This window comes from Dermacentor andersoni, chromosome 4 (assembly GCF_023375885.2).
Source record: "Dermacentor andersoni chromosome 4, qqDerAnde1_hic_scaffold, whole genome shotgun sequence".
Taxonomy (NCBI): Eukaryota; Metazoa; Arthropoda; class Arachnida; order Ixodida; family Ixodidae; genus Dermacentor; species Dermacentor andersoni.
Window position 1 is genome coordinate 143,820,662 of NC_092817.1, and position 72,089 is coordinate 143,892,750.

The 72,089-nt window shown below is 45.8% G+C and overlaps 1 protein-coding gene across 1 annotated transcript; it reads right to left on the reverse strand.

The window, feature by feature from the left end:
* Positions 1–19,517: 19,517 nt before the first annotated feature.
* LOC129386541 (uncharacterized) lies at positions 19,518–32,979 on the reverse strand. Its single transcript, XM_055074611.2, has 2 exons — positions 32,788–32,979; positions 19,518–22,704 (listed from the first exon to the last, which is right to left on the reverse strand). Exons 1-2 carry the CDS (start codon positions 32,796–32,798, stop codon positions 22,332–22,334), a joined length of 384 nt encoding a protein of 127 aa, XP_054930586.1. The 5' UTR covers positions 32,799–32,979; the 3' UTR covers positions 19,518–22,331.
* Positions 32,980–72,089: the final 39,110 nt, after the last annotated feature.

Here is a 72,089-nt window from a genome sequence, read left to right on the forward strand (position 1 = left end):
CCTCCTTATCAGGCTTATGAAGGTGTCAACTTCAAGCTTCTCTTTCACTTTGTTAGCTCGCAAGAAAGCCTCAGTGCGCTTTTAGTAACTTGGCCAATCACAGGAAGAGGCTTCAAAAGGTTCTACTTGCCCGAGCTGCATACACGTGAGGGGCGCTGTTCTGGCTCTGGCGCGTTGACGTCTCGAACGGTTTCTTCCTCAATCCTTGCCACCGGTGAAGCCTGAAGCCGTCTACCAGATTCCACCGCACTTATCCCATCCTCGTCGCCAGTTTATGTTGCAGTTGATACACGCAGCGTTCAGGAAGTCAGTCCGTTGAATGGCATGCCTTTATTGCATGGAAAAGTAACCGGGCAAGTCTGGCTGTCGCTAAACAACTATAAGGTCATGTAACAAGGGAACGCATCAAGGCAGTGCCAGCTGCTTATGAACACATTTTGGGCAAGGGTGATGGCTGGTGAGCCCGGCACAAGAAAACCACATGGTGCATTATCAAAGTTCGCCGCTGATATACCACACTTCCCTTGCGAGACTACGTTCGAATCGGCAAACCGCCGAATTAGTAAGCAGTGTTCGCTAAGAGCAGAAGGAACCAACCATAAAGAATGCATACTGGAAGCCAGTGACGATGAGACGTAAAAACAATCAATGCGGCTCTGCAAGCCCCTTCCTGTCCAAGTTATTCCTGATTATCCAGGGCGAAGCACGCGCCAAGCATCGACCAGTACCGGCCCATCGACGAGCTCTCGCAGTTCAGCGTTTCCAGCCCTGTCTTTAAATTTTGGAGTTCCTCTACGGGAGACGCGATCGACCTGTTCTAACACACACTTTAAATCTCCCACGACTATAAGCCGAGAGGGGCCTACCAAGTATGGATCTAATGCCGCGAAACACTCTCTCTGACCTCTAGCCTTGTTTGGGGACGAGGTGCACCGGAAAGACTGGCTAACGTTTTGATAGCAGGACCCATCTTCGTCAAAGGCGGCCTCGTCATCCTCGGCAGGTTAGGTTTAACGGTTTAGTGGGGTGACATCACGCGCGGTCGTTGTCCCTGGCGGCTGGCGGTAAAGGGAGACTGAAAAGAAAATGAGCGATGTCGTTTGACGGCTCTAGGCGTGGTTTCTAAGACGAGGGGACAAGAGCGGCAGAGTAGGAAGGTGGCGTAAAAAAAAGAATTAGGGAAAGAGAATGACATATGATGGTGGGGTTTTGGGCGAGCGAGAGTTTAGGGAGCCTTCAAAGGTGTCGTAGGCGGCTTGCGTTTGTGGTTTTGGAAGAGCCGGTCAGCCGGTCAGTGTGCGAGTAAGAAAAAGACATGAGTTGAAAGAACGACTTGTGTAGCGTAGCAGCAATGCGTCGGGTAATTTTGAAGGCGTTAAGACGGTGACACGGAGTGTAGGGGGCAATGGTTTGGGTAGTTGGATGAAAGCGGCTTGGTCTTTCAAGGGACGTTAGCCTCAGTATTTCGGGGTAGGAGTCGTCGCTACGGCATACACAAGTGGCGCTGCCCGGTGTGGTCGAGGCGCCGTAAAGGGATCCTGGCGCCTGCGACTTTTGAATGTGTCGGTGTTGGTCTTTAAAAAAAGTGAGCAAAGGTACTAGGAGGAAGCAAAACAAAAACACAAGAAAAAAGATAAATTATGGGGTTTTACGTGCCAAAACCACGTTCTGATTATGAGGCACGCCGTAGTGGAGGACTCCGGAAATTTCGACCACCTGGGGTTCTTTAACGTGCACCTAAATCTAAGTGCATGGGTGCTTTCGCATTTCGCCCCCATCGAAACGCGGCCTCCGTGGCCGGGATTTGATCCCGCGACTTGGTGCTCAGCAGCCCAACACCATAGCCACTGAGCAACCACGGCGGGTCAAAAAAAAAAAAGAAAGAAAAATGAGAACAAATAGGAGGGTGACAGCAGAAAAAAAAAAAAAACGGGAGGGGGCAGGTGTACGTGCAAAAATGGCTCGTATGGTTGATATATGCGTAAAAGCGTGGAAGAAAATAACAAATTAAATGTTAGGGTGGAGGCAGGGAAGCACTGAAAATGGAGGAATAAGTGAGGTTCAAAATCGAGGTTTGCAGGTTGCATAACGTGTTTTGTACTTTTGTTAATAGAGACCTTTAGCATGTCCGGTATTCGGGCAAGCGCGGGCGGTTTTCCGGTTTAGCGGGGGCGTCAACGTGAGCGGCCAGATTGGTGGCGCCAGCTGGTGGCGCAAAGCTCAACCACACAAACACAGAGCTAATTACTACATTCTGCTTAGCTGCTGGCGTAAATTTTCGACAGTGGCGTAATCGTGTTCACAATTACGCCGCTGCCAAAAATTTCCACGGGTGGCGAAGCAGGATATGGTGAGTTACTGCAGATTTAACTATGCGTTTGTCTGGTTGAGCTCTACAACACCAGGCGGCTTCACCGCTCACGTTTACGCCCCGACCATCCGGTAATCCGCCCAAACCGCTCCCGTTTACCGTAATAGCGTACAAGCTAAAAGTCTCTAATGATATGAGAGTTTCTGGCTCAAGCTGCCACGTGTCAAATTGATTCCCGTCTGGTGCAGGCATTTAAACTTGTTTATGAGGTATGATTCTGTATATTTCCTCTCGCGAGGTGAACAGAAATTTGTTTGTAGTATATAGAGTCTTGCTTTATCGAATATATGGCCATGCTCATTGAAGTTGCTGGCTACTGTTTCAGGTAAATTGCGTTTTGTATCTGCGCGATGACCGTAGAATCTTGTATGAATTTGTTGCCCAGCCTCTCCCATGTATTGTTTGTTGTTGTGTTGTCCCACGAAGAACAAAATAAATAAGTTCGAGCTCGACAAGGAGCTTTCAGAATTTTCCCGACGAATGCGTATCAGAGATCTTTTCGCAGACACAAACGCACCAGTCACCGAGACGACAGCACTTGGACTCCTGAACCACTTGGACTCCTGAACCAGAACAAACCGTAGAACATGGCCTATATCTTAAAACTGTCCCTAAATCAATTATAAGCCAATACAAGAGATTTCAGCGACATAAAAACATACCTTCCTCAGAGTGTCGTATCAATCCAAATCTTAGTTGCCGGAACGACATTGTTATTAAGGAATCATGTAAGGGTGCATGTTTAGTTATGTGGCTAATAGATAAGTACAAGCCCGAGGCTTACAGACAGCTAAACAACCCTGAACATTACCGTAAGTTAGACAACAATCCGACGTTACCATACTCCCTTACAATTACCAACAGACTGAAATTACTTTAGGCTGATGAATCGATAACACTGTCAGAATTCAAATTTCTTAAACCAAGCAACAATACCGCAGGACGCTTCTACCTCTTTCCTGAAATTCATACAATTCCACTCACTAAACTATGCACGGCTAATATACAAGGGCGTCCGATGGTATCAAATGCCACCACCCCGACAGAGAGCCTCTCTACATTTCTTAATTACTTCCTTGGTGACTTTCACGAAACACTTCCGTCATTTGTACAAGAGCCCCCCGCCCTCCCCCCCCCCCCCCCCCCACCTGCTCAGAATTATGGAGCACATTGATACTCAAGGTACACTACTGCAAAAACATAATTATCGCAGCAGTAGACGTCATGGCCCTGTACACCAACATTCCGATCACTGATGGTTTTTCTTCGATAAAAGAAACGCTGTCCGAACACAATGCACAACACTCTATTGAAGTGCACTTTTCTCTTATAGAATTAGTTCTGACATATCATTATTTCGAATTTGCGGAAAATTACTGCCTGCAAATACATGGGACAAGAATGGGTACACCTTTTGCACCAGCCTACGCGAGCATATTTATGGGGACTCTAGAAACAAGTTTCCTATCTCACTGCACAGACTAGCCCCACACATATCTACCACGACCATCTGTACGGCTGTGGTGCCTGCATCCACTCCAGGCCCTTCTTGTCCTTCCCGGCACACATACATACACAAAAAAAAATGGAGATGTCAACTTACGCCCTCAAACAAACGATGGTTGCATTCCTACATGAGAAGCACAGAGAACGCATCCAAGTTTACACGGACTGTTGTGTCTCTTCCAAAAGTTCAGCGGGCGCAGTGGTAATTCCCGCAGAATCTGTCACCATCAAATTCAAGACGTCTCACCTTACATAATTGGTGGCTGCAGAACTGGCAGCTATCCGTGATGCTCTGGAGTTTATTGGCCACAAATCATTACAGCCATGGTCGATCTTTTGTGACTCGAAGGCAGCTCTCCGGTGTCTTCTGTCCCCTTTCAACCATGGACCTATGACGTAATAGTTCTGCGGAAAACCGCAAGGTGGAGGGAAGTAATTAATTAAGGGAAAATCAGACATCCACCCGTTCGTAGCAATTGCTACAAAGGAAACCCATGCGCGTTCCTTCAAAGAAAAGCCTCGCGGCTGGAAAAAAATTCTTCCTGGTGCGGGGCTCCAACCCGGGACCACAGCCTTTCCGGGGCAGCCGCTCTACCATCTGAGCTAACCAGGCGGATGGCAGGGCGAAGTCGAATTTCTCAACAACTAGAAGCAAAGGCAAGAGTTCGACGTAATTGCTCTACGGAAACCCGCTAGGTTGAGGGAAGTAATTAATTAAGGGAAAGTCAGACATCCAGCCGTTCGTAGCAATTGCTACAACGGAAACCCATACAGGCTCCTTCAAAGAAAAGCCTCGCACTTGAAGAAAATAAATAAATAGAAAAAAATCACAGTGTGGACGACGCTGCCCGATAGGCCCACGATGGTGCCCATATTATACCAATACCATTGTCAAGAAGAAATGCCACCACAAGTCTTCGCTCCCTTGCACGCGAACTTTTTTTTATTTAAAGACCCACACTTACACATTCCAAAGTCTCAGACGCCAGGATACCTCTTTCGGCGCCTCGACCACACCGGGTCGCGCCACTTCTGTATGCCGCCGCGACGACGGCTACGCGTCGAACGTCTGAGGCTAACGTCCCTTGAAAGGCCAAGCCGCTGCCTTCCAACTACCCTATCCACTGCACTCCAGACTCCGTGTCGCCGTCCTAAAACCTTCAAAATTACCCGACGCATTGCTGCTACGCGACACAAGTCATTCTTTCGACTCATGTCTTTTTGTTACTCGCGCACTGACCGGCTGGACGGTACTTCCAAAACCACAAAAGCACACCGCCTACGACACCTCTCTAAGTTCCCTAACCCCTCGCTCCCCCAACAGCCGACCGTCCTCTCCTTCTCTTTCTCTAATCCTTTTTTTTTACGCAGGCTTCTCACAATCCCGCTCTTGTCCCCTCGTCTTAGAAACCACGTCTAGAGCCGTCAAACGACATCGCTCTTTCTTTTTTCAGTCTCCCTTTACAGCCAGTCGCCACCGAAGACGACTGCACGTTACGTCACTCCGCTAACACGTTAAATCTAACCTGCCGTGGATGACGAGGCCGCTTTTGACGAAGATAGCTCCTCCTATCAAAACGTTGGCCAGCCTTTTTGAGGCACCCTGTCCCTATTTATAACCTTTCTGTCGATCATATTTTACCATCTTTTATCAAATACAGCTTGATGAGTTGCGGTGTCCTAAATCGCACAATTTTTACGATGACGATCTGACGGTGAAATAGACAAAAGACTCCATGATCTACACACTGACTCCAAAGCTTCACGCTCTCCGTTTTAAGCACCTGAGGAAGAAACACACTTTGTGCGGTGGCAAGAACCTATTTCTCCACACTCAAGTTTATTCATATGTTTGGGCAATAGGAAGTCCGCTTTAGAACGGAGTACCATATCATTGTGCTCGATCCATGTTTTCAGAATATTTAAAAGGGAATTTTTTCGGTGGCGAACTGGCCTTAGCCAGTTGGAATGAAAAAGAAAAGGAAAAAGGGGGCTGCGTGACGAGACCTGTATTTGCATATAGTGCGCGTATTGTCATAAACTTCTGATACAAAAATATAGTCCGGAACATTGTCACGGGAATGCCTTTACATGCATTTCTGTAAACGTATGCAGTTCAATTTATAAATGTGTGCAGAAATCAAATAAAGGTATACATCTTTTATCAAATTGAATACGTTCAATTACGTATTATCAATACGTATTATCTATCATGTAAATTTATTTCTCACCGCCATTTTGTGCGCATGACGAGCACATTCATTGGAGCTTGCAGGTTAGAGAAACCTTACCGAATATACAAATAATCGCTCACATGGGCGAGTTTAGAAAGTTCTTCAAAAGATTAGTGTAATTACTGAGGAGGAGAGACCTCGTTCGGGCTCTCGCAGTGAGAATGGAAGTATTCTTGAATGTAACAAGCTGATGGTCCATTAGAGCTACAGGATGGGAGGAGGAGGATGATACAATTAATAAATGAAATGAAAAGACGCGATTGCCGAGAGCTCCTGCTTCTCCTTGCTTCCGTGTCACGCCAGTGAGGGCACCCTTCAGTCTAAGGGTCGTACAGCTGCCGCCGCCCTCCCGGCCCTTCACACCAGCTGCTGCTGGTCACGCGGGTTTGAGCTGGACGGAAGAGCCTCCCAATGTTCGGTGATGGGGTTCGCCATTAGGGGATGTTGGGAGTGTTGGGGCAAACCCAAGTATTTTGATGCAGCGAAGTGCACTCTCCCCAGTGCGGACACCTGTGGGAGTATAGGGTGGGATGTATGGCGTGACGTGCTTAGGTGAGGATAGGTGTTTGTTTGCAGTTTCAGCGACGCAATTGCCTCATCCGGAGTGAGGGTTTAGCAGGAGGGCTTTATACGCGGGTTGAAAGCGCGGTCGAGGATGGCAGCAAATCAGGTCAGGTGATGAAATTAAGGCTTTTCAGGCACAACGTGCGATCAGATTGCGCAAGACGGGTAATTGAAGGTCCTAGCGAGGTGCCTTCGTCCTGCAGATAGGCTGCTGCTGATTCTGCTGATGACCGAGGACTCGAGCTAAGAAGTTATTGTCTATCCCTACCCTCATCGTAGGGTATACAACAAGACGCTTTTTCATTTAACATCCCTGCTTTATAGCTTTCTTTTATTTCTCTCTTTCTCTAGTGTTCTACATCAAACTTGATGTGACTGATCTTGCACGCCGTATATTGTTCGTGATGACGGGAATAATTTATTTAGGACGTTCGGTCCTTGAAGGGGCACTAAATGAAATAATTAGCTGAGTTAGGCCTATATATTATTCGTCTAGACAGCTGTCATCGTTTTCTGTGCCCCAATATATATGGCTCTGTTGCGTAGAACATTGCCACCGAAAGTCCCGCTACTCCTCCTCAATTTGAATGAACCGCGTCGGAACGGACGAGTTGACGTATTCTCCACTTGACCTTCAGCCCCCCCCCCCCCCCCCTTTCACTCTGTGAATCAGCCAATACTGACGTCACATGAGATGCACCCCATTCGGAAATACGTGGTGCCACTGAGATTTTCCAGTTTCGTCATTTTTCCGATTACAAAAGCTTTATTATTGTTATGAATTTTATTTTGCTATTAGAGACGCCTATAATCTTTCAATTTAGCTCAACATAATATTTTCCCTTAGTGTCCCTTTAAGAAATCAAGAAGAGTGAAGGCTCTTTTCAAGGAAACAACGACAATTCACTCTGAAGATATGGAATAATTTCGTCGAAGCTAAAGTGCGTATATATATGCGTTCGAAAGTAAAGGTGAGTATCTTGTTCATATAACCACGTAATGTGTATGGTCTGTTTTAGGAATCTCAGGAACGCAAGGGCGACGTGAAAAAGGTTAGAAAAATATCTGTTTTAAGTTAAGAAAAAGCTATATTCTGCTATTACATCTTAGAGAGCATTGCGCCGATGTAAATAATAAATCAGAAAAATAAACGCACCCTGGTGGATTTACGCAGCAAAAAAAAGCACATTTTGTTACGTCGGCTCAGAAATCCTTATCGAGAAAGCGCAGACAACATACCGGCTGAGGATCATACTGAATATTTGTAACGCAGACATCCCAGGCAGTGGCGTAGCCAGAAATTTCGTTCGGGGGGGGCTCAAGTTGCAGCTTGGCCTCCTCCTTAAGAGGGATCTTTAGCTCGGGTGCTCCTATCTACATAAACACATGTAGAAGGTGAATAAATTTTTCTCGGCAACCACTGCACCAAATTTGACGAAGTTTGTTGTCATTAAAAAAAACTTAAGCTCTACTGACTTCTGGTTTCGAATTTATCATTTATTTGTCAATTTTTATTAAAAATGGCAGAAATCGCAAATTTCCGGAAAACGAAACTGTTATGTTCAAACCGCTGTAACTCAACAATGAAAAATAATATCACAATTCCGTGTATCGCATCTAACAGTACATCTACAGCGGACAAAATCGATATGCTACTAATGAATCTAAAGAAAAGTTTAGTATTATCGACATACGGTTTTTGCAGAACCCTTGTACACCCCGTAACCAATTCACGTAAGGTACAAATTGACATACCATATTTGGCCACTTCGATTATTATAATAGATGCCGTTTGGAGAATCACGATATCTCTTCTTGATGCAGAGCTATAAGTTTCTAAACGTCGTGCTTCTATTTTTTTTCTCACTTTCGAATTTTTCGAAATCTCTGAAAAAAATTCTGGCCCTAAATCGAAATTACGTTTCCAACAGATACTAGAATTTAACTTTCTCTCTCAACTGCAACAAATTTCATTAAAAGCAATCCAGGGGTTATCTCAGAAAGGCATTTCTACGTTTTACGTATATATGAATAGGCCGCGTAGGAGTTGGGCCCGAGCTAAAGCTTCCTCTCAAACAATTTGTCGAGGGATCACATTCATTATTAACTGCATTGCCATTGAAAAAGATGCTGCAAACGAATTCTTGAGCGCTACGCACAATCAAAACAAGTAATATATGCATTTTTTAATAAAAACATATACTCGCATATGCCAAACATTGTGCCCAATGTAGCTGATATCAATGCTTCCATGTCTTTGTCTATTTACTAAGTAAAGAAAATATCACATGGTCTTTAGAACTATATCAGTTCGAAACCAGCAAACCAGTGCATGCCACTGATATGAAAAATGTAAAGGCCATGAAATTAACAAGCTGAGGACAAATATGTTAATGAAACTTCGTCATTCATGAACCTTGTTTGCTTTTTTGTGCATATGCAACGGCCAGTGAAAAATCTCAATGACGCTTTCATTTATTCCAGTGTACTATGCAGGAGCAGCTGTCACCAGTCGTGTATCGGGAGTAGTTGCACTGAAATTATTGTCCCAACTGAGAGCACGTATATACATAGAGCCGTTCTGCAAAATATACCAGGGCGAGTCGAATGAAAGTGAGCCAATGCGAATATATGACAAACGGGGTACTTTATTTAACAGTAGTCTCCATAAGCATTTCGACATTTGTCCTATTGACTAACGAGTCTGGTGATACCCGTCTCATGAAGCTGCTTGGATTGCTGCTCCAAAAAATCTGCAACTGACTCTTTCACGTCATCGTTCGACACGAATCTATTTCTCTTGAGCTGTTTTTTCATTTTTCCCAAAATGTGGAAGTCGCAAGGCGACAGGTTTCAGCTGTATGGCGGATGTTGCAGAGTTTCCCACTTGAACTTTACCAGTTTTGTAACAACCACATCAGCCACGTGGAGACAGGCATTGTCGTGGAAGAAAAAATTAATTATGGGGTTTTACGTGCCAAAACCAGTTTCTGATTATGAGGCACGCCGTAGTGGAGGACTCCGGAAATTTCGGCCACCTGGGGTTCTTTAACATGCACTTAAATCTAAGTACACGGGTGTTTTCTCATTTCGCTCACATTGGAATGCGGCCGCCGTGGCGGGGATTCGATTCCGCGACCTCGTGCTGAGCAGCCCAACACCATAGTCAATTTTCCACGTCGTTTGTTCTTGATTGCGGCACGCAGCCGATCCATCGTTTCACATTATCGGAAACGATTGATAGTCTCTCCGACTTTAGCAAATCCCATCAGTAATGGCCCCTGACGATCGAAAAAAAAAGTCAACAACACCTTTCCGGTGGAAATGACGGCACATGCTTTCTTTGGGGGTGGTGAATTCTGAATGTTTCCATTGTAAGCTTTGCCGTCGTGTTTCAGGCTCGTAGTAGTGTCACCATGGTTCCTCCTCGATGACAGTTGCAGACAAAAGGTCGTCACACTCGTTGTGATACCAGATCAGATGAGTCAAGGCAGCGCAGAACCTTCTTCTGGCGGTGGTTCAAAATCTTCGGCATCCATTGCGCACACAAGAGCCGATGACCGAGATGTTCATGAAGTATGGCGTGAACCGAACCGTGACTGATGTTCACACGCTCTGCCAGTTCATCTATTCTTATTTTCCGTTCTTGTCTCATCAGCTCATCAACCTTTGCAATTTTGTTGGGGGTGATTCCACGGTGGCTTTGGCCCGGTCTTGGATCGTCTTTGCAACTTTCACCTCCTTCTTTCAACCGTTTGCTGCAACGCTTCACAGTGGCCAATGAGGTACAATGTTCAACGTACACGGCAGCCATACGGCGACTTATTTCTTTTTTGGGAAACACCTTCAGCTGTCAAAAACCTCACGGCACTACGCTGCTCAACTTCTGAAGCGTCCATTACGTCACGCAACTATGTTCAACCCAGTGTATGAGAGCATTAAAGAACACTAACCCTCACACCTGCGTGTTACTTTTGTAAATGCGAGGTGCCTGTGTGCTACGCGCATGCGTAGCACACATAATGAACCGAACCATTATTGCGCGAGGTGGGTAGGCTCACTTTCATTTGACTCACCCTCGTTCATTAGCAATTCAAAGATACAATGAAATATACAAACCCTTGATAAAGGGCCAAAAAGTGTCACTGGAAAGAAAGTTCTCTGCACGTATACACAAAACCTTGCAACAAGATATTTAAATATACGTATAAGTCTCCAATAAATTTAGGTATCTAAGAAAAAGTCACTGTATATAATGCGTCAAATAAGGAAAATAAACATGCTGCTCCATCAGATTCACAGGATTCTAGATCCCAGCCCCATTCCATCCACTCCCCCCTATGTATCGCGCGCGACGGAAGGCGGCGCGCTTGCTCCTGCTTTTCTCCTTTGAGCACACAAGACTGAGCCACCATCATCGGCTCAGCCATTCCACCCCCCCCCCCCCCCTATTCTTTCACTTGCACATACAGCATGCGGCGCGCGGTCCCGACGTTAACGCCCTTAGACATCATACGAAACATGAGGGCGACGGCGACAGCAGCAATGCGCCTGGAGTGTTCATATAATTGCTATCGCAATAATATAATAATAGTATCCGGCAACTGAAGCGTGCCGTGGCCGATTACTTTCCGCAAAAGAAGAAGTAACAAACTGTCACCATGCGACAATTCACTGCGCCGCAACAATGTATTCTTTTTTTATTTGTGGGGCGAGGGCACCGAAATGAAAAAAAAAAGAAACGCAAAGGAGAATATGTTCGCCACAATCCAATGCCTACTTTGGGCACCTAATGTGGCTACCGAATAAATATCGAAGAAAACGTGAGACGCTTGGTCCACCGAGAACCATACGCATACTGCTCGGTATCCTACACCGGCGAGACAAGACTTTCTGGAGAGGTTGCGCTCAAGCGAACGCGGTGCAATCCGTCGAGTCTTCACAGTGATGGCGTTGAGCGACCACTGTTTCTTTTTCTCGTCTGCTAGCCAGAAGGCCAGAGAAAAGCAAACGCGCACCGAAGTGCGCCGCGCGGTGGTCGGGGCAACACGAGAAAAACGCATGCGCTTTGGCTGGTCCTGGCAGCCTGCGGGTAGGGTAGCGAGTACAAAAAAGGTTTGGGAGGCTCAATGTGTCCTCACGAATAAAAGTCAAAGTAGAAAAAATAAATAACGTAGTTACCTTGGCTGGCTTTAGTATCTTGACATGAATGCTATGGCGAGGTGAAAAAAAAATGGTATTTTTTGTGCGACATGACGGCACAAATAACCCACCACAACGCTTCGTCTCATCGGATCTCGCTACGTGTTTTGTCAACTTGTCTGATAGTGTGTTGATTTGGCTTGTCTCGTTGTACGTTCCGATCTAAGACTTTAGAAAAGTCAATGCACCTTTGGCGTCAAATGTTTATAACAACATTAAACCTACAAACTTTCGCACTTGAATATCTGAAGAACAACATTGGAAATGTCAATGCACGTTTCGCATCAAAAGTTTATGAGAACTTTATGCCCATAAAGTTTCGGAATTTAAATCCATGCGCTCCGTAGATTCCGCGGCGAGCCCGTTTGCCATCAAAACTCTTGAAAATGTGTGCTCGGATTGGGCTCCTGGCGTTATGTGACTCTCGGGGCATGGGCGTTGCCTCGAAATCCAGCCCGAGTTCGCAATGTTCGCGGTGAAATGTCTTTTCGAGCGTGGAAAAGACATTCAAGACAAAATCCAGAATTATTTCCGGCGCCGGGTGTTCTTTGGTCGACGGTGCATGGACAGCACGAAAAAATTTCGTGGGGGGCTGAAGCCCCATAAGCCCCCCCCCTGGCTACGCCCCTGATCCCAGGACAGGCTTTTCGCTGTACTCACTTTTTCTTTCCAACATGGAGCAGGAAAAAACGGGGAAACTGTCTTATTTGACAAGAAACACAAGGAGCGTTTCACGAATTCGCTTGGCTTCGCAATATCAAGCAGTTCTCCCGTTTACCTTGACGTAAGCGTTGACCTTCGCCTTTAGTTCTAGGATGCAGACTCCTCCCTTAGAAAACGCAGCTGAAGTAAAAGAAAACAGAAAGATCAAGGCTTCTCCATCGCAAACACTGATCCCACAGTCAGTGCACGGCCGTTTTGCTTGGTTGCTTGGATCACCGGCGGGGTCAGGGTGACGAAGAGCGTGCAGGGCTCGTAAAATGCCACCATTTTTTCCGGGACCAGGAAAAGGGTGTGCTTACTACGCGGCGGAGGAAATAAGAGCAGCGTCAGCTGCGTCCGCGAATGCGTCTGCCGAGTGCTTGAGTCAAGGCTCGTACCGTTCAATGGTCGAGGCTGCGCCCATAACAGGCGGGTTGTGGTGACGAAGCCATATCCGGTTGTGTCGTGCCGTGGTGTTCTGTGGAAGTATAGTGCACTGGGAGCGGTTTCAAATGTTGTGCTCAGTGTAATAATGTCTAAAAAAAGGACGTTACATGCTTGCTTCCCGAGAGAAAAAGAAAGACACGAAAGGACACTAGCAAACCAAGGACACGACACGGTAGTGGCGATGAACAATTTAGCTGCCGAGGTAGGCGCATATGACCACAACAAAAGGAGAAAACAATTTATTAGAGCAACTGGCATGTACACGCGACGCTTTAAAGGCAAGAAAAAAAAAATACTCGGTAACTTGAGACTAATTGATTTCTCAAACAAACTAGGTTTCTGCTGAAATTGGGGCTGCCGAGTGTGATAGTACCAGTGAAAGTAGTCACAAATGGGTTAGAAAGTGTAATGCCTTGAAATGTGTAATACCAATGAAAGACGAATAAATTTCTACAGCGGGGACTAGAAAGCAAGAAAATATTCAGCGTAAAAGAAACGCGACACAGCGCCACCAGCGACCGCAGCATCTAAACCTTCAAACACCACTAAGCTCTCGAGCGACAGCATGTGCAGCTCAAAGAAGTATACGTTAACGTTGGGCGACAAACACAATCAAAGAAAGCTTTTCGTTTTAGATGACAGAAAGAGCCGAAGAAATTAATTCGGTTTAGTAAAGGAATGACGTGCTTGAAAGTGTATATTCGTTACAGTGAGGGTATATAGTGTCGCTTGTTCTTTCGTTGCGAAATTTCGTAAGAGCAGAACGGCAATCGGCACATTTTCAAGCGTAGTACGCATAATTTCACGCATAAGTGACTCGATATGAGCGTGCTGTCCCGTGTTGGGCCATGTCGGGCAATGACGTAGTTTCCGTGAAACGGTAGACAGCGAGTGTTTCCAATAAAACAACTTCTGTCGTAAAATATTGATATTTCTACAATCGCATGTTCAAAATTGGCATAGTAGTAAAAAACAATGCCGTTATGGTCTATAGACCTTGATGAGAAAACCATAATGGTGATAACAACGTACTCTATATTCTGGAAGTTCTTTCTTCATGTGGTAGAAAGGATGGCTTCAGGTGCACATGTCTAAGACTATGCGTACATCACCTTGTCCAGTGTAACGCCCACCATACTGGTTGCTAGACTCCATCCCAGTTGTAGGATGGTAGGGCAAACTACGATTTTTTTTACTTGACGGGAACTTGGCAGCATATCACATGGGTCGCTGGTAGTGTGCCAAAGTTGGGGAGCCCACATGCAAAACAGCGTTTGCATGTATGCTCCGTAGTCATACTGACATCCGCATCTGTTTCTTTTCATTTCCTTTTTTTTTTGTGATGGCCGCTCAGCCTTTGTGAAGCTAGCTTTTCGCAGTGAGAACAAGTCCTGGTCTCTGCTCAGAGGAAATGTCAAGTTGGCCTTCTGTTTTTATTTCTTTTCTTTCTTTGTGAGGTAGCGAGCGATGACTCTCTTGATTCATTGTGAAAGCCGGCGCACACATAGAAGCGGGACCATTTTGTTGCTCCCGTGTTGCTCACGCAGCTCGATCCCTTCTTTGGGCGAAAAAATTTGTGCTTGCCTCCGCTATCTCAATCTGTGTAAATCTCTTGAAACCCTCCTATCTCTGTACTAGGTATTTTATTTGAAAGTGAAGTTTACTGCAATATAATGAACACTGGTCATGACGGGGGCCTACCTATGGCCGCGTTTTATACTAGGTAACTTTGGAGCAACCTAAATGGTGGTCCAGAAGACGTCGATGCTCTGTCGGAAATGCTCCCCGTACGAGATTAGGGTCGGTTCCCAAGCGGACGTTAATATACAAAAGCTCGGCGCTTCCTTCACTTGACACTCTAGACGTAAAGAGTAGCTTTCGGGCTACCTCCTCCAATACATTCAAGACTCCAACAGACAGAGTAAACAGTCATTGCGTGCAAACGCTATGTAATTGGCAACATAAAGCAATGCTCTACATATTATCGGGGCACAGACTTTGGTCAATATGATGTTTATTATTCTACCATTATTGCGTAAGAACATGACACATACACGTCACAAGAGGGATGAAAAAAAAAAACGCCGCTGAGTAATCGACTCTGAAATGGACACAACGCTCACTCGCATTGTGAGGAGAAAAAAAGAGAGAAAAGAAGGAGCACCGTAGAAGACACCACATCCCGCACATACAGGCGAGGATTACAACAGATGAGATTACAGCCCGGTGGCTGTAAATCTTTGTAAGGCTCCTTACGACTTGAAGTTTGACTATTGCGAAATAATTCAGCAAGTGAAGATTTAGGACGGGCAAGTCTCCGGAACTTCCCACAACACCACAGAGAGAGGATTGCTTGAAGCTGTACACGATAAAAGCGAGTGCTGATGCTGTTCGCTTGCCTAAGTGAGTTGGGCATGAAGGTATCGGCGCACGTCGTTGCCGCAGCAGTCGGTCAACCATGTTAACGAAGCTTATGCGTAAGTTTAGAAACCCCGAATAAAGCGTCTTCCCGTTTCCATTTATTGCCCTTCGATTTCCATTATACTTTTTCTAAACATTTGTGCAACGCTATAAGCAGAATATTTTTGGCAGTGGCTCAGAAAGTACTGCTTCTTGTTATACACGAGTGGTTATACATTGTTTCTTTACTTGAGGGACGAACATAAACGTTGCATTGAACTTTCTTGTCCACACCTTCTCTCCAGAGACCCTTTAGGGTCTCACTTCGATGCCGCCACAGGCTTCATTCTTTGAGGTACGCGAGGAGCAAGAGTGGCAGTCATGACATCGGCGCTCACACATGCATGGCTCGGCTCCCTATACGCACAAGTACTGCCTGCAAAAGGCGCCGCAATGTATTCTGTATTGACCAGTCTCAAGGAATGAAAAGCCAAATTATGCGTTGTCCTTAGAATCGATGGCAACCAAATCGTCCGCGGTCACGGATTTCAGAAGGTTATAGGGCGTTGATTCAGCATATTTAGCGAAACAAAAAGGAAAGGAAGCACGACGACTGTATTCAGATTGCCTTCCCCTCATCGCAGTCTTGTATGGACCCTGACACCACTGGCGACATTGGCACCTCCTTCATCGCTGCTGTGGCAGTCAACAAGACTGCGTGACAGCATTGGTCTCGGCAAGGGTGCTTAGTAAGGCGAAAGCCTTATATGTTTCACTTGTCGACAGTGAGTGAAAACGCGTCGACGACACGAAAAGTACAAAGACGCTACGAATCCTCGTCCTTTGGTGGGAGTCCAACCCACGACCTTTGGTGCTAATTAGGACTACGAACATTCGACCTTTGCTGGGATTCGAACCAGGACCATTTGTAGGAGATGGACCCATGTGTTAACGCAGGCGAAGTTCATTAAGATAGGTAGATAGATAGATAATTGTGTTAATGAAGGCGAAGTTAATTAAGATACAGTTAATTAAGGAACTCGAATCCAGGGCATTTGGCGGGTGTAGAACCCACGATCTATGGCGCCAATAAAGGCAACGTTATTTCAGGTACAGTTAATTAAGATTTAGGACCTCGAACCCACAACCTTTGGCCGGAGTCCAACCCTCGGCCTATTGTGGGAGTCGAACCCTAGACTTTTGGGGGGAGTCGAACGAACACACCACCTTTGGTGGTAATAAGGCGAAGTTAATTAGGGCACATATAATTAAGATATATTTAATTGAGGCACTCGAACACACGGCTTTTGGTGGAGGTTGAACCCACGACCATAGGTGGAAGTCGAACCCACAACTTTTAGTGGTCATTAAGGCGAAGTTAATTAAGGCAATCGAACCTTTGACCTCGTGTGGGAGTCGAACCCTCGACCATTGTACTTAAGAGGGATGACAAAGCGAAGTACGCTAAGTGAATTAAGATGAATGACTAAGCTAATTAGACTAACCAAATTGAAGGGGATGTGTACGTCATGTGTCCGTCTTCAACGCATCAGCACTTCGGCTTTCCCCTTGAAGCCGCTTTAGGGATACCATGAGACCCTGTGAATTATTTAAGGCTTCCGTGGCTACCTAAAGAAAGCCCCTTTCCTTATGATGAAGTCAAGGTTAAGTACCGTTGTTGCAGGCCCTATATGGATCATATTTTATTTAATAGAAAGCTTTAACTCGGGAACTACTATGTGAATGCTTAGGAGCCGAGGAATCGCTTTTCGCAGTATCTACTTCATCGACTATTGTGAGGTTTGTTGTAGTTAAAGAAAAAGTTATAATCTAGTGAACGAAAGAAGCTAAGTTGTCTTAGGTGGGCAACATTTTTAGAAATATTAGTGAAAATTGCAATAGCAAGTTTAAACTCGGTAACTCAGTAAGAAATAATGACATCACGATTCTGTAAACTTTACTTATTAGGACATCTAAAGCGGACAACATTGATGTAATATATACCTCTGTAAAAGATACCGCTAATATACGTAAATAGAAATTGGCGATGCCCTCTTAAGCAAAGCAAGTTTCACGTAAGGTACATAAACTCACATATCAAATTGGTTAGCTTGAGATGCTCTAACAGATGCAGTTTGTAAAGCTGCGATATCCTTTCACGCATACGGTTAAGAATGTTTCAACTTCGTGCTTCAAAACATCTTGTTTCTTTTAAAAAAACTTACCAATTTTCGGCAATTTTTGTGAAAAGTATGATGTCACAAATCAAATTTCCGCTTCCTAAAGTTGGGACAATTTACTTTTGTCTCTCAAATGCAGCAAATTTACATTAAAGTCTGTCCATCGCTTGTCTCACGAGAGAATTTTCGCGTTTTACGTGTATTTCAATGTGGAAAACGCAGTCGGCCCCGAGCTAGAGCTTTCTCCTAAGGTCACGCAGATAGCACTTACAAACCATTCCTGGTCATATGATGGCACGCACTTCAACAGACAATTCCTTCCTCAAGCCCGTTTCACTAACACCTTGAGCAATCGCGTTAGGTTTTATCGAGTTCTCGCGATTACTCATAGAACAATCTGGTGTAAAAGGTGGATGTTCGCCCTTCTGCATCGAGAAAATGACGCCGCACGTCGATGGGAAGATATTGCAACTCTGCCGATTGCATTCGAGTAATAAGTTCTCAAAGAAATATTTTCTTTAGGTAAATTTAGGGGCCCCAGGATTCCTCGGAGGCACCCGCCATGACGACTGGTAGTTATGTAGCAGCTTCTCACGACAACTTTTTACCGAAATTTTCTGCGCATAAGACTCATAGTAGATGATCAACTGTTGTCCAACTTGAATGTCAGTAAGTGTACTGGGAAGCATAATTCCCAAACACTGTAGTGCAAGAGATTATATTCGGGTGTGCTTGCATTTCGTGCTTTTTTGTTATAAAGACCGAGTTTAGCACGTTCTGCAAAAATGCAAAAGAAGACAGTGAAAACATTTTACAACTATAGACAATGAAGAAGATGGGGGGGGGGGGGCAAGAGAAGAAAACGCAATTTGATAAATTCACCACAATAGTTCTCGTGTAAGCTTTGTACCCTGAAGCTAAATCCTGTAGAGAAAATTCAGAAGTAATATATGAGCTCATTTTCAGCAAGTACACTTGTTGAAGACACAAGTGGTATGCTTAACAGAGTTTATGAAACTCATTTTTTAGAGCCACCACTTTTTTTGTACACTCGGAGCTATGCCGGAAACGGATGTCTGATGTGTGCGCTTTTTCTTACCAGTCATTGTCTAAGGAGGTAAGACCAGAAACAAGATGACAGGATAATGCGTCCCATTTTCTCGCTGTCAGCTACTCTATGCAGGCTCCATGCAAATGAGCCTCGCCTACACGTTTCTGTTTCTTTGGTCTTCCAATGCCACGTCCAAGGGCGCCTTTTGTCGGCAATGCTGTCGAGTTCGTCAAACGTTTGCTGTTCCTTTATCCTATCGGGCTACATAAAGAATAGAGCCAGTTTACTTCCTTCGCATGTCATTGTTTCTCGTTTTGCTTTATCAATTTATTCATTTATGTATTCCCGATCGTCTTCCACTGATTAACGATACGAATTGTTCACACACACAAAAAGAAATTACAACGATACTTAATTCAACAAATATAGCGGGGTTATATAGGATGTCCCAGCAAACGTTAACCAAGTTGTCCAAGGAAAGAAAAATAATGAAACAGCACATGGGGCAAGATACCATCTTAAGACATATCTTTGACGATTGAAAACTGTAAGTTTTTTAATCGTGTTATGCAGCGTGTTTTGAAAGTATTCCTTTTCTTTTTTATTTTGCTAGACAGCTTGGCTAACATTAGCCAGACCACGGTATGTATTTCTGAACAAAGGTTTTCCTTCGGGTACGAACGGACGCGGAAAAGTTCAGTGCTTGTTGTGATAGATGAACACTTGAACTACATTGTAGTGTGGTATTTGGACACGCCAACCTTAGATAGAAAGAATCAGAAAAAGTCAGAAAAGTTTTTACCAGACAACCAGCAGACCACATTAAATGAAGCTTATTGCACTTGACCGAAAAAGTCAAGTGGCTCTAGACAACATAATTTTTATTTAAGGCTCGCAAGTTTTTACAGGAATCTCGAACAAGGTGTTGAAAAAGAAATTGCAGCATGAAGTTTACAAATCTCTAACCATGCACCAAAAGGAGATATCGAGGTTCTTTAAAGTGCATCTGTTTGGACACCTAAGGCGAATAAATTGGATACATGAATTTACAGCTTACGTGAAATCGCTAGAATATTCACGAGGGTTTCTCAGAAGTCCTACTAAGAAATCAGCAGTATGTATAAGAAGGGTTTACGAGGTCTGCTCCAGAAATTCGTGTAGTAAGTTTAAAAAAAATTGTTTCACAAACTTTAAGATACATTAATGTGATCCCCTCCGAAATATTCTCCATTAGGCACAATACGCAGGGTCCAGGTCTTCTTCCATTATTAGAAGAACCCGAATCTTCTGTCCAACGCTTCAGCGGTGATTACGCCACCTCCGAAGCACCAAGTTGTGGTTGGGGGACAGGAAAAAGAAAGAAAGAAAACGCCGTAGGGGGGTTAAATCCGGCGAGTAGGGAGAGTGGTTCCGCGCAGTGATGAAATTGCGTGCCAAAAACTCAGGCTGTATTAATGACCAGCACGCAGGGCAAAACTCAGTGTCCCTGTTTCGACAAAGTTGGTCGTACGCGGCACTAACATGCTCTCAGATGCCTCCAAACCTCCAGCTAGAAAGGTGAATCGACCGCCTGACCTTAAGGTACAATGTCGATGTGCGCAATTCCATCGCAGTCGAAAAACACGGTCAACATGACTGATTTTTGCTTTGTTCTTCGACGCTTTTTTTTTTAGCCTTGGCTCATCTTTCTTTTTCCACTCCTTCGTCTCCTACTTACGTTCGTAGTCGCATTCACAAATCCAAGTTTCGTCGCCTGCAACGACCCTTTGCAAAAATTCATCGTTGTCCTCTGAAGTTTTCCAATCAACTCAACATTCTTTTTGTCGCAACGTTTGCTCAGGAGTCACCAACCAGCCTCAGCATCATTGTGGGGCGAATATTCTTGATTTCAAAATTTGCTGTAGAAATGCGGTGAACAACAAATTTTCTCAAACCAAGTGCTTCTGATATCGTTCAAGCAGTCATTCGGCGGCCACTGAGCACCAGAGAAGGCATGCGATCGATATTTTCATCTTCACACGTGGTGGATGGGTGTCCTGATCGTCCTTGGAGTCGCTGTGGCCTTCCAGGAAACGCTGGGCACACCTGAAGACAGTTCTTTCATTTATCCATCCTTTCCATTGGCTCTTTGCAACATGTCATGAATTTCACACCGGTCCTGCACAATTTAAAAAGAACTTTAAAATGGAACTATTAGGTACAGTTTACAGAAATGTGATGTCGCTTTTCATTGCTGAGTTAGAGTTCGTAACTTGATAATTGTTTTTTTTTAATCGTCCCATTGCCAAAAATTTTGTAAAGACGTTGATGGCCTAAATAGCAGATCTGCTTTCCGACTCATTATAGATATTAAACTTTGTTTTTATTGCAACAAACCTCATCTATTTGGTGCAGTGGTTGTCAATAAAAACAATTTCTCCATTCCCATGTATGTATACGTATGGGCTCCCGAGCTAAATACTCTTCTTAAGATGGAATTGTTAAATGATGAGACGATGAACTTCGCGGAAAATGCAGTCACAAAAGTATTACACCGAAGTGATTGTCAGGCTAATCGAAACTGAATTTTGTAACAATGATAAACAAAGGAATCATTCATTTTGGTTTTGATATTTATTTATGCAATTAATTATTTGAAAAATGCATGCGCTTCAGAACTTGAATAAACGAATATGTGAAGTTAATAATTTTTTAGCATTACAAACAAAGTAAGCGCTTTGACTTGATGCCCGATAGTATTACATAGAGAAAAAAAAAAACACGCTTATTTCATAAAACAAGCACTCACGAAACGAGGCAGTTAAAAATGAAAAATTTTCTTATACATTTAGCATAATATATGGCATCTGCAAGGTGAGGACGCATGCAGTAACTTTCGTTATATCGAGTAACCTTGTCACAGTATACACGTTTTGAAGGTTACAAATTTTCTCCTATTTTGTTTATTTCGAGACATCACGGGACTGAACAACAATAACAAAGTATGGCATTAATTTATTATTCCTTATATGTATAGCGGGACTGATTGCGGTGATAACCTGAACCAGTTTTTGTAACCAGTTTTGAACCAGTTTTTGTCCAGGTTAACATTCGCTGCGACTGTGACAGGGCCGGTGAGATCGAATCTTATTAGTGGATGCCATGACAGTGACCTGGGGACTTATTGTTATTATTAGTTTTTGAGGACAGCGTTTTCTGAGGAGTCACCATTTTACAAACTTAGACCCTTTTGGATATGTCATATGTAGCAGATCTGTAACACATTATCTATGTCACATTCCTTTTGAACTAAAAAGATTAAAGAAGAAAATTGTTTCTGTAGATACAAGCAGCTGTTTCCATCTAGCTGTTGCTCCACCAAAAGGATAACATTCAACGCTGACACTGCATTGCTGCACTTTCAGGCATGCAGCAATGAACAAACAAGCGCCCACAGGAAAGAAAAAATGTTTACATAAGCAACTTTATAGTCTGGGCGCTCCGGTCATCTGAGCAAGATCATTGAATGCTTTCCCGCTGACGTTTTCGAGGAACGTGACCCAAACTTGGGAGTCCGCGCACTTGGGGCGAGCCACTTCTTTCCACTCTTGTATACTGAACGTTTGAAGCAGGTTCCCGAAACAGTGACGAAGCTTCCACTTGTTGTGTACACGAACTCCTGTAAGCACGGCCGCTTAATCGTCCGTGTCCGTCGCTGGTCCCTTGTGGCGGCCGTATATGAGGTCGTGCAGCGAAGGCTTGGGTCGCAGGTTGTACAGTCCTCTGGACCCGTGAGCGCAGTACGGGTAGTCCCCGAGCTTGTTTCGCCGCCGGTAGTGACGGCCGAGCCAGTTGTCGCACAACAGAAATGACGATCCGTAGGCCAGGTAACCCCATCGCAGAGGGCGGTGCGGCATGCCGTATGGCGGCCACGGTGTGGACGGCCGTGCATGGGCGCATGCCATGCTTCTCCGCGCAGGCGACATCGCCAGCACCAGAACCAGCACGATCGGCAGCAGCAGGACCGGTGCGGCCGTGCCGAAGCGGCGAGATGAACAGGACATGTCCCTGTAAAGGCAAGGAGAAAAGTCAACGAAGGTGTTTTCAACGAAAGCTAATAGCGGAACACTTGCAGAGCGCTGTCCTCTTCATTAAAGGGAGTATACACTTGAAGAGGAATAATTTCTTGCAGTTAGCATAGCGTCTGCTGTTTCAATGCGTAATTCTGTTGAGAACAGGGCCGTTAACCAGCACATCTGTAGTGGTAGTTCACGTGGCCACGCATATGTATGGCCACGTCATATGTGCGTTGTCTCCTACGTCATATTTGCGTTGGCGCGGCAAAAAACTGCCGTCCTCTTCTCCCGCGGCCTCCTCAGAGGGAGAGGGCTGCTCTCCGCAAAACAAGAATCCCCAACGGAAGAAGAGGACAGCTATCCTTTCCGAGAGCTCAAGCACCGCACACAGCCTTCAGATGGCGTGACTACCTCGTGCGACCGCAAATGAGCATCACAGAGATATAATAGTTGGCATGAAGGTGGTTAAAAAAATGGCGTCTACACGGAACATACGGAACAAGCTTACGGAACATCACGGTGACGGCGAGGGCGATAATTCGCCTGGAGGGTCCATATAATTGCAATACGCTATAAGATATACGCCCAATAGAGGAATTTCCTTCCGATGTTTTCGTGGCCAGTTCGTGCACAGTTCGTGCAACACAAGCACATCAGAGAACACTTTTAAACCGTAAGCATCAGTGCATTAGCGGAGCCCACATATCGGTATTGTACAGCAAACACTACCATGTACGCCCTGAGTGTGGAACACTTCATTTCATGGTGCACACCGCAAGAAAAGGTAGCTTTCCCGCGACATGTATGCAACTTGTCTGTCAAGCGTAGCGGTTCGCAGGTTGCGCAGCTTGCACAAGCACTTGCGTAACACTAGGTATTAAAGGTTATCCAGTATTCTGGATATAACCTGTAAAATTAATCCGGCAATAAAATTAAACAGAAGAATGCTGCCTGCATTGGTTGCGGCGAACCTCACCACTATCATGACTCTTGTTTTGTTTCTTTCTTTCTTACTTTTCCTTTTTTTTTTAGGTGTACCTTCTCCAATGTCAATTTCAGGAGTTCGCAGAGACGTCGACATGCGTAGATGCCAAACATCGCCGCCTTGAGGCCCTTGACTAATTAGACAGGCAGCACACGATACTTAGTGACTTAAGTTCACCTGAAGCCTACTGACGTTCTTTTACTTAAAGAAAAGATCATTTATCCTGCACCTTCATTCCATGCGAAATACAAGGCTTTCAAACATATACTTACATCCCAAGCGTCCGCGTCATTAGATACAGCTGGAGGACATGGCGAGAGCAAAGGTGAGAGCCCCATTGTGGTCCTCTCATTGCAACTGTGTTGCCTCATGTCGTCTTTTTAGACATGATTACCGCTTATGCTTACATAAGCAGGCATGCTTCGAGGAGAAAAGTCATCAAGCTGTTGCTGCAAGCTTTTGCACTTGTAATATGTACACTTAACATTAGTCTACTCTTGATGGCAAAATGCCATGCATGCGTAATACCAAGCCACGAAGCAATGCGCGCCGTAAATTGCTTGCATGCGCCTCTATGTGGTTGTGCTAGACGGAAAATTATTATTCCGTGGTGAACACGTTACAAAAACGCAAATAATGTGGCCCATAGTGAGCCGCAGTATCAGCCTGGGACGTACTATATATATATATATATATATATATATATATATATATATATATATATATATATATATATATATATATATATATATATATATATATATATATATATATATATATATATTAGTGAATGTTGTACAAACAGAGCATGGTGAATCACTGCTTCCAATTCCAATAAGGCTTAGTAAACGGGAGAAAACATCGTGAAAGACCCGACAGGCAGATAGCGGAACAGAGAGAACGAGCACTGAATACCTCTATGTTTATTGGAAAACATGAATTATAAGGGCAATCATAGACGTATGCGTATCTGGTAAAAAAAAGCCGTAAGCAGCCATGTGCACCAACCTGCTATAAAGGTTCAAAAGAAAGCTAACGCTTCAAATTAGGCCCTGTTTTGAGGCGAAGCATTCTTGTCCGAGTCAAACCACATTTTGTCGCGTATCTGGTATTTGACTTTTTTTCTTGGAGCAATGAGTAAAAAGAATGAAACCGCAGTTTGGGTAGACATTGTGCATGACTTTAGCCCAAAAGCTTTTAGCCCCGATGGACAGTTCATAAAGTACATAATTAATCATAACATAAACGCGGCACTTGAGAAGCCGATTGGCATCAAAGGCCCTGCACCATTGCTCGGTTCCACTCTTCTCAAGTTGCTCCCGTAACGCTCTATTGAATCACACAAAAGGAGGGGTTGATGTGCGTGCAGTGATTTTCCGCGCGAGGAATTTTTCGTTTTTGGGGAATTTTCGTCCGTAATGTTGTACGAAAGAGAAAACGGTAACCTTTAGGATATTCCAGGGAATTTTAAGATTTGAAAAGCAAATATTAAAAGCCGTTTCACTGCATGAGCCCGGCCTTGAATCGGCCACTTCCAAGTTATTCTGTAATAGCCTTCGTTGTTGAAAAGCCTGCATGTTGTTTTGGTAATAAACGCGAACTACAGTTTGTTGCGTCAATATCTGATAAGGCTACTCAGAAACGCTCAAAAGCTGCAGGCCGCCGCTAGAATCTAGGTGAAAGATAAGTCGGGAACCGACATTAGAAAGTGTCACATTATATTGCGGTCCAACCGAAATGCTAAATAAACGAATAGAGTGTATAATGTTTTTCCACATAGCTTTCTAGTAAGACGTAGTAGTCCTGCGGAAACCCGCAAGGTGGAGAGAAGTAATGAATAAAGGGAAAATCAGACATCCACCCGTTGGTAGCAATTGCTACAAAGGAAACCCATACGGGTTCCTCGAAAGAAAGGCCTCATAGTTGAAGAAATATTCGTCCTGGTCCGGGACTCGATCCCGGGACCACCGCCTTTCCGGGGCAGCCGCTCTACCATCTGAGCTAACCAGGCGGGTAGCAGATGGCAGGGCGAAGTCGAATTTGTCGACAACACGAAGCAAAGGCAAGTGTTTGACGTAGCAGTTCTGCGGAAACCCGCAAGGTGGAGAGAAGTAATGAAGTGGAGTGGAAGTGGAGTAATGAAGTGGAGAGAAGTAATGAACCCCATCCATGGGGGAAACCTGCGGTTTCCCCCATGGATGGGGTACTCTCAGAATGCTCTCAACCACTTAATTCACGCCAACAGCGATGCCCCGATGTATGAAATGCAAAGCTAGGCCTAGCAATCTAGGGTCTTAGCGTCTTGGAGGAATTGGAGAAAAGAAAAGAATTAAAAAGCCAGTTAGGGCATGTCAGTATAGTGTTGGGAAACCATTTGCATTGTCCTCACGAGAATATCACTCCCACAAAGCTAGGATAACACTGCTTCTGAAAAACAAGAAAACAAAAGGGTACATTAATTTTGCTAACCCTTCATGCTTTCCCCCAAGTAGATCCTACCTCCAGTGCAACAACACTCAAGAAATAAGGTTGTTTTGGTTGAAAGCAACCTTCCAGTACAGCCATATAGTGGCCCATTATGTGCCGGGAGGGGGATGAAAGCTCTCAGCCTCTGCCCCCTCTCCTTGGATCCGTCCGTGCAAATCACCTGTGTTTTATTTTTATTTTTTCGTGCGTGTTTGCCTATCTTCCAGCCATGTATGGATGTAGGCGACAATCACTTCTGAAGTAGCTTATTTCGATTAGGCTAAGCTTCAGTTGTCAAAAAGGCGAACCCGATGGGGATGTGATGAGGCAGTACCGACACTTTCCTCGTCGGTCGCGGTTGGACCACACCATGGGAGCGACATCTTTCGCGCTGCACGACTCATGGATGTTCGCGTCTACGTTCCGTGTATTAAAGAGGTCACAAAGGGTTGAATCACGCATGTTTTTCTTTTTATTTACTCTACTGCATGTCACCACGTCGAGGCGTGGCTTCTCAACGTTATACCACCAATTCATCTAATTAGTGATATGCCGGAACTTTTTCAGCACTGAATTATTCTAATATATGAATCATTGTGGAGGGAGCTGACAAAGAAATTAAATAGCGAGACTATTGTGACCTATTTAGCGTCTCACATTTGAACACAGTGGAGAACCGCAATAACACCTGCACCTACGGCCAGGGAACAGCCGGACAATGCTCTTTTGCTCAATGCCCTTAGTTTTAGAGGATGATCATATTAACTTTTCAGGGCTACAAGAGGTGTAAAAGTAGTTCAGCGTCATCACCTCGACAGCTTAGAAGCCTTGGGTCCCGCAGACGCTTTCAACAATGCGATGCACCCTTGGGCACAATGAGCTCTTCTCCATTCTAAATCACTATAAAGTGCTGAAATGTACATGAGTAACAACCATTCTTACAGTAAGTTATTAACAAGTAACATATAGGAGTGCACAAGTATTTTTTTTTCTTGCGCGAATATCTCAATAAGCGCTTCCAATTAGAAAAATGAGGATATAAGCACGGAGATTGAGGAAACAGATGCTATAAGGTGCATAAAGAATCACAAAAGACCAAAGAAAAGCCTGGAGTGATTGCGCTTGCCTACTGCAGTAATTGAGAGCCGCTCGTTGGCGAGTCTTGGTGGGTCCAGCTCCATACCTTGCCGGAATATGAAGCACGCAGTGCAGTCCTACAAACTGACGTCACTATGCAGAGACAACTAGCGAGCTTGGTAAAAATTACAACATTCTTGAAAAACGCATGTGTACCAAAAGGACAAGTACTTTTACACCTTGAAAGCTGCTTTCGGTTGTGCCATGATGGCTAACACCCTTGAGGTGTCATTTTATTCACCCGAAAAAGAAGAATAGAACTGATGTCCAGGAAAGAATTCTATAAAATAACGGGCTTACACAGAGTTACAATCTGGGATTACCACCTTTGAGAAAGGGTGGAAATCGAACTAGAAATGAAATGAAAGCCAACGTTTTCTTAAGCCCGTCGCATTTCCTCTGTTTCTATTTTACACTTCCACGTATTCTCAAAGAACAATTAATTCATCCGTAGAAAGAATGCAGAAGAAATGCGAGGTTACCAACCCAGGAACTTCACGTGGAAGGCAGTCACTCCATTCGCTAAGACATGCAGCAAAAACGTTGCAGAATAGCTGCAACATTTTCGCTGCACGTCTTAGATATGTTTGCACATATTGGTTTCAAAACTTGCGTGATGTTTCCTTTGCAGCGCCTGCGCTCTCGAAGCCCAGCAAAAACTCTTGCTAGTACTGGAGATAGTCGTGAGTGCCCACAAACGCACTATAAGTTATGGGTGAGTGACGGCGCTGGAATAACTCGTTCATACCACATGCACATAATTTCGATTGCTAATTCGTTGTTATGTTGGAGTTGTAAAGCAGCCTCGAAACTTTAGCGTGGCCATTGAAAAAACAACAGCCTTGCAGCGTACTAAGTGTACCCACACACACGGACATCCTGTGATGTGAGTGGCATTTATCAAACAAAATAGCTATTTAAAAGGGCCTTGAACCACCCTTTGGCGTTGGTAAAAAAACGTATTCCGCGAAAGGCATACGCTTCTGTTAACATCTAAGTCACATTTCGCACTCGTGATTGGTTCGTAGGGCTGTCAAGAGGAGCGTGAACGCAACTTTTTCTCAAAGACTCTCTTTTCGGCAGAGGCCTTCTCCTTGCCCGTTTCGGGCTGCCGGCGGCTGTCCCGTGACGTCAGCGGATAGATTCCCATAGAGCGCTGCTATTCGACGATAGCTGACATCCGACAAGAAGGCTGTTTGGATCTTCTGTTCTTGTTATTGATACTGTGTACAGTTACAGACGCAGGGGGGAATGGAACCCTGACTGTAGCGTCGGTCATACTCCCGAGACAATAGATCACATTCTTAGTATGTCTGCCCTCAATATGCGGCTGAGCGAAGGGCTCTTAAGTTTAGTGTTGGCTGCTTGGACTTCCTCCCCATTTCGGAAGAAAATATTTTAGGAGCTTGGAGAAGAGTTGGCCATGCCCAACGCGCCATAAGATCACTCTTGACCTTTCTATGTGAGACTGGCTTAGACGGTCGTCTCTAGGATCTGTAAGGCAAGAAGAGAGGGCGAAATGTGTTTGCGCGATAACGTTTTGTTTGGACAAAATTACTCCTGCGTGTAGTGTAGCATTCGCGTATTGGACAACATGTACGGTAGTAGCTCGTTGTACCATATAGTAATCACCTGCCGTCTTTCCTTCCCTGTATCTTCCACTTCCCCTTTCCCTAGTAAGGAGTCGCAGGCTAGAGACACGCTCTCCAGACCGACCTCTCCTCCTTCCTTTTCATTAAAATCTGCTCCTCCTCCTACAGACGCAGCGGCTTTATAACTAGGGTTATGCGTTTTGGAATAAATTCGAGAAACTTCGAAAAAGAAAAAGCTCGCCGGTGAAGTGTTTACGAATTCTGTTTTATCCCGAAAGCTGCGATTTATCCGGTTTCAACAAAAGCGAACACTGTATTCAGTGTAAGGAGACCCGTCTTGTGGGATATGCATAAACACCCATCGTACGGAGTGCTTAAAGCATTGTTTTTCAAACGGCTAGTCATAACTCCCAAATGGGTCATGAGCCTTTTTCTGGAGGCCATAGAGGGTCCAGCTATATGCACGCTCTGCTTGTCAGAACAGATATGAATTTTCGCTCTCGCTGCCCATCCTCTTTCAACGTCGTTTGAAGAGTAATATAAGCATGTGTTAAGCAACCACTCTGAAGTAGGATTGGTGCTAATAAAAGGGGTCACGACCGGAAAAGTTTGCGAAACTGGTTTACAGGGCGCAAGAATGGGTGTAGATTTCAACACACCCATTCAACACGTTTGCGGGTGTTAATATTTTAATTTTAGGGTTATATCCACGCACACACCATCATACTGCTACATCGGTGTTAAATAAATGAAATGCAGAGTGCGACACCTTTTTAGCATTTAGGCTGGCAAGTTTAGGTTCCTTTCATTAAGTTCACTCTGCATGACATGCCATCTTATGCCTTAGTATGGCCATCTCATATGCCACGATAGGACAAAATGGCCATCACCCTCCGGCACGTGTTCATTGAATAAATGTTGCATCAACGCTTTCACAAACTAATGTGGTGCAAGTTGTCTGCTTTCGCGAAACACACTCTGTTTGTTTCATTTTCCTTTTTTTCTTTTCGTGAGAATTGCCGCTTTGGTGCTGCCATATAAAAAGGGCATGGTGTGTTGCCAATGCAATGTACGGAGTAATTAGAGCATGAACACGTAGAGAAAAAAAAAATAGGCGTGCTTCGTAATGACTTCCTTTAGTTCCCATTGCTGTGCAAATTTTGCTGTTCGTTGCCAACCATGAGGAAAGAAAACGTTATATAACAGGCTCGCTATTCGGGGAACGCCTAAGAAGAGGGAAACAAAAGCCTGCTCCAGCCGGTGCCCAGCAATGGACGAGGTCGGCGGAACGTCAAGTATGTAAAAATGTGCTCAGAGAGTGGCAGCAAATAAAGCAGAGGCCGCGAAGCGGAGCGAACGCTGAAAGGAACTCGCACGTTTGCCAGCCAAAGAGTTGACAAATGAGAAACGGCTACGCAAACACAGCTTGCGGCTTGAAAACGAAAGCGCAAATATTGGCTCGCAAGTGGCGCTCAGGTGTCGGGGGCGCGATGTATGCGGAGGGAGGCGCCGGCTGCGGGGCCGAACGCCGCTGGTGTTGAGCGCGACGTGGCCGCGGTCACGGCCCAGGGGAATTCGTTCAAGGTCGCGGCCGGCCGCTTAACGAAGACGGCGCCCGGCTACACCTCGCGCCTTGCTGGAAGCCATTACACTGCGCTGCGGAACTCTTGATCCCGCGCTGATCCGAATCGCGATGGGCACACCCAGATTACGCAACCCGAAAAGTGGTAGGAGGAGCACCGCCGTTCGGCGGCTTGCTGTAAGTCTATCGCATCACAGGTGCATCTTACATGGGACGTTAAGTATATGACACGTAAAAAAGAAAAAAAGATACGACAAGCATTCTTGAATAACTTCGTTTTTGTTGTTGTTATGATGGCCATGGAGCAAACAGGTCGCCGACCTGGAGCACCAGAAGCTCTAGAGCGCTGTGCACTTTTGGTGGACAGTAGGGCGGCAAAACACAGGCGCCGCATGAACGAAGATTGCAGATACTTACCACAGGTGCGCGTATAATCACGGATAAAGAAACGTGCGGATCCAGCGCACGTGTTGGAATCTATGTGTGAAGCGACACTTCAATGAAGCGGTTAGTTAAAAGGCCTTACAACTAATGGCGATGCCTACAGTTGTTTTTACTTTCATCCTGTGCAACGTCTAATCACATTTGATAAATGTCTATATTTCTCCACCACATGGGTCCCAACATAAATCACACACCATTTTATATGTACGCGCTGCAAGCCTCATAAGCTAAGCCAGAAAAGTAAGCACCAAGTCAGGCGGATGTAAAGTGTGAGACTAAAGCGATGTACGGGGCTTGTGGGGGAAAGGATGGCGATGAAAGGTGTGTGCACAGATAAGTAAGACATGTGTCTAGCTATATTATGGACCACTTGTTTCACAGCGGCACATCCTGGAGGAGTGGCTAGGAATGGGCGCACAACGAGGGGACCATAGCGAACGGCGAGATCAAGGAAAATCAAGTAAACCAAAAGGATACATCGAAGATAATGTGCTGTTCCCTTAAAAGGTAGGCGTTCTTTAGAACTACCCATGATGTGGTGTTGTACTTTTTATGTAGCACCTTACTTTTAAACTACTTGGAACAGAAATGCGCTTACTGGCGCTACTTTATCGGTAGACATATACTGCGTTTATATAAGCGCTGTTGCTGGTACTTGCATTCAGCGACCATATAAACTTCCTATATAGGTTCACAATTATATCCACCGAGGTGATAAGGATGATGCTGCAAATGGTGCCAGAATGGTTAACCAACAGCTGATTTAGAAAGGAGCAATCCTAGGCTGCCCGAGAGAAGAGACACCAACGTACAGTAAACGCGGCCGTGGGCTGCAAATTGTTTGCCGGTGTCATGAAATCAGGAACTTTGCAGGCAGGGATGGGGTCGGCTGGCGCAAGTCAGGTGCTGTTGCTGTTAACGGGAGAAATGCCTTCGCTTTGCACTAGACAGAGAGGATGATGGCGATGCTGACTTCTATAGAGCGGGGTGCACGCGAATTAGAGCTATAGCTGGCAACACAGTGCTAGATAACATTTATACCAGGAGGGCTATTTAGGTAACATGATACCCAACTGTGGTAGCGAGCTTTTACTTTTTCGAGAAGTCAGCAGCTAGCTTAAAGGATATCTTAGAAAAACATATGACGGATTTGTGACCTGCTAACCTGAACCTTGTAAGGTGAACATCAGAAATTGTTAGCGGAGTCACGAAATGAATAATAGCTGATAACTGTACTTTGAATGCTAGTCGACCATTATGCGACGGTCATTATGTGCTTTCTCAATTCTAAAAATACCTTTAGGTACGCAAACTCTGCCATTATTTTTCTTCCGTTGGCCGTTCTAGCTGTTCTGAATTACTGATCGTAACAACGCTAATACGTATCCTCCTATTACAGTGGACAGCGTTAACACTTGTTAACTCCTCGAGAGCTAGAGAGAGAGGGATCGACAAGAAGGAAAAACAGGGAGGTTAACCTAGCTTTCGCCGAGTTGGATACGCGGCTCGTGGGGAAGGGGAAACGATAACAAGGAAGTAGAGAAGGAGAAGGTTAGCCATTGTGCGCGCACTTCGCAAAGAAATGTTCACTTAGGATGTATGTTCACTCACAGACACAAGTAAATTCAATGCTCGCTTGATGCTACCCCAAGTACGATGCAATGACTTCGCAATGACTTCGGCAACTGACCATTGCGGAATTCTTAGAATTGTTGCTGCATGGGCCGCAACGACGGAACGTGGAATGTCTCCGTCATCACATTTGGCTTAACTGGGCTTACCTCAAACATAGACTACGCCGACCTGAATACGCAGAAACAATGCGAAAAGCAGACAGCGCAGTCGCCCTTTACAACAATGTTAACTCACGATCTCGGCATCAGAAGACCAGAAGCACAGCTGGATCTCCCTGAAGGCCCCTTAATGTTTGGGGGGTGTTGCGTGCAGCCAACGCGCTGAATGAGCTTGGCGACGTTCTTGAGGAACGAAAGCGCGTGATCAGTTTGCTCGGGCCGAAAACGTTGCTTCTTCGGGATAAGGGAGAGTGAAAAGACATCCACGTTGGTTTTGGCCCGACCTGTCCGCAGCCTTACGCGAACGGAGCATAGTGAGTGAGGAGCATAGCAAGGTACGGAAGAGGAGGAGGCGGGTAAAGCGCTGTGTACCCAATGCCAGACCCGGTTCCTCGAATAAATTTGGTTTCGGAGGCCCTGTTAGGGCACCTTCCTGTGAGGCCCGGCTCCCAAAACTCCAAGGTCGCTGCGTGTGACGCTTGCGGGTATCTGCTTGCATGTGGACGTTCTCCTAGTTTCGCTTTCGTCGAAACTCTTTCTGAAGAATGTGGGCCCTCTTGGCTCCTGCGGAGACCCGCCTGTTTGAATTAACGCCCCTAGCCAGGCCCCCAACCTATGTGTTGTGCTGGGCCCTTTAGAAAGGTTCTTTCTTGGCTTTTTCTTTAATGCTGTGCCCAGCTGGTCACAAATTGAGGCTGAGAAGCTACTGCTCGAACCGTTTTTTTTTGTGCGTCTATCCATGAATGGAGATAATGCAGTCATTGTAGATATTTCACGCATGAGGTCGAGGCAACAGCAAATTTTTCTGTCATGAAGTGTTTTTTCTTCTATTGTAAGCAATTCTGGAGACTCGCTTTAAAATATAATGAAAGCATTTTGTGGTCACAGAAAAGCAATATGTAATCGAATGAAACTCTATCAGGGGATTTCACACACACACTTTTACTTTTTTACTTTTACTTTTTCACACAGTAAAGTTGCTTAGAATAGCATTAACTCTCCTTCAAAAGCAATTTCCCAACCTAGCAGTGAGCCGAGATATAACTGATTTTGCGAAGTGCTAATGACTAATCTATCACGCGAGCTCTTAAAAGACATGATGCAGATATTCTACGGGAAACTGCATCCCATGTTCAGTTCTCGGAAGGAAAAGCAAATATTTTCTTACAGGCATTTAAAAAAAGAAAGTGGTGACGATAGCACGTTGCACATCATGGAAGGGGATTGAAATTGATGACCTAGAAGGAAAAAATATTGCATGTTCCTGTTACTGTGGAAATCGAAGTTATGCGCAGACTTTTGCAGGTAGCTGGCTACGGTATCGATTCTGCGGCGGCGCGCCTCGGCCGGTTCTCTGACTCTCTCGATAACTTGAAGCAGGTGCTCTGTGGAGCTCGGACATGCTGAGGGTCAGGGAGAACGTGGGCTTGCCTAGCCGCTTCATCATTGCGAACACGTTCTCCTTAGATAGATAGATAGATAGATAGATAGATAGATAGATAGATAGATAGATAGATAGATAGATAGATAGATAGATAGATAGATAGATAGATAGATAGATAGATAGATAGATAGATAGATAGATAGATAGATAGATAGATAGATAGATAGATAGATAGATAGATAGATAGATTGCAAAGAATGCTTGGCATTAAAAACAGCGGTGAACTTACAAACGAAAAGGGCCACACAAGCCGCATTGACAGTGAAGCTATCGGACGAGAACCGACTCCCCCATTATACAACCATCTGATGGGGCCAAAATCACCTTATTTCATCATGTCAAAAAAGAAAATAGGCTGTCGACATGGGCTTGATTAGGAAAACGACGATTGCTACACGAGTATATAGTCACGGCGAAGTGTGCCACGTGCCCGTTAGAACACCAGTGAAGGATAGACGAGCAATTCGTAAAGCCAGCTGTTTGCTATCGACATGCTGTAGTAGGCGTACAGCTCTGATTTCAGCTTAACCACTTAACGGTGTGCCGACATCTCGGTGCATTTGGTGCACGGCTCTGTGAATGCATCGTATAAAAGGGCGATGTGAAATAAATACTCATGGTATTCGTGCTAAGTGGCCTACTATATCTGCATATGCTTTCAGATATGGAGTAGGCCGGAACTTCCTGTCTTCTTTTCTGGAAGCAGGGGTAAATGTAGCTATATTCGACTCCAACGGTACTAAGGGCACCTAAAGGAAGCTCAACAACTTAGTCAACACGAGAAGAAAGGGAACCGATGGATCGATATTTATTAATCATATTATAAGAAACCAACAAGCAAAGACACGAACAACATTAGTCAACGCGAGTATTTCAATTACGGTGGTGATGTGCACTTATACAACGAAGCTGTCTACGGCTATGATCCCGGGATTTCTACGGGGCATATCGTCGACTGAAAACTATCATCTATGGCCCATACCCCCAAATGCAATGGCTCGATTATACCCCCGTAAGGCAGAGGCTACAATCGCTCAACAAAGTGAAGCGAACAGTGCATACAATTTTGCATACAATCACGCATACAACATACAGAACAGGAAAAAAAGAACGAGCTCAAAACAAGCATCCGAACAACATAATTGATGATAAGGCGCTTCTGCGCCTTCATGCAATACGAAGCACGTAGCGCGTCCCGCATACGTTTCGCGGGAAATATTACTGTTGCGCACGCTACCGCGGCGACGGCAGCTTGACTGCAGCATTCCTGCTGGTATCTGGCTACAGTCTCGCACGGTTGTCTGGTAACGGACATAGCGCAAACAAACGCAGGAGGCAGTGCGAATCGAAGCGGCCGCTAATGGCACGTGATGTAGGTAAGCACTGGCGTGAGCTCCAACACCAGTACGCCGTCATTGTCATGCCGTCGTCTTGCTTAGATCGGTCTTTATGATGTTGTGATCCTTCCTTAGTCATGTTATCGTCATTCTACTGTTATCTTCATTCTCTCTCTGTCATGTCGTTATCATGTCATCGGCATCAGTTCATCATCGACATGTCCTAATCGTCATTGCCTCGTCGTCACACAGTCATCGCCATGCCGTTGGGGTCACTCCGTCGTCGTCATTTTGTTGCTGTGATTTCACTGTGCCTTCCCATTGTTGTTACTCCAGCATCGCCATAACATTGTCGTTGTTTCATCGCCTTCGTTCAAGCTCCATCTTACCTTCGTCACACTGTCATCTTTATAACATCGGTATCATTCAAGCATTGGCATTACGTTGCCTTCACTGCAGCGTGGTCATTCCATAGTCCTATGCCATAGTCATCATACTATTATCGCCATTGCATTGTCGTCATGCCGTCATAGTCATACCATCGTTATTTCTACATAATGATTCCAGTGTCGTCAATCTTTTGTTGTCATTCCATCGCCTTCATTGCGTCGTCGTTATTGTAACGGTTACCGGCAAACGAGACATGAATATCTGGAACGGCACACTACACACATTTATAAAATTAAGACAATACATACAAGTCCACTTCAAATGCACAAAAACCCGGATAAATGTTCTAGTTAGACTTAATTGCCGTGAGTTTGGGCTCTGCACTTTACCGCTATTAACCTTCAGGAGGCCCTAAACGATCCAGTACGCATTTTCCGCTAAATGTCGCAATAACTCAAGTACCCTGTGGCACTTACATGTCCGCTTCGGCGTTGACCTTTCAGATGCCGGTGGACCGATGACATATCGGCTGGGAGATTGTCTCAGTGGCACAGAACGGGCGACCGTTGTCATCGACTGACCTGAACGAAAGCCACGGTGCCTAGCAGCGGTATGTGGTGGGATCAGTTCAGGCTGGTGCCACGCCGCTGTTGTCTCTTTTCGGCTTAAGTCTTCCGTCTCGACGCACCCCCCCCCCCCCCCTCTTGCAAGCAGTGACATCGTCACTGTTCGCTCCTCCCAGGCCACATCTGGTGATGATTATGATGATAATAGCTTCATACTCGTACCCACATTGGGGGAATGGCCAAGAATTGCGTACTTGAACTTTTACTTTACTTAATGTTTGGATTATCACCCATTGAATTAAAGAAGAAAGAAAGAAGAACATGAAAAAATGTAATCGTTTCGTTGATTGTATGTAACCGCAAATGGCATCAAAGACGTCCCTGTGGCTGACTCCCACAACTGAAGCATCGAAAGTTAGTATCATTTCTGATGTTAAGATTAACTCTATTTAGCAAGCGGGATTTCAAGAAGTCTTTTTTTTTTTAATAATTTACACCGGCGACATAACAAAAAATAGTGATCTAGGGTTTCTGTGTCTTCGCAGTATTGACACAGGGATGATATCATCAGACCAGTTCTGTGTAAGTATAGGTTTAATAAGAGGACATGGCAGCGTAATCTGGTGATCACTATTCCGATTGTCTTGATTGAAACCAGTGGATTTTCCACGCAAATTTCAGTTGCCGAAATTTTGTTCGTTGGTTATTGATTCAATGACATCTCTGCGACTTGAATATTTTCGTTATCTAATCGCTGCTATGTGCGTCACTACTGGAGAAACCGGCACTATCGGTCAACTCAGGGATGCTCGCGCTGATGAACCTGCCCATTCATTTAAATTAATGCACAGTGATCTGGTACCCATAATAGTTTCACAAAATTCAACTGCCGAGGATCGAACTAATGTTAGAAGTGTCTTTGGAGTTTGTGAATTGGATGAAGCTGTGAGCGAAGTATAGACAGGAAGGGAATATGTTATATAAGCGTTCAAAGGTAGTTTCCGCAGCGCCATAAGCATTGGCAAAAGTTCGGCTTAAAAAATGGGGCTGAAATCTGGCAGTCTCAAAAAGAATGACCAGGAAAGAAAAGGCGAGAAGAGGCCTACGGCCGCCTTATTGTTGTTCACTGAAGCGTCGGAGGCCATTATGATATTTGTTCGTACGTGTGCAAGGTAATCCTGCAACAGGTTATCTAAGAATCTGACTGAATGAAACTTAGGGTTTGGGGGAAAATGTCATCGAGTTCAGTCTTAATGTTCTGATTTGATTCCACTGATGGAATTACCTCTCGAATGTTCATCAGCCCACTTTCTCTTTCTTCTTCCCTTCTTATTAAGCTTACGACCATGCTCTCTACGCTGCTTCTCCTTAACTTCCTCTGGCCTCTACATACTTTGTCTTCTTCTACTTCGGATAGTGACAGTTATACATTCACCATCATGCCGTCTTGGACGTTCTATCGTAGTCATATTGTCGTTGTGATTCCACTGTCGCCATGCCATTGTCGTCATGTCTTCGTTGTCACGGCGCCGTCGTCATCTTACCTTCGTCATCGCATTCGCGTCGTGCCGTTGTCACCATAATGTTGTCGTCACTCCAGCATCGTCATATCATTGCCATCATGTCGTAGTCGTCCCACCATTGTAATACTTTCAGCACGCTCATTATATTGTCTTCGTACCGTCGTCGTCATCCAGCTACATCATTATCTTCGGCACACCGTCGTCGTCATGCCGTAGTTGTCATCGGCATCATTCCAGCATTGACATCCCTTTGTCGTCATGCCGTCGTCGTCATATCATCATTTTCACACCACCGTCATCGTTCCGTCTTCATCACGTCGTCGTCGGGACGCTGTTGTGGCCATTGCATCGTCGTCGTGCTGTCGTCGTCACACTGTAATGGTACCTTCACCTTCATCATCATCGTAGTGGTTCCACTGTCTTCATTCCATTTTCGCCATTCCATCCTCGTGATTGTGTAGTCGTTGTGCAGTCACCTTTATGTTGTCGTGGTCGTTCCATTGTCGCCATTCCGTCGTCGCCATGCCAGGCATATACATGATCGAGTCACCATGTTTGGGTTGAGTGAGGCGGTTGCTAGGGGAAATGTAACTGACTTCATCTTGCAACATCTATTTGAACACAGCTGCAAAGCAGGAACAGCGTTCGTCCTAAACACCAATGAAAGCTTCGCTAAAATGTTTCTCACAGCGTGCGGTATCCGCAGACTTCTTGTAGAAATAAAAAAAAAACAAGTATTTGAAAGTGCAGGCGAAATGGCTTATGTGACCTTTGAATGCTGACCAAGTGTCGCAATCAACAAAGTAACACCAAACAAAACGCAACAAAATAGTAACTACCTGCCTAAAACCTCAACATATCATTGCGGCTGACAAACGTCCCTAAAGTACGTCGATCTGTTAATGGAATTGCTTTTTTACATTAAACGATTTTTTATTTCCTTTATTTTCTTTGATTTAGCCACTCAGTATGTGATACTGGGTGGATACGCGTTATTGGCCAGTATTCCAGGATAGGCATGTCCCACTACGATTCCTTCGTAAACCTAACGAAACCAAACCAAATAAAACCTGGTTTTTCTATATATCATCAGAGAGGCATCATCAATCGACAAAGCTTCGCTTCAGATAGATTTCAACATTGCATTCAACTTCCTAATTATTTTTTTCAAAGTTCAGCCGTTGTCCATAGTGTTTTTTAAGTGGAAGTCGTACTCAAATGAATATTTTAAGTAAAACGTTTTTATTTATACCGGAATAAGCTTTAGAGACGACTAATTAGGAGAACATGAAAAAACGTTTCAATACTGAAAAGGGTACTTGCCGGCCTCATTTCATTGCTTTGTGAGCCGGAGACGAAAGCGATGAAGGCTGTTCTATAGTTTTAAGAGCGGTTCAACATGGTCCCTAGTCCCGGTTTTCGATTTCATTTTATTAGTGCGGCGAAGGCAACCGTCATAGTCATACATGTCACTCACCGGCTCCAATTCGTAAATTGCAATATCTGCCATAAAGTAATTGAGTAAGAAATTGATTAGTATATATTTTAATTAGTTGAATATGTGCTTGAATTGCTCGTGCAAGTAATGTCCATATCCCTGAGTAATCTATCTGAAGGACGAGAATTATGTTATCTGCAGCAGGCGGTTTTTAAGAATTCCAGAAAAGTGAAAATAATCACGTACTATAGTGATATGGCACGTTTTGCCTGGCAAGCATCAACCGCGACGCGCCGTATCATAATTTGCCGCGACATGTCATCCTTCAAACTTCGTGACACACTTCCTGAGAATTAAGGCGTCTCCGTTTGACGTTGTAGCGGGGAGCACTGGGGTTTGGTGTCGCCTGAATTGAGCGTTGAAATTCCATGATGAATAACTGGAATAAGGTTCTACATTCAAGGCATTTAAAAAAAAGGGAGGGGGGGCATGAAAATGTGACTGCCTCCAATGCCGAAACAAAAAGTTAATTAACGAATAGTTGTTAGTTATCCTTTTTAAGATCCCGTTATTAGCGGAAAAGTACGTCCGCCTCGACTAGGAACTCCTGTGAAGAAACACCACGTTCGCTATGTTCCAAGATTTTTTATAAAAAATGTGCATAGTATGAAAAAGGCACCCTGTGCTTTGTATGTTTCTTTTAGGCAGTCTGTACAGCTGCAAAGAATTCGCAGTCAGTGGAAAGAGTGGTTCACTCCAGTGCCCACAGATGGCGCGCCGTGCTCAGTCTCCGTGAAGTGCCTTCATGCAGACTACGTGTCCATTCTCAAAAGGAATGCAAATGACTTCGTTGGCCACCTCTAGCAACTGTCTAACTGGGATAGCCTGCGCACGAACAGCTGCACAAGTATCGTCTGTTTGTAAATCTCTGTGAACATTTGCGACATCGACATCCCGATAGACATCCCGAAGTGCGCGCCTGCCCCCACCCCCTCCTCATCACACACGCACAATATTTCCACCCACGCACGCTCACGCCCACCCACAGATATACATATAACCACGCACGCACTATTCCGGCCACGGCGTCCGCATTTCGATGGGGGCGAAATGCGAAAACACCCGTGTACTTAGATTTAGGTGCACGTTAAAGAACACCAGGTGGTCGAAATTCCCGGAGTCCTCCACTACGGCGTGCCTCATAATAAGATCGCGGTTTCGGCACGAAAAACCCCATAATTTAATTTTTTTTACCACGCACGCACGCACTGCCACTGGCACAGGGCGTTTATTGGTGTCGCATAAAACTAACCTATATGTAACGAACCATCAACGCAAGTTCTTGATGCACTGCCTGCATTGCACACGTAGAAACAATCCTGGCACGCACTACATTTTCAGTGGACATAAAAGCATGGCATTCGATTAATAGGGCCTTACAAATAGGACCTTACAAGTAGGACCTTACAAATAGGACCTTACAAAAAGCTCTTACGATGGAGTATTTCGAAGACCAGCCAATCCTGACGCTGGACCCAAGTTTAGCAGAGGTGCCGGGCGCAGTGGCAAAGAGCGCTTACGAATTAAATGTTTAGTGAAATCGGCCAACGATAACACCACAGAAAACATGATTCTGGGCTCGTACTGACTATGCACATTGTAAAAGTGGTTGGTAAGGACATGCGTTGACAAATCGCGATGGCGAACAAATTATTAGTGAAGACTAAATAAAAGAAAGCTGGGCGAGTTGGATTACGTTAATGACGTAGCAGCGTACACACCAGATATAGGAACGGCACAAGAGCCGTCTTTCAACTGAAGATTTATTATTAGTATGGTACAAATACATACAAAGCATACCACGTAAAAATGAGCACCCAAGAGGGAAAAAAAGTCATTTTTACGATAAAACTACGCCACACAGATGTGATTAAATGTGATCTATAGATGCATTTACATTCTTTTGCAGAGAAATGATGAGCCGAGTTGCACACAACTGCGCGTGCTTATGAACGGTCACAAGTACGTTGATCCCGGGTACGTTGATGTATGTTTCATGGCGATATTTGCACTAGCGAAAGCCGGCGCGCAGTCACATGTGGGACAATGATTAGATAAATGGGAGCTGGGCGTGCCTTTTAATGAAATGTGGTGTGTCCTTTCAGGCGAGCACTGATGCAACACCCGTCTGCTCTCTCTCTCTCTTTCTCTCTCTCTCTAGAACTTGCGAATTTTTTACGTAGGTCGTCTCTATATATACTTGCCTTAGCAGAACAACGACTGGTTATTTCAGCCAGAACAGTGAGACTGCAGCATTGAATATGCTGCAGTCTCACTGTTCCTGCACCATTTACTGCGCACTAAGCGACATCCGAAATAAGAATGGGCCTGACTCAAGGCTGTTGTAAGTTATGCGGAGTATAATCGCGATTTGTAGTTGTGCATCTGATGACCAATGGAAATAGCTACGGTACGATAACAAGGACCTCGACAAATCACGGTTCATTTTCCTGTGAAGAAAGCTTCCCGTATACCTGTGGTCGAAATACGAAGCTTTTCGTTTGCAATTTTTGCTTGCTTCAGTAACACGAATTGCTGGATTTTGCTCTGATGAAGAGCTCTTGCTCGAGAGCCTTTTTATTTATTTATTTATTTATTTATTTATTTATTTATTTATTTATTTATTTATTTATTTATTTATTTTGTAAATATGGGCAGTGGTTCTGTTCTAGTTACAGAACGACGAAAAGAAAGTCGGAAAGTCGCACGGTGAAGGCATATTGACGTTTACTCGTACTAGTTTCCAATGATAGTGTATTTGTTCGTTCCGTCATTGTTTTAAGGGAAGCATGCGCTACTCAGGTCATATGCTTCGATTAACCTGTGTAGCCTAGTAGTTATATATGATTATTTTAAACCAAGATGAATCCAAATTAAGCCGGAGTGCAGTCGATCTTTCCACACAGGGTCATTTATTTAAAGTACGCAAATCGACTTCTTTTTCGTGCTCATGCGTGTACGTTCGCCTGATGGTTTTCTCCACCTTCAGGAGACTTGCCTAAAGCCGACAACCCTGTGGTGCCGTCAGGCGGCAGTGGTTTTCGACCGCCACATTGAGGGATGGACACAGGTAGGTTGTACAGTTAGCCGGTCGCTTGTCCTCATAGAGTGCTTGTATGTATTGTGCTGTGTTCCCAGCATTCGTTCACTGAAATTCCACAGGGTGACTGTTGCGTTCCGCTGCTGAAGCAGTTTTATTTGAGTGGACAGTTTAGGCCGTAAGGCGTTATGAGTACGCAACATTCATTACGGCTTTCAAAACACCGAGTTCAACTTGGAATTGGGCCGCTGCTAGGCCATGATGCTGGCCTTTCGTCCATATTTCTCACTAATTGTGACGCCCAAGTGAATCCGTTATCGTTCACCGGTGACTGAGCATATTTAACGAAATGTGTACAGCGCACGCATAGCTACAGATATCCGTTTTTCGTGAGATACTACACCGTTGCATACATATGAGAGCTGCGTTACGGGAAGATGGCGTTGTATACAGCAATCGCGTTTTTTATTTAGCCAAGGGTGACCCACCAGGTAACAGTGGCTTCAATAAGCTGACCTGATCGTACGGTCGAATAATCTAGCGTGTGCGAGGTCGCTCTTCGTTCTTTCCAGATGACCACGAGGGATCGCTACACCAGTAAATAATGTATCTAAGCATGGCGCTTCTTAAGTTGCTTCTATTTTTTTTTTTCGTGTAGTTTGCTCTGATTAAATACAAAATGACGTTAGAATTGACTAGGAACTTACAGCTCGTGCAGTCAAGTTCTTCCCGTTGCCGCTTTCGCTGTATAGTATATAGTGAACGACGCGTTCGGGATGAAGATGTGAGAACACACTGTAGGATATTCCAGCAATTACATTGCGGAGAACCAACCTTTCATTTGCTGGGCCTTGCTATGCGACGAACACGCCATTGGTACGTTAGAAAACCACAGCAAGCTCAACGAGACCTGTAGCAGTGCGCGCGGCCTGTTTCTATGCGTCCTGCGCTCGGGCGCACGCCTATGCTTCACAATCGATGGGTGGCTCGAATCCATTGTTGCCTTGATTGCGCTGCTGGTATTACGCAACATGGCCGTGGCCTTTGCTGCAGCGTTTATTTTGTTCGGTAGAATGCGGTTCCGGGAGTACTGCATTGCCCTAAAATATTTCTTTGCGATTCGATTTGAAAAAGAAATTGTCTTGTGAATTTTGTTCTACTGGCGTATAAACAGAATACGCCTAAAATGTCCGAGCAGTGGAACGGTGTGTCGTGCACTGAATAAAAATGTCATGCTCATAGATATCTTTCTATGATTTTTCATATGCCTTGTTGTCTCTAATAGGGATAGCGGCTTTAATGGCTTGGTAAGCCATTGCAAAGTGGAAACGCATACTACGATGTATATGCGAGAACACTGAAGAAGTTATTACCGCATATGATCAAGTTAAGGCCTTTAAAGGTCTCTTAGGCACTACGGAGCACTATTTTCCGCCAAGAACATTATTGACGTGATATGGCTTAGTCAGAACGAGTAGATATCGCTACATACCAGTATGACAGACGGCAACTTGTCTGCTATATTCTCAAGCTCATTACACATTATTTTGGCTTAAAACGCGTTCCACTGATGCTTGCATACCCTATACAGTCCAAGAAATCTTTAAACGCTCTAACACGTAACTCTTTTTTTCTTTCGTTGAGACCTTGACTTGGTCAGTGACCATCGTAATTTCTTCATAATGAAACCCTATCCGACGACGTCTCTCTGAAACCTTCACCACAGGCAAGACTATACGAAAGAAATAAAATGGGCTAACATGCACACAGCCTAGCAGAGAGCAAACTTTATCCTCCAAAACTTAATAGCTGTCGTAGGCACAACGAAGACCGCTAGGCGCTTGTGCTACGAAAAGCTTTATCGAAAGCACAAGGACGAACGCTTGCGCAAAAGAAGCCACTTTTAATAATGGCGAGTGCGCAATGTCATGTGCGCTCACAACAGTGCGCCTAAGTTCCGACCTGCTGATATATATGATTTTTATTTCACACACTGTCACCATCCCGACAACCAACACTAGATAAGCTATGTCCCTGACGTACTTGCGTTAATTTTGACGTTTTCACTGTCGATGTAGCCGAAAACAGGATTTACCCTTTCCCTTAGGGCGAATTCAGGACACGAAACAGCCATTTAAGCGTTATCACGCATTCAAGGGCGCCAAGCATAGATTTCAACGTGGTACGTTGCCCCGTTACGTGACTAGAAATTTATGGCTGAAGGAAAGTGGCTGTAGACCCCAACATTTGCGCAACCTTTAATGATACGGCCCTTAGGAGGCAACAAGATGTGTTGTGGGAGTTTCATATCTCCTTTAATAATACCTTGAACTGTGAACCCGCGTAACATCTTGGCACCACATTCAAGGCAGCGTCGATGAAATATGACTAAAATATGTGCCGCGTACAACTAGTAATTTACGAATTTGGTGCTATCCGTTCCCGTGTATCAACAGACATAGAGCTCTGCTGCTGAGAACCAGGTCGCGGGTTCGATTTCTGGCCATGGTGGAGGCATCACGATAGATGTGGTACCCAAAAACGCGCGTGGGTTTCAGGACAAAAGACCCTTGTTATTCTGTATGCAGAGAATCATAAGTGCTCAAAATTTGTAGCGCGTCTCTCAAAGCGATATGTTGCTCCAAAACGTCTAGCCCGCTCTCTCAAACGTCTTTTATATAATACCTATTCAGTTAAAAAAATCAAAAATCAAATATATACTTTGGTTTTTGTCGCTAAAACCAGGATCTCATTATGATACACGCCACAGAGGAGAACTCCAGATTACTTTTGACCGCCTGAGGTTCTTTAACGCGCACCATGTACACGAGCGTTTTTGCATTTCTCCCCCATCGAAATGTGGCCGCGGGGTCCGGGATCGCACCCGTGACCTAGAACTGAGCAGTGCAATGGCATAGCCACTAAGTTGCTACGGCGGATTAAAAAAAAGAAGCGACAGAGGAAACTTTGCTGGTGTATTCTGATGATGGCTACTCCTTTTCTGTTGGTTGTAAGTGACATTAGTAAAGAATAAGAAAACAATACATACATTTTTGTACTAGTTAATGCTGAAAACACATAGCCTCGCCCAGACTAGTCGGTCGGTCAGTCAGTCAGTCAGTCAGTCAGTCAGTCAGTCAGTCAGTCAGTCAGTCAGTCAGTCAGTCAGTCAGTCAGTCAGTCAGTCAAGTCTATCAAAGACAAAGTCAAAGTCAAGCCAACTCAAGCCAAGTCAAGTCAAGTCAGTCAGTCAGTCAGTCAGTCAGTCAGTCAGTCAGTCAGTCAGCCAGCCAGCCAGCCAGCCAGCCAGCCAGCCAGTAGAGCGGCCTACACAATAGCTTGATAAAATAATACCTGCACGAGAGCATTTTGCAGCCATGTTTTAGAGGAGGAGGTGGAAGAGGAGGAGGAGGAGGATATAAAGAGAGAAGGCAGGAATGTTAACCAGAAATGCGTCTGCTTGGCTACCCTACTCTGGGGCGGGAAAGAGGGAATAGAAAGATAAGATAGAGAGAGGGAGGGGAGGGGGAAGAAAGCTGCGGTAAGCTCGCGCAGGCACGCGGAGGGCCTGAGCGAGTCAAAGACGTTCACATAGGCAAGTGGCCCCCAAGAAAGGCAAAAGTGGCTTCATAGCTTTGTGGGCCGACGACCGATGGGCCGGTTTTCAATTAGCACCTGCATGGACAACGGCCGATTGCACAGTCGTCGCAGTGCGATAGATAATGTTTGTATTTCCGACTGAAATTGATGAAAATGACACAATAAATGTTCGATGTTCTCTTCCACGCTGCAGACATCGCATGCAGCACTGTCGGTCATTCCAATCCAAGTAATGTACGCTTTCGTGAAAGCCACTCCCAACCATAGCCGGTATAGAAGCGATGCCTATATTTTTGAGGAAATATCCAAACGCTAAGGGTCGCCGGCATCCCACATCGAAATTTGTCAGTTCTCACATTTAATACATGGCACCGCAAATTATAGTTCACAGTTCGTCTCTGAGAGGTGTGTATTCATCACGGCCATGTACTACATGCCGGCCGAACAAAATTATCAGACACGTATGCAGGTCCAACACACATCATGGAATGTCTGTGAAGTGAAGCTGGCGGGTAATTAGATGCCATAACACTAAATACGTACGATACGTACAATTGTGTTTATTTTCCTCATTTGTAATACGTAATCTCATGCAATGTTCGTACAACGCACAGGGCTCAACTTTAGTGTTATGTGATGCTTATGCTTGTGTTTTACACCGTTCATAAGCTACGCCGAAATACTAATACCAAATTTGGTGGATGGGTACTCTTAAACGTCAACGCACCGATGTAACGAGAAATGGGTCACCAAGATATAGAAAATTTAAGAAAATCAAGGAAGCCGCTGATTATCGTGCGCACTTGCATTAAGAGGTCTGTGTGATCAAGAGATACCTATGATCCGATATCGTATGTGCACATTTCTGTCACTACCTAACGCTTTATTATGGTGAACACTGGGGCGCTTGCTAGAACTATGTTGTGGGTAGATTTGGTACTATATAATTGAGTTTTCCATGTTACATTCGATGAGACAGCATGTAAGAGCGTGAATCTCGGGATAAAATAGGCAAAGAAAGCTTCACTTTAAATGTGTTAGTTGACATTAGAACTCTCTGTAAAAAATTAAAATGAAAGGAAACGGTTTCTAAACTATAAGCATAGGCTTAGAAACGAAGACAGTGCTTTTTCTGCCTAATGATTATTGCCTGAATATTTAGTTGTCCATCCAAAAAAGCTTCGCATTAGGAGGTTACACGACCTAGTACAGTGTAGAAGCGGGCACCGATATGGAAAGGCAAGGGTTTGCTGGCAACAAAATAATGCTTTCCTCATGCTACTGCGCAGTGTGCATAAGTGCTTCTCGCAAAAATAAACAGTCTAATACAAACTTGCTGAAAAGGTGACTCAATCAATGCATAAGATTGGCGAGATAACGAAACGAGCATTCGTCAGCAATAAACTAGTGTTATTTGAAGAGACATTAAAAGAGTTTAATGGGACACAAAAACAGTTTAGAGTGATAAAAATCTTAATTTCAAACTATATTTTTGGTAATATCTGGAGTATCCGAAGAGAAAATGAAGGTCAGAGTAACATACCGGGTGCAGGAGGTATTTGAGGACGAGGCTTTGAATTACCATAGGCCTTAACGTTCTCGTTCAACCTTTCTGGGGCGCTCAACATCGTCCGCACTAAACCCTCTGACACCTATCTAGCACATTTATGCTAAGGTATCAGCTTTCACTATGACACTGGAAATGCAGCAGTATATTCCCTTACTAGCGTTGCACGCCGACCCCAATGACTCGGACGTTACCATCTTCTTGAATCTCGTGAAATGGTTTCTTTTCTGAATTAGACAAGAGTTCGTGGCCGATTATCATAGGTGAAAAAGTTAATTGAACGTTGCCAGTGTTGACATGTCATCCAGACGGTTGAATTTCTCCAGGACGAGGAGGTCATGATGACCGAGAAGCCTGAAAAAGCCGATTATGGCCACTGAGGATCACCTTCAGGTGGTACAATAAAAAAATCTATCTTCCTCTGCACGATTTCATTAAACGCCACTCCTAACTTATGAATTTTCTTGCGCCCGCAGTGCTTGCGCCACCCAAGAACGTCTAGTTCTGAACTTCGGTGACCACGCCACCTTCAATATGGCGTCCTAGTTCCGAACATCTAAACCTGTACGCTGCTATGTATCGCGGGCGTCACTGAGAGAAAGAGTTAAACTGTTAAAGCTTGCTATTGTGGAAGCACTGCTCAGCATAAAGCCTTGCATCAAAACGCACTCTCTGATCCGAGTGTCAGGCATTATCAAAGCTGAAGTAAGTCAATAATTGAAGCTGAAGATGGTTTTATTTATGTATTATAGAAAAGTAGCAAAAGAAACACTCAAAATATTTAGAACAAGTATACCGGATCTTGTATAAAATATCGATGCTATTGCTGGCATCATCATTATGGCCTCAAATGCCTCGCGCATCCGGTGCACATATATCGGTTTTAGGTGGTTGTGGCTCAGTAAATGTTCTTGAAAATTGCTGACTATAGCCATTCACTCTTTTAGAATATAATGCAGCCCATCCTTATCCATAAACAGTTAACTAGGCCCGGGAAGACTTCAGCAATATTCATGACGTCACGCAGAGTTGGTCCGGGAACTTCAAGGTGGCGTTTCCCACACATATTTCGCTCTTGCACTTTTTTCTGACTTGCCAAGCCTTTTCTCAACGTAAGAGTGACTTGTGTTGGTATTGTAGAAGGGGAAGCTATGAAATAAGCCTGAGTTACTTTTATGTTTAGTGCCCCTTTAAAACTTATACAGCGAGGCAACGCATTCCGTACAGAGGTCAGCTTTTCGGAAAGAAACGTTACGAACATATGGCAGCTGCCGTTCTGTATAAGTGAGCAGGAACAGTTGCCCACGACTCTGATACGGGAGAAGGGCAGCGGATTGGGCGAGTTGGTGTTCCGTGGTAACAATAAAATTCAAACAGCGCTAAACTGGTCCTGTCGTCTAGCGCTGTTTGAATCTTATTGTTATCTGATACGGGACATCACGGTGCAGCACCTCCGCGAATGGGTATTATTGTGTATGTTTTTTTTTGCTTCGTTAACTGCGCATTACTGCATGCCGTCACGTACTAGAGAAGTAAACTTTTATTTTCCGAAACGGTAAACTGAGTCAGAACCCGGTTCACCCTAGGTGGGAGGATTCCTTATTCCAAGAACCCTCTGGCTTGGGCTGCTTCCTTGGCCCGGGCGACGAGACCACGTAGATCGTCCAGGTAATCAGAGGAAAGCTTGCCCTCCCACGTTTCCGTTGTCGTATGGATCTGCGGTGAGTTGGGGCGCTCTTCTTGTGGTTTTATGGGGCGGCCTTCTTTGGAGTCGTCTTATGGAGCTTGTGAGGTAGGGTCTGCGGATGTGTCACGCAGTGGGCAATCCTGGACCATGTGTTGCAGGGTGTCTGGAACGTCGCAATGGGGGAATGTGTACGAGTACTGCGTGGGATACAGTCTGTGCATGATTATTCCGTGCACGTAGGTGTTGGTCTGTAGGCAGCGCAGGATGACTTCTTCCTCTTTGCTCAGATTCTTGTGTGGTAAAGCGTACGTTCTTCTGCTGAGTCGCTGGTGTTGCAGAAGCTCAGAGTACTTTAGGGCGATGTCATCAACGTTGGTGGCCGGCCATGTGTGGGGTGGCAGGGAAGCCCGGCTGGTATGCTCGCGGGCAGCGGCGTGTGCCGCCTCATTTCCTGTCATGCGCCCGATGGCCTGGAACCCAGTTGATGTGGGTGTCGGGGAGCGGGGCGCGTGCGATGTGATTTCTTAGTATTTTGAGCGCTGTTTCTGATACGCGTCCTAATTATTTTGTACGCTTGCCTTTTTCATGTACCACTGAATCATATTCCAGTCTAAGGTAAAGTTAAATTCTTCTTGTTAGCCCTTTGTATGACGCTGCAATATTGGCTCTTGCTTACGCGCATCCCTCTATGTATGATGATGGTTATCTTTTATTCCATAAAAAACGGGTACGGCCTCCTTTTTGGTGGTTACCATCGAGGGAGGAAAGAAAAACAGGAGAATTTCTTGGAGGCGAGTTAAATGTGCTGGGCAAATGGGTAGATGGAAACAAATTTATTGAAAATCCGGCAAAGATTAACGACCCGGGCTCAGGTGTTCCATGAGGGGACTTCGACGCCTTGCCTCGTCGCAGCCTTTCGGGCCCGCTGGACTGCCCCCTCTTGTGTCTTGAGGTTAAAGCTGCGCAAAGCGGCGGCCCACTTCGATGGAAGAGCCTGCGGAGCTACAGCCACTTTAGCTGCTGTAACAGGACACTCCCACAACATGTGCGAGAGCGTCGCTCTAGTTGCCTTATATAACTTGCAAAGAACACTCGGCTATTGAGTGGGGAAAATGTGCCGCAATCGCACAGGACTGGTGATGGTCATAAAACTTCGCCAGACGACTGCCTGGCGAAGTTTTATTTAGGGGTGAGGTGGGGGCAATATCCGCCTGCCTAGCTGGTAGTGCTTGGTGATGCCTTTGTATCTGACTAAGCGTTCTCGCGTGTTTCGCTCCATGCAGGAGGTCCTAACTCGGCGACGTGCGCTGGGCACCACATGATCGCGCTGCTATCGAAGTGCTGTCGACTAGCTTTCCTTGGGATGTGGAGAGCTTCGAAGGAAATGCGCTCCCGCAGGAAGTTACGAACTGCGGATTGTGAGTCGCTAAGAACTACCTCGCAGAGGGGGTTGGTAAGCGCAAGCGCAATCGCAACCTCTTCCGCAATTTCTGAGTATTCAGTGCTGACACTGCACGCGTGCGTAAGCTGGGAGTCAACGTCTACGACGATCGCCGTGAACCGTTGTTCCCGTGTCTATTCTGCCGCGTCTACGAAGCGCGCAGTCTTCTTCCCACCAAAGGAGGGTAGCAGTGCCTTGGCACGGGCCTGGCGTCGGCCCCCGTCATGTTCGGGGTGCATGTTCTGAGGGATAGGGGCGACGATCAGCGTGTGACTGATGCCGGGTGGAATGGCCTGTTTCTGACCGTGTTGGACGTGGTAATTGAAGCCGAGTTTCTGCAGGATGTGCCGGCCCGTGGCTGTCAGGGACGTGCGTTCGAGTTGCGAGGCTCTTTGCACATCTGCGATTTCCTCAAGCGTTTTGTATACCTCCAGCTGTAGCAGACGAACAGTGCTGGGGGGCTCCGGCAGGCCAAGGGCGATCTTGTAAGTCTTGCCTATAAGCTGTAAAGCAGTGATTTGGGCTTATTGGTAAGACATCGTGAGGCTTATAGCGCGTGAAAAAGACAAGGACGACAGGGAGACGTGACACACACAGGCGCTAAAGTTGTGTATATGTCCCTTGCTCGAAATAAAGATTGTTGCAAAAAAATAGCGCCTGTGTGTGTCACGTCTCCCTTTCGTCCTTGTCTTTTTCACGCGCTATAAGCCTCACGTTGCCTATAAGGGCGTTGAGTTTCCCCCTTTCGGTGACATTCCAGTTGTGGAAGGCAGCCACGTAAGTAATGTGACTGTTTGCGAAGGAGTGTATGAGGCGTATGACGCTGTCCTCCTTCATGCCCGTGTACTTGTTCGTAATCCGTTCGATCACGCGAATAGCCGCTGGAACATTGCCTTCGATCTTGCGGATATCTCCTGCGTTTGGGCCGTTGGCTGCTATATGCACGCCGAGGAAGCGTACCTTCGGGACTCGGGGTATACAGGAGCCACCTTGCGTATCTACTCACACTGGCGCGATTCACCGGTAGGCTTGGACCGGCGGCGGGGGCGCTAGAGGGCAAATAGATACCTCCCAAAGTATACTCCTGTAGAGAGTCTAGGATTCTCTTTGTTCGCCGTGGCTTCTCAAAATCTATGCTTCTACTGTTGTTTTAGGCTCATTGTATATGGACTATATCTTTTATTTATTTATTTCTGACGTCTGTTCTAAATCAAAACGCAACAGTGATAAATGTCGAGTGGCCATTTCCGCGACTTTTTTGTTTACTTTATTTATTTCTCCCTTACGTTGTCAATCGCACCTGTCGTTCACGTTCCAGCAAATAGAGAGAGAAATTCAAGGTTTAAAGCCGGATGCCATGATGTTGGGAAATACTATGTTAGTGGTGCCGAGAAAATGAGTTCCTTTTAATTTTTTACCGTGGCAGCATTCACCAAGGAGTGGCCCAAGTTAACGCTGGAATAAATCTCCACCTTGGCAGTAATCTTGGGGTGCACACGCTATACCATCGCTAACCACTAATTATTCTCCCATAAACAAGGACCACCTCGAAGTTTCCATAGGAGGAATTCATGCGAACCGTTGCAACCTTTGTCTGACGCCGCATTAAAATTGCTTTTACAAGCAGTGTTCGCGCCAGGGTATCACCGCTCGCCGTGGAATACGCGCTCTGACGAAACCGGCGCGCTAAATTTCTGAACACGAAAAGCACGTGGTAGCGGCGTTGAATTCGCCCAGTCTCGAACCTGCAATTTCCTTTCGCTTTCTGCTGGGCAACGTAATAAACGCACCTGCGTGCAGGCATTAGGTATACTTGCGTAATGACCTTGTTACGCGAACTGCGCTGCGCGTTTGAATGAACGAGCGAAGAATTTCCTTCTCTTTTTTCTCGCGTGTACTTTATGGAGGGCTTATTCTTTCGCGACCTCGCCACCGTCCTTGCCAAAGGCCTTTCACGCTGTTCTGAGGAATCAGTGCGAGAACATACCGCAGCGGTGTGTTGCGTACGCCAACCGTCACGGCATCGGCAACGGCGCGACTGTGGTGCCATGCGCTGGACCTACGACTGGCGTGCTTCATGCACGAAAGAGTATACTTGCGGCAAACTATAACACCAAAATCAATGCATGAAAAATTATTGCGTAACGTTTACGACAATGTTCTTCATAGCGTGCATCTCTGCTAGAGGTGTCATAGTCTAAATATGAAGGAATACCCTGAAATGTGTCATTTTATGTCTGCCCCATGTCGCATGAAAGGCGGATGCCCACGAATTCTCGAACCGATATGGCGCTAGAACTATACTCCTATTTATCTGACAATGCCACATTGGCGTCTGGGGTTGGTGATATTAGTTGCTCACGGGAATAAATTCGCAGGCATTCTCATAGCAGGACTGCACTATTTGATATATATATATATATATATATATATATACATATAACATAACATAATATAATATGAAGGTTGCGCGTTTTCGTGATGTTACGACAAAATTTTGCTTTCTTGTCAACGAATGTTGTGGCCGAAATTGTTTCCGTAAGAAAAGGGTATATTCTTCGGGACGGTGTTCAAAGTGGTAAGCTTGAATCTAGATGCAGGCTCTAAATAGCAGTATAACTATATGAGGCCCTACAAAAGTAGAACAAAAAGGGAACTCCTTTCCTTGAGGTGTCCACATTTTCATTTTTGTCGCAAAGTGTAACAAAGGCCTTAGTTTCGGTAACTGTCCAAATGATGTTGAACGACTTTCTTCCTCTTAAATTCCTTGCCGCTTCTCATTCGCAATATTATTTCTTGAAGTAACCAAGGTCATACACCAATACGAAGAGTACTTACTTTCTAAACAAACGCCGTACAAGCGGCTGAAGCTAGCGTCGAGTAAACGAAACGACCTTTTTAAAAATATAGACTTTTATCTTGTCCGCTATTCCGGTAAACGGGAGTGGTTTGGGCGGATTGCCGGATTTTCGGGGGCGTAAACGTGAGCGGCCAGAGCGGTGCAGCCACCTTGTGGCATAGAGTTCAACAAGACACACACAGAGCTAAAACTGCAGTAACCCACTATATCCTGCTTCGCTACTCGTGCAAATTTTTTGCAGCGGCGTAATTCTGAACACGATTACGCCACTGTCGAAAATTTACACCAGCAGCTAAGCAGAATATAGTAATTAGCTTTGTGTTTGTGTGGTTGAGCTTTGCGCCACCAGCTGGCGCCACCAATCTGGCCGCTCACGTTTACGTCCCCGCTAAACCGGCAAACCGCCCGCGCTTGCCGGTATACCGGACACGCTAAAAGTCTCTAATGACACGTGTGACGCAGGCCCTTCCGGAAAGAAGTAAACGCCTTTTTTTTTTCAGAAACTCTCAGTCCTTGATAAAACTGGAAATGAAAAGAGATTGAGGACGATGTTTATGCCATTGTGTCTAGTATCATAGCAGTTTTCTTTTACCGTGGCCCAATCCACATTTTTCCAAAAGAAAGCTTCGTGCAGCGCGTTTATAGATCACAATTATCACGGCACGACTGAAGCGGGAAGGAGGTCAACTTCGCAAGTGCTAGCCTCACTATGTACGTTATGTCATGCCTGTCCTCCTCAAAGGCATACGTTGTGGTCCATCGACTGCAGAACCGAGCAGCGGTGATACATATTTTGTAGAACCGACAACACGCGCGCATGTTCTCGTGTAAACGACAGAATTAATGATTGCCTTAATTTGTCAGACTGGCCGCACTTTCGTATGAGCCGTTCGCATACTACCTGTGCAGTGTATAACTACAAATAATTTTGTCATGTTCAGACACAGAATCGTGGACCTCCACAATTAGGTTGAACCTCTACTAATTTGCTGTCGGAAACATTGAGTTAGAATTAGACCGTGCTAATGCTATCTAAGAGGTCGCCTTATCGTATTCCCGGATGAGTAGTCTTTAATTATACATATGTTGCGATACAACAGGTGCTTATGAGACATGGCGCAAAGGAATACCAAGACGGGCATCCGGGCTTGGCACGAGCTGGTTACAGTCTTGGTCTCTCGCTGCGCCGCTCTTGTAAATGCAGCGTAAATAGTCTCTTTTGTCTGTGTCTTTCCGCAGAGGTTTGCGATCTCTGTCCTCACCAAAGATCTCCGCAGCGGTCCCTACATCGAGCTCGCTACCATGCCTCCAGGAGACGAGACCCCATCATCGCCGGCTGGGACTCGTCAGACTGCTCCAGTCGGGACACGTGCCCACGTTCGCGACCCTTGTCTCTTCTTCTGCTTGGACGACACTGGCGTTAAGAGTGGATCAATCTCTCTGAACGCGTCAGCCTTGACAACAGTTGGAATCGAAGCATCATGCCCGCTAACGTCGTTTTTTTACCAGTCCGGCACCCCCCTCCCCCGCGTGTGGTACCGAACCTACGAAGATGAATTAAAAAGCTGTGATATTTTCAAAGAAAAACTCCGCGAACTGTTTGGCGACCCCTTCGGGCGCACGGTCGCAGCAAGAACTGCCCTTGCGACGCGTGCTCAGAGTCCTACAGTCTACGTCTCATGCGTACAAAACTTCTTGGCTCCTTGCCGCAAAGCTGACGACAAGGTGTCTGAGACATGCAAACTGACCCATATATTAAGGGGTATCGAAGAATACGTCTGCAACTTGCTGGTTTTCGGAAAAGTTTCAACTGTTGACGCCATTATCAAATAATGTCACCGCTTCGAACTAGCTAAAAACCGTCGTATCACGCCCCACATCGTGTGCCTGCCCAGTACCGCTGCTACGTCGACTTGTGAGGACCATCCTCGCCAGCCAATCCCATGTGACAACATAACTGGCGTCGTACGCCACGAGCTCGAGGCCGCTTATTCGCCATGCTACTCCACGACGCCTACCGTTCCATCACCAGCGACGATTGCTCCAATCCAGGCCGTTGCCCGTCAAGAACTTGAAAACATGGGACTCAATTCCTTGTGCTCGTCGGGCTACGAACCCAGCGTCCAGCGTTTCTCTAGCGGCCTCCCTCGTCCCCGACAATCATATCCCGCCCTATCCAGCAACCCGTCTGAATGGCACACCTATGACGACAAGCCCATATGTTTCCAGTGCTGCCGTACTGACCACATCGCTCGTCATTGCTGCAACCGATGGCCAACTCCGTCTCCAACATACACCACTGCCCACTTCCGCAACTCTGCACCTACTGTTCCTTATGCCTGTCGCCCCGATCATACTGCCGCTGACGCCCCTGCTCCGAATCTTCGCTACGACCAATCGCCGTCACCACGACGTCAGTCTCCTTTGCCCCAGCCCCGGCGCTTCTCGTCGCCGCCCACGCCCCTCCACAGCCGGCCGGAAAACTAGGACCTGCAGCTTCATGGGGGTGAAGCTACGATGCCGACCTTGCCCTCAAACCTTCTGCTTACTTTGCTCACGTGTGGCTACCGCATGTACCTATGCTGAGATACAAGCAGCGCAGCTGGTTCGCTTGGCGATAAATTTCGATAGCATCTTTGGCGCTTAATAGCGAATGCTCTGGTTACAACTCCGGCAGTTAATGCCAAAGAATTATGGCTCTGAGTGTTCTTTTTTCTTGCGCACAGGAAGAACTCGTGTTGGCGACTGTTGTATCTTGCCAGACACCGACCTTTTATACCGAAACGCCAATTACCAGTAGAACTGCAATCTTTTGTCAAATGTTTAATGCCTGCGGAGTCTTGAATTGCTATAAGATTCGATGTTCAAACTAAGCCAGAAAACAGGACAATTAATTAGCGGGCAAGCTCGCGAACTAAACCTCGAGATCAATGTGAACAACGAGCCAGCACATAGCGTATACGACCGGAGTAGTCGCATTGCTGTGATGTGTACGTGCAGCAAGGCAGCGTCAAAGAGGTCTTCCAGGATGTGGTCTTTCGGGGGCAAAACGTCTGCTAGGGTAAACTCTGCATTTAAGATTTCGGCGGTGAAGCAGTTGGGACGCTCGGGTGCATTATCAGTTCCTGCTTCGATAAGCGCGCGCAGCTTCGGGGGCCACAGCTTCCTTCGCGCATTCGCAATTAGTCGAACTTCGGGCCTCGAAAGACGGCGTACGCAAGCGCCCCATCGTCGGTCCCCCCGGCACGAAAGAGGGACGAAATTTTCGTACTGCCAAGAGGTCACGGGTACTTGAGCGTCGATTATAAAGCTGGTCCATTTCGCATATCGTCGAGGAACTCGCACGTGCGTGCCTGCGGCCGACGGAGTCACGTGTACTGCTCCGCGAGCCTCGGCTCTCTGCACCGACGCTGTGGAAAAAAAAATGCCGTTCGTGTTGCGTCGCAGCGCTTGGCTGGAGGGTCGCCCACGCACGGCGGCGTTTCTGCATCGCATCTACGCGTATACCGCACTGCTGCGGCGAGGGGATGGAAGGGCGAACCGCCACTTGCCTCGTTCCGGCCCGTTCGTGGCCAGCTGGGCACGCGAGGCTGACGTTGCGGCTGCCGTGATTCGAGCACCACTACCACAGCCGCCACCACGAACACCACCGCTAAGAACCAGCAGCTCGCTGCAGCGTCGATGTGACCCAGAAGAACCACGCATGGAGCGCATTTCTCGCCTCCAGGAAGCGACGGCGGGAAGCCAGCTTGCGAGGCCCAAGTTGCGACTGGAAGACGGGGAAATATACCGAGAAAGGTGAAAACGAAAAGAAAGAAAAGCCGGGGAGAAAGAAACCAGAAGGCTCCGAAAACAGCTCTCTCGGCCGGTGTGCGCGCCTCTCGCGCCGGCTGCTGCCGCTGCCGCCTCGGCTCGTTGCTCTCAAGGTGACCCGATTTGAAGCTATAGTAGCACAACACTGCGTGGAACCCTCCCCTTTCTCTATAGGACCGTTGCTGCGAGCGGCGTTGCCGCTTTCGCTTTCGCTGCTCTCCGGAGCCGACCTTTCCTCATTTGAGTGGCCTGCCGTTGGTCCGTCGAGCCCGTTTGTTACGCCTCGCGCCTTATTTTGGTGGTTGCTTCTTCGTGTTGTATTTGTATTGCTTCACGCGGTCTTCTCTCGGCCGTCACACTGCGGTGCGCGTGAACAACAAAAGTACTGGAAGGGTTATCCAGGAGACTTCGCTCCCAGCGACTGGAGGTTTCGATCGACCTGGCCGGCTGATTGCATGCATCCTCTTTCCCTTCTCGTGACATGGCGCATCGAGGATCAGCTGTAGCACTGGCAGTTGACATCGAATCAAATCGCAGACGATGGCTGAATATTTGTCGAACCGTAACGAAAGCACAGAAGTGCTCGGGACGGGGGGAGGGGGGAGGCATTTCAAGAAGCAAGCATTTCCTCTTTCATTCTTGTCATGAAAAGCTGTCATTTAGTTTTGTTCCTTTTTTTTACTGCTAGTAGCAGTTCTTTATTTCGACCTTGCACCGAAGTCAAGCTCTTGGTTTTTGACTGCAGGAAAAGTCATGCCGGACTGCGTCTTTTTGACATTACAGATTCTATGGCGCTTGTGAACTCCGCCGTAATCAGCTATTCCCCGTAGGCCCTCTCTATAAAATATGTATATAAATATATATTAGACTTCAATCTTTGTTTTATGTCTCGACTTTAAGATCTGTTTTCATTTCCACGTATATTGTAAGAAGCGAGGTGTTGCAATCAGTTTGTGATAGGTTGAAGTGAGTTGCAGAGAGAATGCATTGCAATGAATTTCACTTGCTGTTTGGGCATGTTTCTCACGGCGCGCTGAGCGTTAATGTGTTTTGACTCTGCGCATTATTTGAGCTCAGAACGTAGGCCATTAGCAAATAAAGAGCGTTAATTGTTCCAAAACCCTTTTTTACAACGTCTAAGGAATCTGTATTGATCTGTTTCGTTAAATCCTATCAGATAAAGAGTAGATGTCCTATTTATAAAGCACGAGTAGAAGTTGTTGGAACGGATAGCTGCACCCATGCATCCAGCTCAAGAAATTGAAGGAAATTGTGAAAAATCAGGGGCGGCCTGCACGAACATATAATAAAGAAAATAATAACGAATTTAAGAACACGTTCTTAAATGTTCCATATAGACGACGCCTAGTCCGCGCAAGAACGCGTTCCTAAATTCGTTGTTATTTTCGTTATTAAATGTTCGTGCAAGCTGCCCCAGGTGGTGGGTTTGAAGCGTCTGGTGCAGCGGTATCTTGTGATACCGAGAAAGTGTGAAGCCAAAAACAATTGTCCGAATCAGTGAAAGGAGAAGTGCAAGCAAACTACAAACAGCCGGAAATGTCTAATAGGACCCCCGGAGATCTCTGCATAAAGGAAAAGATTACATTGAAATGTTACATAGAATGCGCTGAGCTTGAGTTCAAAAATAAATTGCTCCCTTCTAGACTCATTTTTTCGACGTGTCAACAGAAAACTGGCTTTCGATGCCTGATATCGACAGCAAGTCGGCTCTCATGTCAGCAATAATAATAATAATAATAATAATAATAATAATAATAATAATAATAATAATAATAATAATATGGAAGAACGTCTAACATCCGTCGACTTAAAGCTTGACAGCCTAAGCCATCTCGATAGCAAGGTTTCTACATGCATAGAAGAAATTAATAGCCTCCAGAAAGCACTAATATCGCTTGAACTAAAAGTGGGCGATCTTGAGAATCGTTCCAGAAGATCAAATTTAATTGTTTACGGTCGTCCCGAGGAACCTAAGGAAAACGAGGGCTCACTTGAACACAAAGTGCACGAAAACATTCTTAAAAGTGTCCTCAAAGTCGAAGATGTAACGATTGAAAGGATTCACAGATTGGACAGGCCAGCTGCTAAAAAAAGCAGACCGGTTATTTTGAAACTCCTGGACTACCGCGACAAATCGCAAATCCTAAGCAACTGTTATAAGCTGAAGGGGAGCAGTTTTTCAATCGGCGAAGATTTTTCATGGCGGGTAAGAAACATCAGGAAAAAACTGTGGAACTACGCGAAAACTAGAAAAGAATCTGGGGACAAGGTATCGCTGGTCTACGACAAACTGCGTATCAATGATGACCTCTACCGATGGGATGACGACACAAATGATGTGGCCCTAATCCAACCACATTCAGCTACCTCGAGCAAAAAAAAAAAAAAATCCAGGAAGAAGAAAGGCAAACAACACGCACTCGGCGCAACGCACCACGTTACAAATAACTTTCTGCAATATTAATGCGCGTAGCATACTAAAGAAAACTGACTTCCTTGAAGCATTACTTCTTGGTTTCGAACCAGATTTTGTTGCTTCAACTGAGACTTGGCTAACAATCGATGTCAGGGATGCTGAAATCACACCACCAAACTACGTAATCGTACGGAAGGACCGATTAACACGCGGTGGTGGCGTCGCCTTATTGATTAAAAAGGGAATCCCTTATATTGTGTTACCTGATGTCACAGGAGTGGAAGGAATTTTTTGTAAACTACCATTTTCTACATACAATGTTGTCGTCGGGTGTATTTATCGTAGTCCCTCATGTGAGGTTGAAGTAATGGGAAGACTGTGTTTGTATGCGCAAAATAACGTTTTGGGGGGCATACTAATACTTCTAGGGGATTTTAACCTGCCTGATGTGAACTGGCAAACATTTGAACACCACTCACCAAGTGCTGATATGCTTTTCGAACACATGCTTTGATTGCATCTCAGCCAAATCGTAACAGAGCCTACACGTGTTCAAGGAACTACTTCTAACACACTTGATTTCGTTTTTTTTTGAGTCATCATTTCCCGTTAGAGCAAACGCATCTTGAATTCATTGATGGCATGTCTGATCATAAGATTACTTTATGTGTTGTACCTGCTCAGAATACTACATTTTCTTCCCAACCACGCATCACTTACCCGGACTTCAATAGAGCAGATGATACGAGTAGTATTGACTGCTTATCAAATGAATTTACCGCCTTTGAAGCACTTTCAATACGTCCTACTACAAACATCGAAACATTGTGGTATAGTTTCAAAAAATAATGTTTCATTGTGTTTCATTGTGTCCTCTACGTGGGTGCGGCCAGCGGCTACAAAGGCCTCCCGTTAAGAGGTCCTGACAGTAGCTCCTCAGGATTAAATAAAGTTCGTTTTCTGTCTGTCTGTCATTGTGTTTCCAAATATGTACCTTCTAAAGTTAAAAAAAACGAGGAAGCACAATCCCTGGATCTCACGTGATATCATTCATGCCAAACATAAAGTCAAGCGTCTGAAAAAATCAATGAAAATAGCACGTAATCCTTCATGTCGAAGTAATCTTACTCTAGCCATCCAAGACATGAAATCTAAAATAAAGCCAGCGAAGTCAAACTTTTACTGTAACACACTTCAAGGATTCCTAAGAAATTCACTCAGCAAATTCTGGCGCTACTTTAAACCTAAGGCATCAAGTGATCCCCAAGTGTCGCCCGAAACTAACAAACAAAGTGCTAATTCACTAAATAACTATTTTTCTTCTATCTTCACAACTCATGATGGGAAACTACCTCTAATTGACATCACCGTTAATAGCAGAGTAAGCCCCCTTACCATCACGGAGGCCGGAGTACTGAACGTTCTCCTAAACCTGTACACGAAAAAAGAGCCAGTTCCGGATAAAATACCCAACGCCTTCTTGAAACGACACGCAGAATGGACGACGAAGTAACTTTCTATAATATTTAACAAATCATTATCATCATCTGTTCTTCCAGAGGGTTGGAAATATGCAAAAGTTGTCCCCATACATAAATCAGGCTGCAAAGACGACCCGTCCAACTTTTGGCCGATTTCACTTACGAGTACCGTGTGCCAACTTCTGGAACATATCATACTAAAACATATAACCGCTTCCTTAGAAAAGGAGAGTATCATATCACCATATCAACATGGCTTTCGCAGAGTCCTTTCTACAATCACTCAACTAGTGGAACTAACCCACGACATACCATTCAATATCGACCAACACAGACAAACAGACCTCAACCTATTCGATTTCTCGAAGGCATTTGATCGGGTATCAGACAAAAATCTAATAAGGAAACTTGAGATTACATTAGGTAATCCATTAATCCATTAATTAGGTAATCCAATAGGCCCCATAATTGACTGGATTTGCGACTATCTTGCTAACCGTACCCAGTTTGTGGAAGTGAAAGGACAGATTTCCCAGACAGCCCGGGTAACATCGGGAGTCCCCCAAGGAAGCGTTTTGACTCCCCTTTTATTTATGATCTTTATTAATGACCTACCCGCAAAAATCACAGGAAACATTAGGCTATTTGCAGACGACTGCATTCTTTATCGAAATATTTACTCACATGATGACCACATAACATTAAACAACGACTTGAAAGTCGTGTCTAAGTGGTGCGCCCACTGGCAGATGACCATCAATACTAAGAAATTTGCTGTTCTTACAATCACCAGAAAAAAAAGTAACTCCAGCTTTATGTATACTGTTAACGACGTGCCACTAATGCGAGTTCATGAATACAAGTACCTCGGATGAACATTAACACACGACTTCAGATGGAACTCCCATATAAGTTACGTTACAGCAACTGCAATGAAACGCCTTTTCTTTCTTGGAAGACACCTCCGACTAGCACCACCCGGTACAAGACTTCTGGCTTGCAAAACTTTCGTCAGGTCAGTCCTTGAGTACGCAAATGTCATCTGGTTTCCATATACACTAAACGACTAATAAAAAAACTAGAAGGTGTACAAAGGAAAGCTCTACGGTATATATACAATAAACATAAATTAACAGACTCGCCCACCGAACTACTTAACAAAGCCGGAATCCTAACAGTACAAAACCGAGCTGTACTAGCCCGTTCTAAACTTATGTACACAACAAACTTAATATTGGTACCTCTAGATACATCTCCAGAAATGAAACACGGCCAGCGCGACATAAACACACACACAAACACTCAACGAGTATTCTTTTCATACCGATTGCTTTAAGAATTCATTATTTCCTTTAGCGATAAGAGAGTGGAATAAACTGAGTGAATTCATTAGTAACAGCTCCTCATTAGATACATTTGCTAATTCAGTGGAATAACATCTCGCCTTACAGCTCCGATTTGCGTACTCAGGTTTGTTACCGATCTTCATAGTCTGACACTTTAATCTATGCGTGTTCTTTACGTATGATGCATTATACGCATGACTGCATCCTGTTTGTTTTGATCATTAGGTGTTTTGTATCACATGTGTTTCCAACTGTCTTTTCTTTTCTTTCTTGTTTGGTTTCTTCTTTTTCAGATTCTTCTTTGTTATAGTATATTGTACCCAAATATTGTATTTGTGATGAAGTGCCTAATTCATTTGTCTAGCGAAGCCAAAACCTTTGCAATAACACACTCATGATTATATAAAGTATTTATATACTTTGTTCGCAAATACTACCATATGTACTTGCCCTTCCTGTTATAATCCCATGAGGAATTGACAATATGTGAAATAAATAAATAAATAAATAAATAAATAAATAAACAAATAAGTAAATAAATAAATAGATATAGAGTAATAATAATACTACATATGATCTGTTTGGAGCTCTGTGGGAGCCTGAAAGTGGGATTGTTTTGTTCTTTGAAAGTTTTATTTAAGCAATTAATTTAGATGTTTCAGCAAATTCAACGGTGAAAAAGAAGAAAACCCAACGCTGTCTAACAACATTTCCGAGAATATTTTTAAGCTAACAAGCTACAGCTCGGACTTACACACAAATGCAAGCCAGTGCATATTTAGTGCCAAAGTGCGTTTCATACTTGAGGAAAGGCTAACATCTTTTCTTTTTTTCTCGGAAAAGTATAACATTCATGTGAGCATAGCTTCTCAGATCCAGTGTCTGATAAATGTGTGGCTATTGTTGAGCAAACGACCAACGCATTATTCGACGACGAGGTTATAACCGCGAGACAAGTCAGTTTTCTTCCAAATGCGCGATCCTGTCGCCCCAAGTTGATAGCCATCGATATGTGGCTGACCTCACGTGACACCCTTTCTCACTGCAATGTGCGAGTTCAAACTTTCTTTTTCTTTAATGACCACGTTAAGCCTCTTTTGCTTTGATCGCCAAGCTTCGAAAGCAAAGCGATGCTCTTCCGTTTTCATACGCCGGCGTTCCGGACGCTCGGTCGCATCGAGACGTCCAAGAGCCGAGGGAAAGCCACCGGGAAGGCCTTTCGTTTCTAGCGTTCCCATGGAATCGAGCCGATACGCCGGCAAGAACGCAGCTGTCGTGGGCCGGCCTCTAAACAGCGACTGGCAGTCGCGGGAGCACACTCCCCCCGGCGGTCACAGATCTCTCGTCGTATCAGATCGGCAATAAAACTCGAACCGGCAGCGTGACAGCCGGATTTACGACGCGGTGAGATAACGATCTGACAGGGAGGGCGCAAATAGATGTTTATATAAAGCTCGCACCCCGACTGACACCATTATTTTCGGGCCCTTTTTGACCCGTGGTCTTTGAGTGATGTAGAACACGGCTCACGGAATTCCGGGTGCGAAAAAGTGCCGCTGGATCGGAGATCTTATCTGGATAATTTTTTTTTTTTTTTTGCAGACACTATCACTATTTTTACCAAGGACCCCATGGTGGCGGAACAAGCGGCAATTGCTCTAGCCATCAGGAGTAATAAGTGGGCCTGCATTTACAGTGATTCGAAATCCGCTATAAAGTGTTTTGATAAAGGCTACGTAGCTGGAGTTGCAGCTAAACTTTTTGAAAACATTGGGATTATGAGAACTGAAATCCGATGGTTTCCCTCGCATATGGGGAAAGTGGACAATACTCGGGTAAACCTTCATGAGGTTGCTCATGACTTGGCACGAGGACTTGCTAACCGTGACAGCCACAACCGAGCAGGTCACCATCAAGCCACGGAATCTAGAGATCATTTATTAACATACAATGACATTACCAAACATTACTATTTAGGACGCAGGCAATTCCCATTGCCACATTCAAAACTGAACAGGGCTCAGGCAGTCTCACTGCGCTTATTGCAAACAGGTACATATCCCACACTGCATACCATTAATAAAATATATCCAGAAAGGGAGATTAAGATAGACTGCAACCATTGTAATGGCATTATTGGCATCAGACATATGCTGGCGGGGTGTCCCGCGACTCTCCCCAACCTCGTTGAATAATGGACACAATGGGAGAAAAGGATTCAAAGCCCATTGTTTCAGGACCAACTAAGGGCCGTCCAGAGGGCCCGTGACGTCGCTGAAGGGCTTGGCCTGACAGTGCCAACGTGGGAGCGGCCTGCCTTGGCTTGAGAAGTCAAGCCTCCGGACCTCATTACAATAAAAGTTTTCACACACACACACACACACACACACTGCACGAGCCGCCTCGGGCTTGTCTTCATTAGCAGTGCATACGCGTATAGCGCTGCAACAGTGACGCCTGAGTGGGCCTGTTGTGACTTCTAATCTGTTTGGACGCGGAAGGCGGTCGAACAATGGGGGTGATAATATCAAATAGCACCTCGAAGGCCTGTTTAACGGCCTCACTCAGGCTACGCCTGCTCTACAAGTGCTTGTGGCAGAAGGCAATGCGATCAATACAATACGTATCAACTCCTGCGCGGAACGTATGGAAACAAAATGTCTTTCCTCCTTTAGGGTTATTTTGGTAGCGAAGTGCTCCCACCTGCCAACCATCATATGGGTGCATTGTCGTTCACGTTAATCCTCTTCAGATGATTAACAGACTCTGTCATATAGATTAACAGACTCCAACTCCTCCTGGTGCGCCACGTCCGCCAGATCCGGGAAGCGATTTCACCCGTCACCAATTCACCAATGTTGATTGCTATCTCCACAAGCGAGGACGACTCGAACTAGAATCCGAGTCATCCCAATAAAGTTTCCTTCCTTCCTTCCTCTTGAGAGAAGCCGGTTGCGAACATCATCGACTCCCTCCATGGTGATGTGATACTTCATCTGGGTAGCATTATGTGTCAGAAATGTTGAGAAGCGCTGCTCAAGCACGTCATTCACGAAAAAAAAAATTCTATATTTATATTAGTGAGGCACTGACCTTGATGTTTGAATTTGTGTGCTGTCGAGAAATTAGGTTTCTTACGTACGTCACCGAAGAGCCGTGAGAGAAATGGGTCGTATTTTGTGACTCTATATAAGCAGCTCTTCACAGTATCAAGTCTGCCTTACGAGCAAACTTACGAGCAAATGATATCCGACATCCGGGAAGTACACCACCATGCTGTGGAAACAGTGCACAACATTATCTTTCAATGGATTCCTGCTCACTATGTCATCGTCGTCAACAACTTTACTGACAGGGCTGCCCGGTCTGCCCACGAAGAAGCCCAGACGAGTCCAATAGATTTGGCGAGGTCGGACGCTGCCAGGGAACTTCGTCTGCTTGCACGCAAAAAGTCGCAAGATTTCTGAAGTTCAAGTGCCTTCAATTGCCGATTGCATAAACTGGACCCCATGCTACGGCTACAACTGCCATCTAGCGAAACAACTTTGCTGTGCCGCTTGCGGCTAGGAGTGGCGTTCGCGAATGCCTACTCCTATCGTACGGGAATGGCAGAGAGCCCGATGTGCGACTCCTGTAGGTGCGAGTAAACCACAGAGCGCCTATTGTGTACCTGCCCTCGCTACGACGTACAACGCCTCTCTCTGCGGACAACTTTAAACCGACTGGACTCAAGATCGCTCTCCCAGTCAAAGATACTCGGACTGTAGCCATACCCGTCACTGGCACGAAAAGCGACTCGTGCACTAGTGCAGTACTTGAAGTGCACTGGCTCAAGAGACCGTTTAGAGTGTTCGTGTGAATCCTCCCACATGCACTCAGTGCTCTCTCTCTCTCTCTCTTCCTCTTTGGATTACCCTTTGCATTATCCCCAGTGCAGGGTAGCAAACCGAGTGCTCCTCTGTTTGATCTCCCTGCCTTTCCTGTCATTGCTCTCTCTCTCTCTCTCTCACGATACGGCTACACCCTTCTCCCTGAGCTGTTAGAAGATAGATACACCACGAGAAACTGGCAATAAAATGCCATACACAGAAGAAAGCACATACATTAAGTTCATGATACCGAGACAGACTGAGCTCTCCATTAGCATGGGCAGTGCCCAGTCGAATGAGTTTCATTAAGCAGTAGTTAGAAGCTTACTATCTATGGGAGGCGCCGCGTATATAATGATCCGAACTACGAAATCGAAATCCGATGAGTTTGGTAGTACTTGTTTTAGACGTTTTGGAATGTCTCGACGTCCCTTGCAGCCATATATCACGAAAAGGCGAGAGGTGCCGAAGTCGTACGTCTCCCATTTAATTATCAATAGCTTATCAGCATCTTTAAAAAATTCGGAAATTATTTTAGCAGGCAAGAGCTTCGTGGCTATAGTGGTCTTCCGCAAAATTTCTGCAAATATTTGCAAAACATGTGTGCCGTCGCTTTCCCAATATTAAGTAAGAGGAAAATGTCTTTAAAAAGAAAGATTGGTGAAGTAGTTAACGACAGCATTGCAAGTGATGTGCCGTTGCCATGGTGCATTTATACAAAATTTTACCAGTCATTCTTGCATTCTCGTCGATCTACCTCGCCCTTTCCTTCAAGGGGTGCTTTCACCGCACATTGCCCACATTGTCTTCCCCATGACCATCAATCTGGTACCTTAAAGCTCAGTACTTTTAACGTCGAAAGGCTTTCTTACTAACCACAGCGTCAGTCTAGGGGGGGAGGGGAGGGGGGGAGCAGATACTGCAGTGTAACTTGCATCATCAGCTGCACACTTGAACTTGACGCGCTCCAGTCACCTCGACTTACGCTGAATATGTTCCTTGTAGGCTGAATGTAGTATTTCCAAGCGCATTTTTCTTAACGGACTCCAGTATACCCCGCAGCTCTATTTCTTTATGATAGATCCTGATCGATCCACAATATCGTGTTTATGTTTCTCTGTGCAACTCGTTGAGTACCGAAGTAGATCCGGTCACCAGATTGGCTTGATCACCTCGTTCAAGTGTGAGAAGTTCGCCGCGGTTGCGTTTTGAATACTACGGTATCCTGTTTCTTTTATTCTTGTTTTTGTACGCATTACTCGAGATTTTTGTCGAACGCGAGTTCGTTCGAATTCCTGCGACTTTTGTTGGATTGGTGATGGCCACCATTAATTCCCCATGCGTATAAGTTGATTCGTTCAGACTGGGAGTCCGCACGTTGCTCTTCACCCCCTTTGTCTCGACTGCAGACGCTGCCCTCTAATTCAGAGCGCGAAAATGCTGCGCTAAATAACGAAATTGAAAAGAAGGGAATGGCGGAACTGAGTGGGGACCTAGTGGCCACTCAGCTGCACGATGGAATGTTTTAATGCTCTTCGTGTGGTTTCCTGAAAGAAAGCAACTATTCGCCGTCATTCGCGAATTGTTTCGAAATGGAACGCGAGGTTCCGAAACCAGAGTAGGTAGGCCAATGTTGGCGAAAAAATGTAAACTGCAGAAAAGCACCGAATCCCAGAAAAATATAAGAACAAGAAGAAGAAGAAGAAAAGCACTGCCGAAGCCCAGAAGCCCCGAAAAAAAGGGAACCGGTTCTGCGCGTTATTCCTGCATCTGAATACCATTCCTGCCCACTCCGAGAGGGGCCAGAGCTGGAATATGGGCCGGGGAGGCTGCGCAAGGCGTCCTGCATCCGCGGCTCATGGCGCGGAAAAAAAAGAGGCGCGCGGAAGTGGACCGCTTCCGGTCCGAGAACGGCTGTCCGAGCGCGGCCCAATGAATCTGCCTGCGAGAAATAGAACATACACTGGCGAGGCACTCGCACTCTCGGCACACGAGCCAGACGTGGTCGGCACGGTCACACTATATCGATTCTCACGTAAATCCCGAACACCGTTCGCCGCGTGTGTACTAGCCGAAGGAGCAGGAAAAAAAACTCGTCCCTCGACGAGCGGATGCTACGAACGCTTTCGAATAACAGCGCGCGCGTGTAATTGGGACCTAAATCTCTGTCAGTTCTCTGGTTCGCGTACTTAAAGGTTTGCGCGGACGTACATTAGGCGTATGCATATATGTAAGCACGCATACAGCACGAGACGACGGGGCAATCCGTTGTGCTCTATAACGGTATAATTGCTTCTCGAGCGCTCGCATGCTTCGATACTCGAGAAAACCCGTAGGGCCCTGTATAGCTGCGTAAGCGCACGCTCGATATTATAACGGGCCCAAGCGTGAGGATGCGTCGCGAACCAGCGCGACTTGAGTGGCGTGCATCGGGCACGTGTGCGTGGGGCCGGGAGGGGGGGGGGGGGGGGGGGGGGTCAGCTGCGTAAGCGCAACACGTCGTGGTTACCTGACGGCGGATGCGCCGCTCCTCTCTCGCACCTGCGGATGGCTAAATGGAGTTCGTGCAGTGAGATAAGATCAGCCGTGCTCTGCCGGTGCACTGAAGACGGGCGACAAGTGCGCGCGTGCTTTAACATTAGAGTTATTCTTGGCGGCACTGCTATCGTGTGGACAAACGAGCAGTCGGGCACTCGGCCTAATGGACGGGAAGCGCAGAGTGCTAATGCAGAGTTCGGATGCTCTATAGTTGTGGGCGTAAAGACGATCTTCGATCGATGCTGTAGTGACTGCGCAGCCTTTCTTTTCCGGCGGGACTGCAAATAACCGGGCGATGCATCTCGGCGAGGACGCAAATCCTTTGGCTGGCTATATATAAACATACGCTTAAATAAACATTAGAGAGTTCTTTTTTTTCTGCTTAAGCCCCGTCCTGCGGAAAGTGAATAGAGTCACCTCTGGGCCAAATCGCTGCGTAAGCACGAACGAAGCTTGGGTCCATAATTACCGCCCAAATATAGCGCGGAACTTTGATATGCACATTCCACATTGAGAACCGAACGCCGAATCTGACCTCTCTTGGTTCACGCTGAGATATCTTTACAAACATTGTGCGCACACGTTTACCAGAAAAAAAAAAAAGGAAGCTTGAAATAAGCGCTCAGTGCTGCGCTCGTTTTCAATTGAGGCCATTTTAGTCGCGTCGTGACAAGCATAAGACTTGAGAGCGCGTGAAACTTGCTCCTCAGATATAAATGCACCGACACGTTATCGTGGCGTATACGTAAGAGATGCGTTGTTCTGATCCCTGGAATATACGCGATCTTTGTAGAACCGGGGGCGCCCTATATACGTCTCCCAATTTGGGATTCACCATGCGTCGTCGAATGTGTCTGAAGGCGCCATCCTTCGTTTACATTTCGTGTCACATTGTCTCTACTTCTACAGTTCGATTTTTTTTATACCGTAATAACTTCAAGGTAAAGAAGCTGTGCGATTAAAGGAAGCTTGCCATTTATTAATATATATATGTGACAAGCAAGACACGACGAACCCGCAGATACAGCCCTGTCAAGATACATCTTGCAAGGAGCGAGATAGGCGATAGCGATTTTTCTTTTCTAAGTGAAAGCGAACAACGGTAAGTCAAATCCAAAGGAAGGCAAGGGTGGCGAAATGTCCTCAGTCGTTCATGCAGCGTTATCTGCGGCAGACGCAGTAGCGTTAACACGAGAAAACTCGCCCATTTACGAGGAAGCGCTTTCTTTTCTTTAAACGGCATATACTGTGCACGCGATAGACTGCACACAAAGAAAGACAAAAGGGGGGGGGGGGGGGTGTTCTACGCGCCTCGTTTGAGAGGGCCTTTGTATCTACAAGAACCACTTATCAGTCGACTTCCGAACACGGTCGTTACGAACCCATGTTTGCAGTTCCCACGGGGGGCCACGAGCGACGCTACCTTTATCTTTTCTCTCTTTTCTTTTTCCGAAGAGCATAACGATTGTCACGGAAACTGCACTGCCGTTTCTGGCAACAAAGGGACCAACAGGAGTGTGGCCGCCCACATCTGCATACGTATATGCCCCTGAGCACTCGCTTACAACGTGAAAGAGAAAACAGCTCCTTTCCGTCAGGAATGTAAAGGAGCGTGGCCAGCCAGTGGGCCGAAGGGAAAGCCCTGCACGCCGCATTCTGATCGAGAACAAAAGGCGGACATGCGCTAAAACGGCTGCGCCACCACCCCTGGCCCTCCAACCACCGACTGCGCTTTCTATTTGTGGAGGCGAAACCCCAAGTGATCGCGCGCGGCGTTGGCTTCTTAGTTTGGGAAAAACGTATAAACCAACGCTCCGTCAGACCCCGTGGCGCTTGCACACTTGTGGAACGAACGCTCTGCGTCCAGTCGTGGCGTGGAGCAAGCGCTAAACAACCCCGGCCCCTGCTGCTGCTGCTACTATTATGCTCCTACGTATACATCTCCTGCTAGTGCAGGCCTGTCACTCGCGCAGTTTTGTGGCCTCACCGGACGGGCCCGCGTTCACCACGCAGCGGTGGAGCGTGCGGGCGTGTCCGTCGGACGTCTTCGCAGTGTATCCCCCCGCAGTTGTTTCTGCCCGAAAAGACGCTCTCGGGGAGCGTTTGTCATTCCTCAAGTTTCTTTCTTTTTTCCTCTCGCTTCTTTATTGGGTTTGTTACAGTTTCTTTCCTTTCCTTCCGCATCGCGTTCTTTCCTGATCGGCGCCGCCGCCGCAACCATGGTCGCGGCGCACTTTTGCGGCCCGCGTGTCCTTCCAGTGGAACTAGCGCTGCGCGCACGCTTGCCGGTTGCTGCTTCTTCCTCGTGTCTCGCGCTGCGCTCCTCTCTTTCTCCGGAGGCGACGTGTCTGGCCGTGCCGCCGCCGCGGCTCCTTGATATGGTAATTCTGGGGGGTCGGTGGTATTTATAGGCCCTCATAAATCCGGAGCGCCAACCAACGCACACCTCCCCCTCTTCCTACCCCACTGCCCGCACGAGCGAAACGCGAGCGGCTGCTTAGCTTGGCGCGAGTGCGCGCCGGGTGGCGTAAGAAGGAGCGCGGTCTTCCAAACCGTGAGGCGAACGAAAGGAAAGGCCCTCCCGCTCGCCCGTGGCTCCATTTTCGGTGCGTGTACAGTCGAAGTGGTCGTCCTCCCCCCCCCTCCCCCCACCTTCTTTGAATGTTCGCTTTCGATTTCTCGTGGTCGAGTTCGAAAGGAGAAAACACGAGAGACGGTGCGATTCGAAGAGAAAGCGGGGGACGGGTAGGATCCTCGATGCCGGCGCGCGTGCTATACGGGAAACCGTAAGGCGCTACGGAACTGGCCGTCACAGAGACCTAGAAAACAAAGAAGTGCTCTGGCACTCATCTAAGACTGTTTCTGCCCACACACGCGTGTCGTACGCGGCCGGTATAGGCTCGCCAAGGGGGAACGACGCTGTAGTGGTCACGGCTTCCCG